The sequence below is a fragment of the Neoarius graeffei genome, chromosome 3 (assembly GCF_027579695.1).
Source record: "Neoarius graeffei isolate fNeoGra1 chromosome 3, fNeoGra1.pri, whole genome shotgun sequence".
NCBI lineage: Eukaryota > Metazoa > Chordata > Actinopteri > Siluriformes > Ariidae > Neoarius > Neoarius graeffei.
The window spans coordinates 45469400-45541488 of record NC_083571.1 but is presented as its reverse complement, the minus strand read 5'-3'; the positions used below and the strand labels follow the sequence as shown (position 1 = coordinate 45541488).

The window sequence follows — 72089 nt, the reverse complement described above, 5'->3', positions numbered from 1 at the left end:
TGGCAACACTGGAAGACACGCAGTTCTGTTGTTGTTGATATTCGCCATTTTGGAAGCGCAAAATACCAGGATGCAAATTATGCAATGCCCGTATGTAATCAACTCTCCTCACGCGTAGCGAGTCGACCCCTGTAGCGTTCAGACGTCCCATTTTATATCGGTGCTGCCCCGCAAACTAGCATTTAGTCCGGAGTAAATTTCTTAGACCACCTCCCGAGCAGGGTTAGATTTGCACCGGTTTAAGCAGCTTTCAGGGGCTACACCGGTATAACTTTGTACCGTGTGAACGCTCTACCGGGGCAGTCCCGGTGCTACACCGGAGTAAAAGTTGCCGTGTGAACACCCCTTTAGTTGGCATAAATTTCCAGTGCCATGTATTGGAAGACCATTAATCTAAAAAGGTCCAAGCTGTCGATGCTTCCTCTAAGGTGTGTGGGATCTGCAGCCATGTTGATTATTATTATTATGTTGAGCGATCAGGACACATTCTGGGACGCAACTTAGCTTTAAAGTGGTGCTAATTCGGCGATTTTTAACGTCAAAGTCCATTCATGTTGAATGTGACAATGCTTGAGTGTTGTGGCTTTCCAGAACTGGAGTATGATGTCACTGTTAGAACTGTTAGAACATTTAAATGACTCAGATGATTGCTTTCTACTGCTTTTGGGAAAATCAGCCTGATTGAGCGGAGTGTCCTCACCAGAGCTCCTCACCCCAAACCCAAGGGACACAAGGAACATTCTGGGATTGTTTAATTCACTGTTGAGACCCCAATCACATGATTCTCCTCTCTCTTGCAAGTAATCTATTAAACGAAATGTCAGCCAGAAGTTGAAGAGATTTTCTGAAAAGCTGTGATTCTTTCTAAAGACCAGAAAACAACCTAATCTGCTAGAGCTTTCACTTGTTGCCAGGGTGGGAGAATAAAACAGCCTTGGTGGGATTGCAACACTCAGTAATGCCTTGGGAGGCTTAAAAGCCTTCTTGTTGTGCCTTATAACTGCACTTGTAAAGTGAAAACTGACCACAGAATTCATCTTTAACCCTCTCAGAAAACAATTAAACACTCCTGTTCGTTATTTCTTGAAATAAAACCGCAAAAAGCTTCAGAAGAACAAAATAAGCTTACAGTTACTGAGTAATTCGCATTTCAATACTCACAAGTGTATTAAGGACTTAAGACCTCGGAAGGCAAAAGGTGATATAGACTTGATTTGATTATTTTCAATAAACCTGTGAAAGAAGAAGCAGACAAAAAAATAACCTCACTGAACATTTGGATATCAGAATATAAAACTTGCATCCCAAGGAATACTTCCAAAGTCTTTCAAATCAAAATCAAGCAACACTTACAGGTATTCTAAATGTGGAAGACCAAGGAAGGCATCCCCATTTATGGACTCAAACACGTTAGCTGTGAAAAGTCTTACACAAACGAAATGACAAACACTATTAAATATTTGACATGGCTTTCTTTAGAAGCTTTAAACCTCCTGCCTGAAAGTCTCCCTTAATAGCTGAGCGTTTTAAGATTCTGTATTAAACTGGAGGTTTGTGAAATCAAATCCCAGGACTGTTGCTTCCATCGAGCCATAAGATCTTCCACGAACAACTGTTTAGTTTGATGCCTGTAAGTTGGTTCAGATACTTTATAGCCGTTTACTAAATGAATGTAATATAAAAGTTCCTCAGGGTTTGTCATGGCGAGCTAGAGCTGAAAATGGCTAGTTAAATAGCCATGCTTATGAATCCCCCCCGCTACATTGTATTTTGGTGCATTCGTAGTTGTCTTTCGATTAATCTACACTACCGTTCAAAAGTTTGGGGTCACTTTGAAATGTCCTTATTTTTGAAAGAAAAGCATTGTTCTTTTCAATGAAGATCACTTTAAACTAATCAGAAATCCACTCTATACATCGCTAATGTGGTAAATGACTATTCTAGCTGCAAATGTCTGGTTTTTGGTGCAATATCTCCAGAGGCCCATTTCCAGCAACTCTCACTCCAGTGTTCTAATGGTACAATGTATTTGCTCATTGCCTCAGAAGGCTAATGGATGATTAGAAAACCCTTGTACAATCATGTTAGCACAGCTGAAAACAGTTGAGCTCTTTAGAGAAGCTATAAAACTGACCTTCCTTTGAGCAGATTGAGGCTACATCCACACGACAACGGCAACGAGATGTTATTTTAAAAAATATCGCGTCCACATGGGCAACGGATCAGTAAAATATCAGGTCCATATGGCAACGCAACGCTTGCTGAAAACGATGCAATACACATGCCACACCTCTAGGAGTGCTGTAAGACGGTCCCTTCAGAGACACCAGAACAATAGAAGAAGTAAGGACGCATGCGCATAAACTATTATGCGCGAGACTTCATATTAGCCACAAAGTCAGAAAAATCTGTTCGTAAAATTACATTATAATGACCAAATACAATGAAAAGTATTTTTCCAGTCTCACCTGTGAAAGGTAATCCCATGTGATCTCGTTTGGACGGTAAACCTGTTGGTACAGTTAAACGCAGCACATGAATGAGGCATCTTTATTCTCCGCTTTGACCCATCCAATATGGCAGCGAGGATGACGTATGATTCTACACAGAAGGCGGCGTCTTTAATGGTCCGGAATAAATTGAATGCTACACGTTGATGGATTAATTTGTTCTTCTATGCCCTTTTTGAGGAATGTATTGTAGGACTTAAACCAACATCTGAAGAGGTGAGATTGCTCCTTTTTTTCCCTATTTTTGCTGGCGGGATTGACTCTGCCCTAAGGGCTATTCTCTCTCTCTCTCTCTCTCTCTCTCTCTCTCTCTCACTTTGCACCATTACACAATAAATATTCACAGTGAAAATATTTTGTAAGCGCGCTTCATGAACCAAGTTATAGGATTTGTTGACAACTCGCATCAAGTTCGTTACACTTCTACCTGGCGTGAAGCACTGACAGTCATGTGGTTGTGACATCATCGTAAACAAATCCGTTCTACTCATCCAGACGACTTCGCAACGGCAACGTTGCCAGATCTTTCCACTCTGGGACCCGTTCTCAAAAGATTGCATTTTGGGGCACCCAAAACGCTGGTGCCGTGTGGACGCCAGGCCTAAACGATAAACAATTGTATCAGATTCACCTGAATCCGTTGCCGTGTGGACAGGGCCTGAGTTTCTTAAGCATCACATTTGTGGGGTCGATTAAATGCTCAAAATGGCCAGAAAAAGGTCTTGACTATATTTTCTATTCGTTTTACAACTTATGGTGGTAAATAAAAGTGTGACTTTTCATGGAAAACACTAAATTGTCTGGGTGACCCCAAACTTTTGAACGGTAGTGTAGTTACACTTGGCGACATACCAACGTTGGCAGTACCAATATAGAGTATGTCGTTTACCAAAAGGCAGTGTAAAGAGCTTAGTTTTAATAAATATGTATAGGAAACAGATATGATTGCTTAAAATGTTCCAAAACAGTCTTGATTTCAGTTTGGATAACCAAGCATAGTCTATATTGTAGCCAGGTAAACTGTATTTTATACAAATATACACACTTGGAGGAGGGGAAAAAAGGTCCATCTGGCTTTGTCTTTTTTTTTGGGGGGGGGCCTTAGAGGTCCTATCATCAGAAATGGTTCCAAGTAGGAAATTAGAACTATAAACCTCCAGAGAACACCTGAGGAACATATTCAAGCTCTAGTGCATAACCAGTATATTAATCTACTCATCAAACTTTTTGTAGGCAGGGACTACTTTAATTGTAAAATATATTCACCCTCAGTACCCTGAAGGCACCCTCAAATTTGACATTATTTATATGCGTAATTGTTTTTCAGTCATTGAGATGTGGATTAAAGCCATTCAATTCAAGTGGCCAGTCAAACGGATTAATAACTATAAGATCTTAATAATAAATATCACTTGATAATGGTGGGCTGTGATTTCCACAAATGTAACCATCCATCCATTATCTGTACCCGCTTATCCTGTACAGGGTCGCAGGCAAGCTGGAGCCTATCCCAGCTGACTATGGGTGAGAGGCGGGGTACACCCTGGACAAGTCACCAGGTCATCGCAGGGCTGACACATAGACACACACAACCATTCACACTCACATTCACACCTACGGTCAATTTAGAGTCACCAATTAGCCTAACCTGCATGTCTTTGGTGGAAACCGGAGCACCCGGAGGAAACCCACGCAGACACGGGGAGAACATGCAAACTCCGCACAGAAAGGCCCTCATCGGCCGCTGGGCTCGAACCCAGGACCTTCTTGCTGTGAGGCGACAGCGCTAACCACTACACCACCGTGCCGCCCAAGTGTAACCCAATACATTTTTTAAAAATCCCAGTGGTAAGTGAGAATCTGTTATGCTGAATAAAGCATGCCGTGAGTTGTGGGTGGTAAAAAAGAGCAACTGGACTTGCTTGATCTTCAAGCAAGTCCAGTTGCTCTTTTTTACCACCCACAGTTTACTATGACCTGGATGACTGAGAATCTTCACAGACATGCCATGAGTTTAATTTGTGCCAGGTTGGTTTTCAATTCAATTCAACACAAGCAGCTAGGTAGTGAGTAGCCTAGCTTGTTCTTTCGAAATAGTTATTAACGCTAGAGCTGTCAAAATTGTCACGTTAATGTGTTCATAACGCATATTTTTAGGCTCGTCCAAGTTGACGCATTGTTAACGCATATATTACGGCTGTCAAATGAACGTTCCTGATTGCTTTTGGGGATGGGGTGCCTTGACAATATGGTGTTATTGTCAGAGTCCCTAGAAGCACCCCTGTCTTCGGTGTGTATCTTTTACCTGGAAAGGTGAATGAACTGTACTCTGAAAGCTAATCGTGAAGACTACATTCATCTTGCCATGTAAAAGATGCATACGATACCACAGGCAGAAAAGCTGTACTCTACACAGCACCACCCCAGCGACAAAGAAAGATGTAGTTTAGTATATGAGAGAGGGAGTCAGGTTATATAAGACTCGGTGATTTTAAGCCACAAATGTAATCATGTTGAAATTATAGTACAGGAAGGGAAAGTTTGTAGGGGTTTTTTTTTTTTTACTTTCACATGTACAGGTCCCTACTGCAACATGGCGACTGACGGACTCATCTATAGGACTGTACTGTTTAGTACCATTTACACAAGACTGAATCCACTTTAACATACTGAAATTAACACAAAGGTTCACTTTAATGATTATTATTATTATTATTATTACTGATCTTACAAGAGGTGGAGTGCTGGGGTGTGAATGAAGCTCTCCTTGGGGATTTCACTGAAGCTGGACTTCACGAAGGATCTTTAAAAATAATAAATGAAATAAACACATCATTAGATGAAGAAGGAAAGATGAAGGATTTCATGGGGGGAGAACAGCCAAAAAGCCTAGAAATGAGCAGGGATTAGTGTTATTTGATATTTAACAGATAAAGTGAGGTGTTTTATTTATTTACTTGTTCATTTGTGTTTAAGTGAAAGCCAAAACGGTTCAACAAACACATTATTACTTGCTTAGACATCATTAATTTCCATTTCCTCAGTGAAGAAGAAGGAGAGGAAGAAGGAGGAGGAGGAGAAGATGAAGAAGACAGAAGGAGCAGAAGGAGAAAAAGGAGCAGGAGGAGGAGAGGGACAAGAAGGAGGAGAAGGACAAGAAGGAGAAAAAGGAGCAGAAGGAGAAAAGGAGCAGGAGGAGGAGAAGACGGAGAAGGACAAGAAGAAGGAGAAAAAGGAGCAGGAGAAGGACAAGAAGAAGGAGAAAAAGGAGGAGGAGAAGGAGGACAAGAAGGAGGAGAAGAAGGAGGAGAAGAAGGAGGAGAAGGACAAGGAGAAAAAGGAGAAGGACAAGAAGAAGGAGGAGAAGAAGAAGGAGGAGGAGAAGGAAGAGAAGAAGACGGAGAAGGACAAGAAGAAGGAGAAAAAGAAGGAGGAGAAGGAAGAGAAGAAGGAGGAGAAGAAGGAGGAGAAGGACAAGAAGAAGGAGAAAAAGGAGGAGAAGGACAAGAAGAAGGAGGAGAAGAAGGATAAAGAGGAGGAGGATAAGAAGGAGAAAAAGAAGGAGGAGGAGAAGAAGGAGGAGAAGGACAAGAAGAAGGAGGGGAAGGAAGAGAAGGAGGAGAAAAAGGAGGAGGAGGAGGAGAAGGAGGACAAAAAGAAGAAAAAGAAGGGGGAGAAGGAAGAGAAGGAGGAGAAAAAGAAGGACAAGAAGGAGGAGGAGAAGAAGGAAGAGAAGGACAAGAAGGAGAAGGAGGACAAGGAGGAGAAAAAGGAGGAGAAGGATAAGAAGGAGAAAAAGGAGAAGAAGGAAGAGAAGGAGGAGGAGGAGAAAAGGAGGAGAAAAAGGAGCAGGAGAAGGACAAGAAGAAGGAGAAAAAGGAAGAGAAGAAGGAGGAGAAAAAGAAGGAGAAGAAGGAAGAGAAGGAGGAGAAGCTAAAGATAGCCATGTTCTGCTGAGGGACTTACAGTGAGATGACGTCAGGAGGGAAGCCGCGCGGAATGGAGGCGCTGCTCGAGCACAGCGCGGTGTCTTTGGCGCACGTGCAGCTCGCGGGGCAGCGCATCGTCCGCCTCCTGCCTTCAGCCAGCAGCGCGAGCGCCACAACGCAGCACAGCAGGCGAAAGCGGCGCGCGCTAACCAGCGCCATGGGAACGAGTCAGCCGGATTCCGACCCGCGCGCGCGATGTCCCCGCTCATGAACCGGAGCTGGGCTGGGGAGAAAGCCGTGCGCGCGCGTGAACCCCCCGTGTTTTTCGGTGAGACTGTGGCGCGCGCGCTCGCTCCCTCGGTCTCCTCTCTCTCTCTCTGATGGAGAATCAGCGGGAAAATCCCGCGTGTAAAGACAGGTGGACTCAACCCGGGATCACCACCGCAGAGATGAGCTCTCTCTCTCTCTCTCTCTCTCTCTCAGCCACGCCCTGCACGGGTCCCTCCGGTATGGCGGGGCTTTACTGCGCAACGCACAGACGCTCCACAGGATGCTCACACACACACACACAGCACAGCGCAACACACTAACGACCGTCCCTACCCATTATTATTATTATTATTATTATTATGATGCACAGCCGCACTGCTACCCTGTCTCTGCTCCACACTGGTGGGCGTTTCTTTCAGGTCTCCATGGAGACGGTAGTGGGCGTTGCTATGGTTATGTCGAACATGTCTTTGTGGAAGCAACTGTCAGTCAGTTAACTTGTACAGCGCTTTAAACAACAGACACTGTCGTGAAGAAAAAGGAAGACTTTAAACACATCAGCTACAGTGGTGCTTGAAAGTTTGTGCACCCTTTAGAATTTTCTATATTTCTGCATAAATATGACCTAAAACATCAGATTTTCACACAAGTCCTAAAAGTAGATAAAGAGAACCCAGTTAAACAAATGAGACAAAAATATTATACTTGGTCATTTATTTATTGGCGGCACGGTGGTGTAGTGGTTAGCGCTGTCGCCTCACAGCAAGAAGGTCCGGGTTCGAGCCCCGGGGCCGGCGAGGGCCTTTCTGTGTGGAGTTTGCATGTTCTCCCCATGTCCACGTGGGTTTCCTCCGGGTGCTCCGGTTTCCCCCACAGTCCAAATATATTAGGGGGATTGGTGATCCTCTTCCCATCTTTACTTCTGAGAGCCGCTGCCACTCCAAGATGCTCTTTTTATACCCAGTCATGTTAATGACCTATTGCCAATTGACCTAATGAGTTGCAATTTGGTCCTCCAGCTGTTCCTTTTTGGTACCTTTAACTTTTCCAGCCTCTTATTGCCCCGTCCCAACTTTTTTGAGATGTGTTGCTGTCATGAAATTTCAAATGAGCCAATATGTTGATATACTAATATCAATGCCATCCACATTAAATAACATTACTATTTCCCAGTGCATTTTGAACCAGATATGACCAAGTGGTGTATACCAGGCGTCGTATTAATCATTCAAGGCTCACCCATGTTTTTTATTTAAGGGTGAAGAACTACCATCATGCCATTTCAGTAGGATATCTCTGACTATCAAGCATTTTTACTTTGATATCCTGGTCTAAATGCCACAAGAGAATGATTTTATTCTCAAATTACATTGGATGTTTTTAACAAAATGCCACCACAAAAAGTTTTAGAATTTTTATCACATGCATATCTGAAGCAATCTATCTATCTATCTATCTATCTATCTATCTATCTATCTATCTATCTATCTATCTATCTATCTATCTATCTATCTATATTTGTTTTAATTATTTATTTATGAAGAAATTATAATACCTTCTAGAAATGCTCTTGCAATGAAATAGCTGAGGTGCTGACATGGCATACAAAAAATATCACTCACTCACTATTTCCCAGTGTCTCAGACTGAGAAGGAAATAAAAGTAGATCAAAAATACTGAAGATCACATACAGAGACAGAATCAGAAATGATGAAATACTAGCAAGAACTGGACAACAACCGCTAAGTGTAACAGTAGAACAATGCAGAATGAGGTTTGCCGGGCATATACGGGTACTTAGACTGGACAACAAAAGGTTGGCGAAGCAAGCAATACACTGGTCACCGACAGATGGAAGACACAGGAGGGGCAGACCTAAGACAACATGGAGGTCAATGTTTAGAGAGGACTTGGCAGCAAGGGGACTCACATGGGAAGAAGGAAACAATGCTGCCCAAGATAGAAGACGATGGAGAGGACCTGCCACCCTTTGTCCCCCCCAGGGATCGGAGGAACTAATAAAAATAATAAATGCAGTAGTGTCATCATTACCCACTGTCTTATCCTGTAGCCCTAGGTCAGTGATGACTGATAAGTAGGCTCCCTTACCTTTTCTCATAATTACGAGATCCTGATCTCATAATTCCAATATGTTTTCTTCACTCATAATTACTAGATAAGGTGTCTAAATTTGCTTATTAGTGATCTAAATATAAATCTACATCCAGATTTCTGTAACGCTACTTTGTGACAGTGTCTGTTGTTAAAAGTGTAGTACAAATAAAATCGAATCGAATATTTCTGTCCTATGTTAATTTTTATACCACTGTGGTGTTGAATTCTCAGATACTGTTGATTAATCTTCTACAACAGCAGCTCTGACAATATTTACAGCTTTAATTTAAATCGTAGGTTTATATTAATGCGCTCATTCTAGTACATAATCGTTTCATTAGAAACAACATACACAGAGGCAAGTGTGGCAAACAAGCCACATAATACAAGACTAAGAGCAAAGAGTTAAAAATGCTATTAAGCAAAGAAAATGTATAATTTGTTCTATATTATGTAAGGATATTTTTTTATCATTAATGGAAAGAGTCTTAGTGTTTTTAAGAAAATGTCCTAGACGTTTTGATGTGTATTGGCTGATGGAGTTGATTATATAAGATATGGTTGCAGTCTGAGCTGAGTTGGTCAGAGCGGGTTCACCCGGAGTGGATTAGCCAAGTTTTATTTCTGTCAGATTGAATTTGGTCACATGAAGTCGGCAAAACCCAGAAGTTCATCTATTCGGTTTTGTTCAGTTGAAATGGATAAGGAATTTCCGCTGTCAGCACTTTGCAACAGTCAGAAGTTAAAACTGTTCATTTACATTTTCCACCACAGGGATGATCATTATAGAACTTTGTGCTTTCTGCTTTCTTCAGAACATGACAAAGTGCATTTTTTTTTTTTTTACAAAATTGACTTTAAGTAAGAGAAGGCTGGTGAGGAAAAGACTGTTTGTAGCTGCTATAACATGAATTACTTTTTGCTGGACATTACATGACCTTAAATGTAACTATGCATTCATTTAAAAAAAAATGTGACATTTTTTAATTCATAAAAAATATTGTTGGCAAATTTCTGTGGTATGAGGAATAAAACACTTCTAGATGTGCAACTACAGAAAAAATAATCAACTTCATGGTGGTATCGGCATCCCAGCAACCCGTTAGTAATGTTTTTATCCCAGAATGCACTGTCATGTTTTATTCCGGACTTATTATCATGATGACTTTTAATTGCATGGTAAATAATTAACCAAAAAGTAAGAATTTTGTTAAACAGGGTTTTACCAATAACGTCAAGCAACATATGTAAGGATCTTTCAGTTGTGCCTATGGGGGAACCCTTAAAGACTTTATGCAGAACACTTTATCAGTGGTTTCAGAAAGGGTTCAAAGGGAAAACCATGTTTTTAAAACATTCTTTGAAAGCTAAAATCCTCAGTTATTCAATGAACCATTAAAGAGGCAAGGCAAGTTTATTTATATAGCACATTTCATACACAGTGGCAGTTCAATGTGCTTTACAGAAGTAAAAGCAAAACAGTAAACAATAGAAAATAAAATTACATAAAATAAATGGGGAAGAAAAATAATAAGAATTAAACAATAGTAGAAATAAAATAATAAAATGAAGTAAAAGTTCAGTAAAAGAAAAAAAAACAGCAGAATAAAATAGAATAAAAGTTAAGTAAAATTTAAAACAGAGAGCCTGTCCAGAACCCTTTTATAAAGAAATACTGACAGAATGGCTGATTTTTTTTAGCCCACTTATCCTCAAGAGACACAAACATCCAGGAGCACATAGATTCATTCATTCATCTTCAGTAACTGCATTTTCATACTGTGCCCTAAATTGGCTCATGAGACATCCATTCTGTGTATTTACACTCTTTTCTGTCTTCCCTATTTCGCAAAGAACTTTAGCACAGGCAAAATAAAAATTAATTAATTAATAATAATAATAATAATAATAATAATAATAATAATAGGCAACACAGTGGTGTAGTGGTTTGCACTGTCACCTCACGGCAAGAAGGTCCGGGTTCAAGCCCAGTGGCTGACGAGGGCCTTTCTGTGCAGAGTTTGCATGTTCTCCCCGTGTCTGTGTGGGTTTCCTCCAGGTGCTCCGGTTTCCCCCACAGTCCAAAGACATGCAGGTTAGGTTAACTGGTGACTCTAAATTGAGCGTAGGTGTGAATGTGAGTGTGAATGGTTGTCTGTGTCTATGTGTCAGCCCTGTGATGACCTGGCGACTTGTCCAGGGTGTACCCCAACTTTTGCCCATAGTCAGCTGGGATAGGCTCCAGCTTGCCTGCGACCCTGTAGAGCAGGATAAGCGGCTACAGATAATGGATGGATAATAATTAAAATTGTCTATTAAAATTGAGCTATATCACAGACTATAATAAGTGTCATAAGATTTTGGGAGGTGAATTTTATTTTATGTTCATTACTGCACACGTTACATCTTCTTCAAAATGTCCTTTTTCTCAGATGAAATGCCCATAAACTAGCTGTCGAATTAGAGAAACTTGGCATTTGCACCGCATGTTCCAGGTTTTCGAGATGACTTGAAAACCGCTAGATGCTCTTGGATTTTGTTTTGGTTTTTTTAGGTTCCAGGGCGTGGAAGCGAGGTTTAGGTTTTAGATCAGTTTGCTTTATATGTTCTGGCCCAGTAAACAGTTCAGGCAAGACATGATTCTGACTGCAAGCAAAAAAGTAAGCAAAGATAGAAAGGGTTTGAGGTTGTTTACAAGAATCATGGGCTGTAATTTAAAACTGTGCCTGAAATTATCCTAATCTGGTGGGAAAGTAAATCAAGTTGCATTCCTGGGTGTCTGAATTCTGCAAGTAAAGGAATCAGAGAAATGTTTATTTTTGTAACATACCACACAGATTATATTGATTTTATATATTATTACATTTAATTATTTCTTTGGTACACAGTAAACATTTTGATGTGCACTGAGTGATGGAGTTGGCTATATAATAACAGTTTGCTGTTTTGCTGGTTGAGTTGGTCAGACCGAGTTCACCTGGAGTGGATTAACCAAGTTTTAGTTCTGTCCGACTGAATTTACAGTAGTTTTTGTACTAGTCACACAGTCATCAAAACCCAGACTGCAGAGGTCATCAATTCAGTTCACTTAAAAAAAAATGATTAGCTAGATAAGAGAGTGGTTGAAATGATAGTCTGCAGAAACATGGATAAGTGCAGATTAGTAACTGCTCAGACTGCACAGGAACAATGAGAGGTAAAACTTTGTGATATTACAGATTTGGCATGCTGTTTTGCAGACAGTGTTGACGCAGTTACTGTCAAATCCAGCTCATTGATTGTTGATTATGATATTTGTCATTACAGACAGGAACTCTAAATAAACGTGTATATTTTTCTTCCGAGCCTCACATCCAATAATCAGAACCTGTCTTATCTTTGTTTGATTTTTATACAACCCCGATTCCAAAAAAGTTGGGACAAAGTACAAATTGTCAATAAAAACGGAATGCAATGATGTGGAAGTTTCAAAATTCCATATTTTATTCAGAATAGAACATAGATGACATATCAAATGTTTAAACTGAGAAAATGTATTATTTAAAGAGAAAAATTAGGGGATTTTAAATTTCATGACAACACCACATCTCAAAAAAGTTGGGACAAGGCCATGTTTCCCACTGTGAGACATCCCCTTTTCTCTTTACAACAGTCTGTAAATGTCTGGGGACTGAGGAGACAAGTTGCTCAAGTTTAGGGATAAGAATGTTAACCCATTCTTGTCTAATGTAGGATTCTAGTTGCTCAACTCTCTTAGGTCTTTTTTGTCATATCTTCCGTTTTATGATGCGCCAAATGTTTTCTATGGGTGAAAGATTTGGACTGCAGGCTGGCCAGTTCAGTACCCGGACCCTTCTTCTACGCAGCCATGATGCTGTAATTGATGCAGTATGTGGTTTGGCATTGTCATGATGGAAAATGCAAGGTCTTCCCTGAAAGAGACGTCATCTGGATGGGAGCATATGTTGCTCTAGAACCTGGATATACCTTTCAGCACTGATGGTGTCTTTCCAGATGTGTAAGCTGCCCATGCCACATGCACTAATGCAACCCCATGCCATCAGAGATGCAGGCTTCTGAACTGAGCACTGATAACAACTTGGGTCGTCCTTCTCCTCTTTAGTCCGAATGACACGGCGTCCCTGATTTCCATAAAGAACTTCAAATTTTGATTCGTCTGACCACAGAACAGTTTTCCACATTGCCACAGTCCATTTAAAATGAGCCTTGGTCCAGAGAAGACGTCTGCGCTTCTGGATCATGTTTCGATACGGCTTCTTCTTTGAACTATAGAGTTTTAGCTGGCAACGGCGGATGGCACGGTGAATTGTGTTCATGGATAATGTTCTCTGGAAATATTCCTGAGCCCATTTTGTGATTTCCAATACAGAAGCATGCCTGTATGTGATGCAGTGCTGTCTAAGGGCCCGAAGATCACGGGCACCCAGTATGGTTTTCCAGCCTTGACCCTTACGCACAGAGATTCTTCCAGATTCTCTGAATCTTTTGATGATATTATGCACTGTAGATGATGATATGTTCAAACTCTTTGCAATTTTACACTGTCGAACTCCTTTCTGATATTGCTCCACTATTTGTCGGCACAGAATTAGGGGGATTGGTGATCCTCTTCCCATCTTTATTTCTGAGAGCCGCTGCCACTCCAAGATGCTCTTTTTATACCCAGTCATGTTAATGACCTATTGCCAGTTGACCTAATGAGTTGCAATTTGGTCCTCCAGCTGTTCCTTTTTTGTACCTTTAACTTTTCCAGCCTCTTATTGCCCCTGTCCCAACTTTGAGATGTGTTGTTGTCATGAAATTTCAAATGAGCCAATATTTGGCATGAAATTTCAAAATGTCTCACTTTCGACATTTAATATGTTGTCTATGTTCTATTGTGAATACAATATCAGTTTTTGAGATTTGTAAATTATTGCATTCCGTTTTTATTTACAATTTGCAGTTTGTCCCAACTTTTTTGGAATCGGGGTTGTATATTGTGATGGACAGAGCAGTAGCATGCCCATTGGTCCAGCCAGAAATTATAGTATTTATTTTATTGTGTCATGAGTTAATTAAATAAAAAAGCAAACATTTTTGGTTGCATACATATTCAGCCTTCTAGATTATTACTTTTTAAAATCTCTTTTGGATGCAATTCCAGCTACAGTTCTTCTGGGATATGTCTATCAGCTTTGTACATTGGGATCCTGATATATTTGTCCATTCTTCTTGGCCAGATTACTCAAGCTCTGTCGCACTGGATGGAGACTGTAGGTGAACAGCAATTTTGCCACAGTTTTTCAGTTGGATTGAGATATGGGCACTAATTCGGCCATTCAAACACATTCAAGTTCTTGATTTTTGAACCACTCCAGTTGTGTGTGCATGAAAAAAAAAGGCTAAGGCAAATATTTAGTGAACATTCCTGTGTTTTCTCTCTCTCTCTCTCTCTCTCTCTCTCTCTCTCTCTCTCTCAGGATTATCTGATATGTTGATTCGTATACAATGCAATCTTATGCGCTGCTACTTACCCTACGAGCAAGCAGGCTTTTGTATAACTACTGGTGTATCTCAAGCAATTAGAATAACATGAAAAAGTTTAATATTTTCCATCAGTTATTTAAGAAAGTGAAAATTTAATATATTCTACAGTGGTGCTTGAAAGTTTGTGAACCCTTCAGAATTTTCTATATTTCTGCATAAATATGACCTAAAACATCATCAGATTTTCACACAAGTCCTAAAAGTAGATAAAGAGAACCCAGTTAAACAAATGAGGCAAAAATATTATACCTGGTCATTTATTTATTGAGGAAAATGATCCAACATTACATATCTGCGAGTGGCAAAAGTATGTGAACCTTTGCTTTCAGTATCTGGTGTGACCCCCTTGTGCAGCAATAACTGCAACTAAACGTTTCCGGTAGCTGTTGATCAGTCCTGCACACCGGCTTGGAGGAATTTTAGCCCATTCCTCCGTACAGAACAGCTTCAACTCTGGGATGTTGGTGGGTTTCCTCACATGAACTGCTCGCTTCAGGTCCTTCCACAACATTTCGATTGGATTAAGGTCAGGACTTTGACTTGGCCATTCCAAAACATTAACTTTATTCTTCTTTAACCATTCTTTGGTAGAACGACTAGTGTGCTTAAGGTCGTTGTCTTGCTGCATGACCCACCTTCTCTTGAGATTCAATTCATGGACAGATGTCCTGACATTTTCCTTTAGAATTCACTGGTATAATTCACAATTCATTGTTTCATCAATGATGGCAAGCCGTCCTGGCCCAGATGCAGCAAAATAGGCCCAAATCATGATACTACCCCCACCATGTTTCACAGATGGGATAAGGTTCTTATGCTGGAATGCAGTGCTTTCCTTTCTCCAAACATAATGCTTCTCATTTAAACCAAAAAGTTCTATTTTGGTCTCATCCATCCACAAAACATTTTTCCAATAGCCTTCTGGCTTGTTGACATGATCTTTAGCAAACTGCAGACGAGCAGCAATGTTCTTTTTGGAGAGCAGTGGCTTTCTCCTTGCAACCCTGCCATGCACACCATTGTTGTTCAGTGTTCTCCTGATGGTGGACTCATGAACATTAACATTAGCCAATGTGAGAGTGGCCTTCAGTTGCCTAGAAGTTACCCTGGGATCCTTTGTGACCACGCCGACTATTACACGCCTTGCTCTTGGAGTGATCTTTGTTGGATGACCACTCCTGGGGAGGGTAACGATGGTCTTGAATTTCCTCCATTTGTACACAATCTGTCTGACTGTGGATTAGTGGAGTCCAAACTCTTTAGAGATGGTTTTATAACCTTTTCCAACCTGATGAGCATCAACAACACTTTTTCTGAGGTCCTCAGAAATCTCCTTTGTTCGTGCCATGATGCACTTCCACAAACATGTGTTGTGAAGATCAGACTTTGATAGATCCCTGTTCTTTAAATAAAACAGGGTGCCCACTCACACCTGATTGTTATCCCACTGATTGAAAACACCAGACTCTAATTTCACCTTCAAATTAACTGCTAATCCTAGAGGTTCACATACTTTTTCCACTCACAGATATGTAATATTGGATGATTTCCCTCAATAAATAAATGACCAAGTATAATATTTTTGTCTCATTTGTTTAACTGGGTTCTCTTTATCTACAACCCCGATTCCAAAAAAGTTGGGACAAAGTACAAATTGTAAATAAAAACGGAATGCAATAATTTACAAATCTCAAAAACTGATATTGTATTCAGAATAGAACATAGACAACATATCAAATGTCGAAAGTGAGACATTTTGAAATTTCATGCCAAATATTGGCTCATTTGAAATTTCATGACAGTAACATCTCAAAAAAGTTGGGACAGGGGCAATATGAGGCTGGAAAAGTTAAAGGTACAAAAAAGGAACAGCTGGAGGACCAAATTGCAACTCATTAGGTCAATTGGCAATAGGTCATTAACATGACTGGGTATAAAAAGAGCATCTTGGAGTGGCAGCGGCTCTCAGAAGTAAAGATGGGAAGAGGATCACCAATCCCCCTAATTCTGCGCCGACAAATAGTGGAGCAATATCAGAAAGGAGCTCGGCAGTGTAAAATTGCAAAGAGTTTGAACATATCATCATCTTCAGTGCATAATATCATCAAAAGATTCAGAGAATCTGGAAGAATCTCTGTGCGTAAGGGTCAAGGCCGGAAAACCATACTGGGTGCCCGTGATCTTCGGGCCCTTAGACAGCACTGCATCACATACAGGCATGCTTCTGTATTGGAAATCATAAAATGGGCTCAGGAATATTTCCAGAGAACATTATCTGTGAACACAATTCACCGTGCCATCCGCCATTGCCAGCTAAAACTCTATAGTTCAAAGAAGAAGCCGTATCGAAACATGATCCAGAAGCGCAGACGTCTTCTCTGGGCCAAGGCTCATTTAAAATGGACTGTGGCAAAGTGGAAAACTGTTCTGTGGTCAGACGAATCAAAATTTGAAGTTCTTTATGGAAATCAGGGATGCCGTGTCATTCGGACTAAAGAGGAGAAGGACGGCCCAAGTTGTTATCAGCGCTCAGTTCAGAAGCCTGCATCTCTGATGGTATGGGGTTGCATTAATGCGTGTGGCATGGGCAGCTTACACATCTGGAAAGACACCATCAATGCTGAAAGGTATATCCAGGTTCTAGAGCAACATATGCTCCCATCCAGACGACGTCTCTTTCACGGAAGACCTTGCATTTTCCAAAATGACAATGCCAAACTGCATACTGCATCAATTACAGCATCATGGCTGCGTAGAAGAAGGGTCCGGGTACTGAACTGGCCAGCCTGCAGTCCAGATCTTTCACCCATAGAAAACATTTGGCGCATCGTAAAATGGAAGATACGACAAAAAAGACCTAAGACAGTTGAGCAACTAGAATCCTACATTAGACAAGAATGGGTTAACATTCCTATCCCTAAACTTGAGCAACTTGTCTCCTCAGTCCCCAGACGTTTACAGACTGTTGTAAAGAGAAAAGGGGATGTCTCACAGTGGTAAACATGGCCTTGTCCCAACTTTTTTGAGATGTGGTGTTGTCATGAAATTTAAAATCACCTAATTTTTCTCTTTAAATGATACATTTTCTCAGTTTAAACATTTGATATGTCATCTATGTTCTTTTCTGAATAAAATATGGAATTTTGAAATTTCCTCATCATTGCATTCTGTTTTTATTTACAATTTGTACTTTGTCCCAACTTTTTTGGATTCGGGGTTGTACTTTTAGGACTTGTGTGAAAATCTGATGATGTTTAGGTCATATTTATGCAGAAATATAGAAAATTCTAAAGGGTTCACAAACTTTCAAGCACCACTATATACTCATTACACACAAACTAAAATGCTTCAAGCATTTTTCTATTTTATTTTGATAATTATGGCCTATAGCACAAAAAAAATCTCAAAATATGATATTTCATTTAGAGTTTGAGTAAAACAGTATAAATACCATGTATCTCTCGGTCTAGTTCAGTACACACAACCACAATCACAGGGAAGACTGCTGACTTAACAGCTGGCCAAAAGACAATCATTGACACCCTCCACAAGGAGGGTAAGCCACAGAAGGTCATTGCTGAAAAGGCTGGCTGGAAAAGGTGAGCAAACAGGGATGACCACAGCCTTGAGAAGATTGTCAAGAAAAGTCAATTCAACAACTTGGGAGAGCTTCACAAGGAGTGGACTGAGGCTGATGTCGGTGCATTAAAAGCCACAACGCACAGACGTCTTCAGGAAAGGGACTACAACTGTCACATTCCTAATATCAAGCGACTCCTGAACCAGAGACGTCAGAAGCGTCTTACCTGGGCTAAGGAGAGAAAAAAATGGACTATTGCTCAATGGTCCAAAGTCCTCTTTTCACATGAAAGTAAATTTTGCATTTAATTTGGAAATCAAGGTCCTAGAGTCTGGAGGATGAGTGGAGAGGCACAGGATCCAAAGTGTTTGAAGTTCAGTCAAGTCCAAAGTCAATGCAGCTGTCTACCAGGAGATTTTAGAGCACTTCATGCTTCCATCTGCTGACAAGCTTTATGGAGATGCCAATTTCTTTTCCAGCAGGACTTAGCACCTGCCCACAGTGCCAAAACTACTACTAAATTGTTTGCTGACCATGATACTACTATGCTTGGTTGGCCAGCCAACTTGCTTGACCGGAACCCCTTAGAGAATCTACGGGGTATTGTCAAGAGGAAGATGAGAAAGACCCAACCCAAAAATACAGATGAGCTGAAGGCTGCTATCAGAGCAATCCGGGCTTCAATAACATTTCAGCAGTGCCACAGACTGATTGCCTCCATGCCACACCACATTGATGATTGGTGATAAAGCAGCCCCAACAAGTATAGAGTGTATCAATGAAGATACTATTCAGAAGTTGGACATTTCTGTATGGTAAATCCTTTTTTAATTGAGCTTAGAAAATGTTGTAATAATTTGAGAAACTAGATTTCTGATTTTCATGAGCTAAAAGGCAAAATCATTAAAATTAAAACAAAAAAAGCTTGAAATATTTCACTTTGTGTCATGAGAATAGAATATATGACAGTTTACCTTTTTAAGTTAAATTGCAGAAAAAAAAACTTTTCCATGATATGCTAATCATTTCAGATGCACTAGTATAGTGTAAAAAACCTGCAGTGGCTTCAAACTTGGAACTCTGACAAAGTCAAACTTAATGTCATGGGGAAGCTATGGCCTAATGGTGAAAGAAGCAGCTTTGGGACAAAAGGATTGTCAAGAAAAGTTGATTCAAGAACTTGGGAAAGCTGGTTTGACTCCCTGGACCAGCAGGAATGGCTGAAGTGCCCTTGAACAAGGCACCTAATCCCCAACTGCTCCCCAGGCTGCTCTTGGTATGTTGTACGTCACTCTGGATAAGACAGTCTGCTAAATGCCATTAATATTATTTAATGCCAACTCATTTTTTAGCAGTCTGAGGGTAGCTAAACTTCTCTATGCTTGTGAATCATAGAATTAATCAGTAATCAACACTACAGTATATTGTGAAACGTATGGGGACAACTCATGACCATCACACCTATGTGTTTGTTGAACATCCCATTCCAGGTTTAGTCCCCCATTGCTGTTATATTAAACACCACTCTTCTGGGAAGGCTTTCCATAGATAATGGAGTGTAGCTGTGGGGATTTGTGCTCATTAAGTCACAAGAGCATGAGTGAGGTCAGGCATTGATTTTGAGTGAAGAGGCCTGTTGATCCCAAAAGTGATCAATAGGATTGAGGTCTGGTGTTGTACAGGGCACTCATGTTCTTCTATACTAGTCTTGGCAAACCATGCCTTCATGGACCCCACTTTGTGCACAGGAGCATTCTCATGCTAAAACATGTTTGAGCCCCTTTGTTCCAGTGAAGGGAAATTGTAATGCTACAACATACTATACAATTGTGTATTTCCAATGTTGTGGCAACAGATTGGGTAGGCCCACATATGGGTATGATGGTTAAGTGTCCACAACCCTTTGGCCATATAGTGTACATGATGTTTTCCTAGACTCTCAATGACTTTGCAGAACATATCACTCAGTCAGATATGTGGATGACACCTGGGTTAAAATCAAAACCCATGAGGTGGAAGCCTTCTCTAAGCACATCAGTGCAGTGGATATTAACATCAACTTCACTCAGGAGGACGTCAGTGTGAATAATCTAGCCTTCTTGGATTGTGATGTACACATTAGACAAGACAGAAGCCTGAGCATCGACGTCTACCGGAAACCCACACACACAGACCAGTACCTACTCTTTGACTCTCACCACCCACTGGAACACAAATTGGGGGTCATTAGGACCTTGCAACACAGGGCTCAGAATATCCCTACAACGATAGAGGGAAAAGAGAAGGAGCAGAATCACATCAAGAAAGCACTTCAGAACTGCGGGTATCCCAACTGGTCTTTCCTCAAGAGCAGAAAAAGGAACAGAATGGACAAGGAGGATAACAGGAACAAACGCAAGAACATTGTCATTCCCTACATTTCTGGACTATCTGAGAAACTCAGGAGGATCTTCTACAAACACAACATTCTGGTACATTTCAGACCCAGTAACACTCTGAAGCAGAAACTGGTCCATCCTAAGGACAGAATACCCAGACACAAACAGGACAACGTAGTGTATGCCATTCAGTGCCGTGAGGAATGCACAGACTCGTATATTGGGGAGACTAAACAACCGCTTCACAGGTGCATGGCTCAACACAGGAGAGCCAGTTCCTCAGGCCAGGACTCTGCTGTCTACCTTCATCTGAACAACAAAGGACACTTATTTCAGGATTGCAACGTACGCATTTTAGCCAGAGAGGATCGTTGGTATGAGCGAGGAGTTAAAGAAGCCATTTTTGTCAATCTGGAATGGCCATCACTGAACAGAGGTGGTGGTCTAAGACATCACTTATCAGCCACCTACAATGCAGTCCTTGGCACACTTCCCAGACAACTGAATGCACACCAACACCCAGCTGTTTTCAATCACTATGTTTACATGCACATAGAGAGAATCGAATTTCTGCCGTTGCTCGACTGAAATCGAAGTTCAAAATGCCATGTATACACCTTAATTCGGCTGAAATTGAACCGAACTTGATTTCTCGGAATCGAGCTACACAACCTAGTTTATGCGATTTCTGCCGAGCTACTTTGTGCATGTATACCCTATCGAGCTAGTTGTCGAGCTACTTCCGGAAGTGACGAGTGACGAGACCACAAGCGGGAAACACAACAGCCTCGGTCGGCATGACAACAGTAGTAGCGAGCAGCAGAAGAGGTCAGGAGGAACAAACGAAGAAGAGAAAATGGCGATGTAGAGCTCTCTGAAGTGTGGGTGGAGCACAGAGGACGGCAGGACAAAGCTTCTGGTACTAATAGGCTTTTTATTGTCAGACTTTTCAGTTTAACAGCCTACTTTTATTCTTGAGAGAAAAACACACACGCGCGCGCGCGCTGTGTTCTAGTCCCGGGATGAGCTGTCCCCTCTGCTCTCCCTCTGCCTCCTTAAATAGGGCGCGGTTACTGGGAAGACACACAAACACAGGTTAATTACCGTCAGGTGAAGTGATTCTGCCACTCACCTTCCCTGGCTCCGCCCTCCTGTCACAGACCGGCGCTTGACCACGCCCCCACTGCCACAGGCAAGCATAAACGTGCACTTCTGGAGCAATGAGGAGACAGAGTTCATGCTCATTCAGCTTAAGGAGTTGAATATATTAAAATTCATGGATGGGAGAAAAACGCGCAATTGAGAACACGGAACTGATAACTTTGTTTACACTCTTGAATAGCTCTTCTTCATGACGACAACCGAAAGTGTACCAACACGATGGGGCGTGTTGCGCCACCTGTGGCTCAGGTGCACAATGCACCTCACACAATAGCCCGATTTCATTGTGTGCATGTAGGATTGGATTTCTCTGGCACCCTGCTGGGACCTTCAGCTCAATTACCGACAGCAGCTCGATTTGGATGTGCATGTAAACGTAGTCAGTGACTCACAGGAAGACAGAGAGAATCAGCATTCCATTGATCACCCTAACGGGCAATCCATTGATCATCCTAACGACTCTCGAGGCCGTTCACAACCAGCCCCCAGTGACCCACACCAACAGGATGACTCAATGACACCTTAGATGAGCTTTTCATCCATGAGAGGATAAATACCTGATGCTCCTTACCAGTCAGACAGAACTGAAGAAGCCTTTCGGATGAGAGGTGAAACGTCTTCAAGAATCTTCAAGCAAGTCCAGTTGCTCTCTTTTACCACCCACAGTTTACCATGACCTGGATGACTGAGAACCTTCACAGACATATCACTCAGTCTCAAAAGTAAACTGAAATGGAACTGCTATTTTCTACACTTTCAGAAAATAAACTACATTCCTGTACCTTTAGGGGTACAATGGCTTGTCAATGGGGCAGTACTCTCTAAAGTACTTATTTGTGCTATTTATATATTGCTTGGGAACATGTGTGTACCTTTTTAGCCCTAAAAAGGTGCATACAGTTACCTTGAGGTCCAATAATGAGCCCTAGGAGGTACATTGGTGTAGACTGTACCTTGGGGGACAGAAATGGACTCCTACTGTACCCCTATTTCTGACAGTGTATTACAGGAAAAGCTCATGAGATAACTACGGAATAAGGAAATTACATGAAAGTAGATTAGCGGATGCAATAATCAGGACCAAAAACATCTCTGAGATATCCTAAACCTGAAAATCCATACTTGTCAGTTTAATCTTGGCAAATCATTCAGAGTTAATGAGGTCCATCACGAGGTGAAAATCTCATCTCATCTCATTATCTCTAGCCGCTTTATCCTGTTCTACAGGGTCGCAGGCAAGCTGGAGCCTATCCCAGCTGACTATGGGCGAAAGGCGGGGTACACCCTGGACAAGTCGCCAGGTCATCACAGGGCTGACACATAGACACAGACAACCATTCACACTCACATTCACACCTACAGTCAATTTAGAGTCACCAGTTAACCTAACCTGCATGTCTTTGGACTGTGGGGGAAACCGGAGCACCCGGAGGAAACCCACGTGGACACGGGGAGAACATACAAACTCCACACAGAAAGGCCCTCACCGGCCACGGGGCTCAAACCCGGGCCTTCTTGCCGTGAGGCGACAGTGCTAACCACTACACCACCGTGCCGCCCGAGGTGAAAATGTAAACTTGAAATCAAACCAGAAATTTAGTAGTGTATTTAAGTTGCCTTCAAGACCAGCCCTTAAATTTAGTAGTAAATTTAAGTACCTTTACTGAACTTTTTACATTACAGACATTTAGCAGACACTTTTATCCAGAGCAACATACAACATACCCAGAGCAGCCTGGGGAGCAGTTGCCTTGCTCAAAGCACTTCAGCCATTCCTGCTGGTCCAGGGAATCAAACCAGCAACCTTTTGGTCCCAAAGCTGCTTTTCTAACCATCAGGCCATGGCTTTTTAAATTCATTAAATATACTAGTAACTTTAAGACCCTTTATTGGTATTCTTAAAAGTAGTAGTGACTTTAAGTACATTTAAATGTTAAATTTAGTAACTTTAAGTGACATCTTAAACATTCTTTTTAACAGCATTTCATTATCTTTAAGAAGTCATGGAAAGCCACTTAAAGTTATACTATGAGAATTCTTAAAGTTATAAGTAAATATACTGAAATTTAGCATTTCGTAAACTTCTTGGATACTTTAAGAATATGTTAAAGCTGTTAACTTGTCTAGTGATTATATCCATTTGTATTAATCACAGAGAAGAAACAGTGCTGCGCACAGTGTATAAGATTCCTTTTCTTCCCGAACAAGCCAGCCTAATAAGTTATTGGCTCCTCATAAAAGGTTAACTTGTCAACACTTGTATTTGAAAGTGAAAACATGTACCTGGGTTACCTGGCTCCTTAAAGTGAAACGTATTTCGAATAGCAGTTGGCTTCTGAAACACGTTTCTAGAGACACATACGCAGAGATTTCTTCTGAGATGCTCACTGAATACCATCTACTACATATCATGTGATGGATAAGGCAAACTTTGTAATCACTGTTTATGGTGCACTACATCTCAGAACAATCTTTACAATGTTTTTGATAAGAATATCAGGTAGCATTCACTAAATTCACAATTACAGCATGCTACCAACATTTACCCAAGCTTATTATTTTCTTGTATTGCTAACAACTTGAGAGCATACGGTATACTGAATATAATGAGAAGGAAAGAGCATTATATTAGCAATAAACACATAATAATGTGAACTGTTTACAAACTAGCTATAGTATGTAAACTTTATGCTTTGGTCAGGTGCTTGGTTCTTGCAGTATACTTCTTGTTGATTTAGGTATGGTTATGGTATATGGATAATTAGAAAAAGAATTATGTCACTGAGATTTATTTAATCAAAAATATCCTAAGAATGACTGGAATAACAAAAACGGACATTACAATCAGTACTCAGCAAAAGAGTAGATTAAAAAAAACCAGGAAGTACTATTAATTCTTAGCTCTTTGACCTGGTGTGATGGCCCTGGCGTAGCAAAACATTTGACATTTATGCCTCAGCTGACATAGGCTGTAGAGAACAGGGTTAAAGGGCAAATTCTGGACCAATTTCGTGGTTTTTTTTATGAGAAAGTATGTCCCTTTACACACTCATCCAGAAGGGTAATTTTGCACAAGGCCATCTGTCTACAGCAGAAAAAAATAAAATAATAAAACGCGTCTGGAAAAATCCCAAGGCAGTCTGGAGCCAGATTCGTGACGTTATCTGCAGAAGCGCCAGCAGGCTGCATGAGCTTTGCACGGTTTCAGTGCACAGCCTGTGTAGACCAAGCACTCCCATTTCTCTCTCATTGTCCGGTCTTTTGGGAAATGATGAGTACTAATCCCATCAAGATTGGTGTTGCTACACCCTCCTACGATACATCTGTTAACCATTTTAATAATTACGCGATAACGTTGAAGAAACTTGCAGAAAACCACCAGGTCGTTTTCTCATAAACAAACCAGCGCTGGCGTAGGATTCAGAGGGAGGCGTCCCGCACGTGACGTCACGAAAATCAATGTTTGCCGGGAAATCCAAATACAAAGTTTTTTCAGAGGCGGACCAATTCGCCTCAAATGGCTTGATTTCAACTGAATTTTTCTGGCATTGCGCAAGGTAAAAAAATTGCAGAGAATGCAGAATGTTACAGATATTTGACCAAAGTTTAATATAAAATAAGAGAATTACATTGAGCTTGCTCCTGAATTTACCTGTGATATGCACTTTAAGGGCTGAGTTAGCCATGGTGAAGGTCAGTACCCAAACATACACGAAGGAGGTTATGGGAAGATGGATTTGGAAGTTGTGTATAAGAATGAGAAGGTGAAGATAAAGATGGGACTCCACATGATGAAGAAGGATATAAGGAGTGTACAGAATAGTCTATAGTCCTGTTTAGACACTGCGCTTGACTTTGTGATATGGTTGCGTGAAGTCTCCTTTTGGAACATTGCTTGATCTGTTTTCATCAGTGAGAATAATTATTGTGTCATTTATTATTATTATTATTATTATTATTATTATTATTATATAAAGCATTGTTTCTCAATTTGAGGATTTGCAACCCAGTGTTCTGTGCAACTTTTAGTATTCACTGTTCTATCACACCTTCTCATGGCACCATCTGTTCCCACTTTAGATGAGATAAATGATCCATTGTTACGAGAATAGACGAGAATGTCTTTTTTGTTGCTGCTCTTTACAATGATTATATAAAATCACTAATGAAAAGTAATGATAATAGTCAACAATTGACTGCAATTTTCTTGTCTTTTCTTTCTGTTGATATTTGACATGTTTAAGTTAGATATAAGAAATGTTTACCATATCTAGAAACCATAAATATCTATCTTTTACCTGTAAGATTTTGCTGTAACTGATTACAATGCTCGAGCCTGGCATCAGGAAACCTAATGCAAGGAAGACAGTTTACCACAAAATTTTGCCCATTAAATGTGGTCATGTAAGGGCACATATATGCACTTCTCCCTGTGAACAAAGACAAAGAGCTATAATGCATTCTCAAGCTTTGGTAGAGCAATATAAAAAACAAACAAAGGGAACTGTCTTCACCTGTTGAGGGGAGATGACTGGTATCAATCTGAAGAACGGAGACAGAGGAAACATTGCAGCAGGAGAGACAAACCAGATAAGAAGCAGCACTCCATGTGTCCATTTAGTATTTAGGCTGGGTGGAGTCACCATCTTCAAAATTGCATGCAGTCTCTTAATACTGATAGCGGCCAGTGTGGTGATGATTACAATGCCACTCACGCTGATGAAATACATGATCAAGTGGCATGCAGCAGAGCCCAGGTTCCATGTCTTGGTCCATCTCACAACAATGACAAAAGGAACAGTGCTGACAAACAAAAGGTCTGCCAGGAAAAGGTTGATGGTTAAGCTGGTGTTGTTTGCTAGCCATTTTAATAATAGGCCCAGGTTTACATGAATTTTTTTAAGAACTCCGCCATTATGTATATACCGTAAAATACCAAATAATAGCCCGGGCGATTATTTGTCTCAATCACGTAAGAGACCCGGCGCGTATTAGAGACTAGGCGGCTATTTGGAACAGGCGATTAATTCCTTCTTCACAAACACCTTCCCCAAAATCTACCTCAAAACGGGGAAAAATCATTCTCAGATAGGCCTACTTTTAACCAGTATAACTTACAGTTTGTTTAGAGTTAGATTACAGATAGCACGGTGCCGACTTCGGGGAATTTTGAAGACGCAGAATGCATCTTCGCATGGCACAGTCGGGGTGGATAAAGGATAAATCACACACCTTTTCCTGTTAATGACTAGTTAAGCGCATGCTTTACAAAATAATCAAGAAACCACACCATTGTCTGTGCGCAGCACTGTGATTTAATTACTCTGCAAAGTTATGGTCACTTGCTATCACCCTCACCCATGCAGCCTCCACCCTTTGCGCTTCGCGATGTCTGTCAATCTGAAATTGCATGGAGGGCGCGACGTTGAAGCAACATAATTAGGGTGCGAAGTGTCAAACCAAAGGGTTTTTTCTTATGCTGAAAAATAAGTGACCTGCAGTGGCTACATACTGTCATCTTGCATTCTCACATTTCTCTCCAAGACGTCTCCCTATTTGGCCGATATGAGCCTATTCCCCGAGTGAGTTGGTACGGTGGCTCGACCCCGTAGAAAACTTAAAGTTCGGATGAAAGTTAGTTGAATAGGTTACTGACTTGTAGGCCTACATGTTGCCTGCCTGACGCGTGCTTCTGCCCAACTTGCACGACAGATTACTTGTTGAAAAGGCCCCTTGGATTAGATTGGCCGCGAGCAGACTGAAATGCATGTTAGAACGCTCTCACCTTTTTTGTAAAGCGTCTTCCAGATCCGAATGGGTAAGGGCAAGTGAAATGGTATAAGGTCTTTAATAAAACTCAGTGTGTGCTTTGACGCATGCATTCGGCAATTTAGGTGGTTTAACAGAAGCAGCAGTCCAACCTTGGAAACCCGCAGTCCTCAATGTCACCACACACGCTGGCTTTCGTTGGGTATACCCAAAGGGGTGGCTAAGACATCTGTCAAAAGTTACGGAGTTGCATTCCTCAAGAAATATTACGGTAGACCAAGATTATAACATTGAAATGGCATGTTTATTATCACGTAACAAAATGTTGTAAACAGTATTATAGAAATAATTTCATTCATTCATTCATTCATATTGTTTTGGTAGAAAACTATGCAATGCAAAATCGTTTAAACACCAGAAAACCAGAAAAGTGCTGGGCCTCAAGATTCTAGATAGAACGTTCGGACGCTTTTTTTTTTTTTTAGACCCCGGCGAGTATTCGGAACCGGCCTTTATTTGTCACAACACACGCGTACACCCGGCCGTTAAAGGGAACTCGGCGGTTAATTGGAACTCGGCTATTATTTGGTATTTTACGGTATACAGTATCTGATTGAGTTTAATAATTCACTGCACAACAATAATAATGACTGTGGATGATTTTACTTTTTTTTCTACAACCACAAAGCAGAAAAAGTTGGGATGGTATAGAAAATGCAAATAAAAAAAGAAAGCAGTGATTTCTAAATTTACTTCGAGTTGTACACCATTGCCAACAGTAAGAACCCAAGATATTTCATGTTTTATTTTTTTTTGTTTTTTTCTGGTCAACTTCATTTCATTTCCTAATATACATCCATCCATCCATTATCTGTAGCCGCTTATCCTGTCCTACAGGGTCGCAGGCAAGCTGGAGCCTATCCCAGCTGACTATGGGCGAGAGGTGGGGTACACCCTGGACAAGTTGCCAGGTTATCGCAGGGCTGACACATAGACACAGACAACCATTCACACTCACATTCACACCTACGGTCAATTTAGAGTCACCAGTTAACCTAACCTGCATGTCTTTGGACTGTGGGGGAAACCGGAGCACCCGGAGGAAACCCACGCAGACACGTGTCACCTCACAGCAAGAAGATCCTGGGTTTGAGCCCAGTGGTCAACGAGGGCCTTTCTGTGTGGAGTTTGCATGTTCTCCCCGTGTCCGTGTGGGTTTCCTCCGGGTGCTCCAGTTTCCCCCAAAGTCCAAAGGCATGCAGGTTAGGCTAATTGGTGGCTCTAAACTGACCGTGAGTGTGAGTGTGAATGGTTGTTAGTCTTAGGCCCTGTCCACACGGCAACGGATTCAGGTGACTCCGATACAATTGCTTATCGTTTAGGCCTGGCGTCCACACGGCACCAGCGTTTTGGGTGCCCAAAACGCAATCTTTTTGAGAACGGGTTCCAGAGTGGAAAGATCTGGCAACATTGCCATTGTGAAGTCGTCTGGATGAGTAGAACGGATTTGTTTACGATGATGTCACAACCACATGACTGTCAGTGCTTCACGCCGGGTAGAAGTGTAACAAACTCGATGCGAGTTGTCAACAAATCCTATAACTTGGTTCATGAAACGTGCTTACAAAATATTTTCACTGTGAATATTTATTGTGTAATGGTGCAAAGTGAGAGAGAGAGAGACTCTGCCCTTAGGGCAGAGTCAATCCCGCCAGCAAAAATAGGGAAAAAAAGGAGCGATCTCACCTCTTCAGATGTTGGTTTAAATCCTACAATACATTCCTCAAAAAGGGCGTAGAAGAACAAATTAATCCATCAACGTGTAGCATTCAATTTATTCCGGACCATTAAAGACGCCGCCTTCCGCATAGAATCATACGTCATCCTCGCCGCCATATTGGACAGGTCAAAGCGGAGAATAAAGATTCATGTGCTGCGTTTAACTGTACCAACAAGTTTACCGTCCAAACGAGATCACATGGGATTACCTTTCACAGGTGAGAAACAACAAATTAATCCATCAACGTGTAGCATTCAATTTATTCCGGACCATTAAAGACGCCGCCTTCCGCGTAGAATCATACGTCATCCTCGCCGCCATATTGGATAGGTCAAAGCGGAGAATAAAGATTCATGTGCTGCATTTAACTGTACCAACAGGTTTGCCATCCAAACGAGATCACATGGGATTACCTTTCGCAGGTGAGACTGGAAAAATACTTTTCATTGTATTTGGTCATTATAATGTAATTTTACGAACAGCTTTTCCTGACTTTGTGGCTAATATGAAGTCTCGCGCATAATAGTTTATGCGCATGCGTCCTTACTTCTTCTATTGTTCTGGTGTCTCCAAAGGGACCGTCTTACAGCGCCCCTAGAGGTGTGGCATGTGTATTGCATCATTTTCAGCAAGCGTTGCGTTGCCATATGGACCTGATATTTTACTGATCGTTGCCCATTTAGATGCGATATATTTTTAAATAACATCTCGTTGCCGTTGTCGTGTGGATGTAGCCTCAGTGTGTCAGCCTTGCAATGGCCTGGCAACTTGTCCAGATCCCGAGATACTTAAACTCCTCCACTTGAGGCAGAACTTCTCCACCAACCTGGAGAGGGCAAGCCACCCTTTTCCGGTCGAGAACCATGGCCTCGGACTTGGAGGTGCTGATTCTCATCCCAGCCGCTTCACACTCGACTGCAAACCGCCCCAGTGCATGCTGAAGGTCCTGGTTTGAAGAAGCCAACAGGACAACATCATCCGCAAAAAGCAGAGATGAAATCCTGTGGTTCCCAAACAGGATTCCTTCTGGCCCCTGGCTGCGCCTAAAAATTCTGTCCATAAAAATTATGAACAGAACCGGTGACAAAGGGCAGCCCTGCCGGAGTCCAACATGCACTGGGAACAGGTCTGACTTACTGCCGGCAATGCGAACCAGACTCCTGCTCCGTTCGTACAGGGACCGGACAGCCCTTAGCAAAGAGCCCCGAACCCCATACTCCCGAAGCACCCCCCACAGAATACTACGGGGGACACGGTCGAATGCCTTCTCCAGATCCACAAAGCACATGTGGACTGGTTGGGCAAACTCCCATGAACCCTCGAGCACCCTATGAAGGGTATAGAGCTGGTCCAGTGTTCCGCGACCAGGACGAAAACCGCATTGTTCCTCCTGGATCCGAGGTTCGACTATTGGTCGAATTCTCCTCTCCAGTACCCTGGAGTAAACCTTCCCTGGGAGGCTGAGAAGTGTGATTCCCCTATAATTGGGGCACACTCTCCGGTCCCCTTTCTTAAAAAGAGGGACCACCACCCCAGTCTGCCACTCCAGAGGCACTGTCCCTGACCGCCACGCGATGTTGCAGAGGCGTGTCAACCAAGACAGCCCCACAACATCCAGAGACTTGAGATACTCAGGGCGGATCTCATCCACCCCCGGTGCCTTGCCACCGAGGAGCTTGCAAACCACCTCAGTGACTTCGGCTTGGGTAATGGACGAGTCCACCTCTGAGTCATCAGCCTCAGTCTCCTCAGTGGAAGACATGACGGTGGGATTGAGGAGATCCTCAAAGTATTCCTTCCACCGCCCGACAATGTCCCCAGTCGAGGTCAACAGCTCCCCACCCGCACTGTAAACAGTGTTGGCAGAGTACTGCTTCCCCCTCCTGAGGCGCCGGACGGTTTGCCAGAATTTCTTCGAGGCCGACCGATAGTCCTTCTCCATGGCCTCCCCGAACTCCTCCCAGTTCCGAGTTTTTGCCTCCGCAACTGCCCGAGCTGCAGCACGCCTGGCCTGCCGATACCCGTCAGCTGCCTCGGGAGTCCTGGAGGTTAACATGGCCCGATAGGACTCCTTCTTCAGCTTGACGGCATCCCTTACTTCTGGTGTCCACCACCGGGTTCGGGGATTGCCGCCACGACAGGCACCGGAGACCTTGCGGCCACAGCTCTGAACAGCTGCGTCCCCAATGGAGGTAGAGAACATGGTCCACTCAGACTCAATGTCCCCCGCCTCCCTCGGAAGCTGGGAAAAGCTCTCCCGGAGGTGGGAGTTAAAGACCTCCCCGACAGAGTGCTCGGCCAGACGTTCCCAGCAGACCCTCACCATACGTTTGGGCCTGCCAGGTCTGTCCAGCTTCCTCCTCCGCCAGCGGATCCAACTCACCACCAGGTGGTGATCAGTTGACAGCTCAGCCCCTCTCTTCACCCGAGTGTCCAAGACATAGGGCCGGAGATCAGATGAAACGACTACAAGGTCTATCATTGACCTCCGACCTAAGGTGTCCTGGTGCCACGTGCACTTATGGACACCCCTATGCTCGAACATGGTGTTCGTTATGGACAAACCATGACTAGCACAGAAGTCCAATAACAAAACACCACTCGGGTTCAGATCGGGGAGGCCGTTCCTCCCAACCACGCCCCTCCAGGTGTCACTGTCATCTCCCACGTGAGCATTGAAGTCCCCCAGTAACACAATGGAGTCCCCAGTCTGAGCACTCCTCAGTACCTCTCCCAGGGACTCCAAGAAGGCCGGATACTCTATACTGCTATTTGGGCCATAGGCACAAACAACAGCAAGAGCCCTCTCCCCAATCCGAAGGCGCAGCGAGGCGACCCTCTCGTTCACTGGGGTAAACTCCAACACATGGCGGCTGAGCTGGGGAGCTATAAGCAAGCCCACACCAGCCCGCCGCCGCTCACCACGGGCGACTCCAGAGAAGTGGAGAGTCCAGCCCCTCTCGAGGAGCTGGGTTCCAGAGCCCAAGCTGTGCGTGGAGGTGAGCCCGACTATCTCTAGCCGGTACCTCTCAACCTCCCGCACAAGCTCAGGCTCTTTCCCCCCCAGCGAAGTGACATTCCATGTCCCAACAGCCAGCCGCTGTGTCCGGGGATCAGGTCGTCGAGGCCCCTGCCTTCGACTGCCACCCAATCCACATTGCACCAGTCCCCTACTGCTACCTCTGTGGGTGGTGAACCCACAGGAGGTCGGGCCCACGTCAGCTCTTCGGGCTGAGCCCGGCCGGGCCCCATGGGCAAAGGCCCGGCCACCAAGTGCTCGCATACGAGCCCCAACCCCGGGCCTGGCTCCAGGGTGGGGCCCCGGCTGCGTCATCCCGGGCGACGTCACGGTCCTCGGATTTTTCTCCATAGGGGTTTTGGTGAACTGCTCTTAGTCTGGCCTGTCACCTAGGACCTGTCTGCCTTGGGAAACCCTGACAGGGGCATAATGCCCCCGACAACATAGCTCCTAGGATCATTCAAGCACACAAACCCCTCCACCACAATAAGGTGGCAGTTCAAGGAGGGGCTCGTTGCCGTTGTCGTGTGGATGTAGCCTCAGTGTGTCAGCCTTGCAATGGCCTGGCAACTTGTCCAGGGTGTACCCCGCCTCCCACCCATAGTCAGCTGGGATAGGCTCCAGCTTGCCTGTGACCCTGTACAGTATAAGCGGCTACAGATAATGGATGGATGGATGAGTTATATGTAGGTCATAGCTGACTATCTCAGGCAGTGTGACAAAACAAGTCCAGTGAAGTGTGTTTACAGCATGGACTAAACCTCACAGTACTGTATATGGAAATATACTCCACAATTACTGGCAACCATTGTAAAGACTAGTAAAATTATTGGGGTGCCAATAATTATGGAGGGCACTTTATGTATGACATTAGCATCAAAATCACATCTCATGGACAATTTTGGATATCTAAAAGCCACATCTGATACTTAAAGCAGCAATAGTTGATTTATTTACATTTCAAAAATGCACAAATTAAATTATTTCGAAAGTAATGGTTTAACCCTCTGGGTTCTTGGGGTATTTTCTGGCACTCTAATGATTTTGGCATGCTCTGATTTTGTTGTCAATTTCAACAAATCTAAGCAGTGTTTTCAATGTCATATAACTTTTTTTGTATTCAGCACAAGTTCAGCTACAATAATATCTATGTAGTATGTATGTCATGATTGTACTTAAAAAAAACAAAACAAAAACAAATGAAGTTGTTGTAAAAAGCAGTTTTAGAACTGTGTTGGAATGTGTGAAAAAACATGACCTTACCCATTGTGATGAACCGTTTGGATCACTTGAGGTGATTCTGTTCAGTCTTAGGAATGTATCAAGCACAAAAACTTCAATCTGCTTCATTGATTTGGACAATTAACTGGCCATCAAAAAATTTTATGTCCCATTGTTTTGGGATAATGGGAGGGTATTCAATTAGAAGTGTAAAAACTTTCCATTCATTCAATGAGAAGAGTGAAAACCCCTCCCACTGCCATCTCTTAATCCCATCAGATTAACTCTTAATCCGATCAAGTCAAGTCATACGGAAGCCGCGAGAGCCCCTTCTCTTTTTTTATTCACCTTGTTATCCCGAGATAATGACAATTAATTCAGGATCTCGAGAAAACAACACAACTAATTCGAGATCTCGAGAAAACAAAACTGTTATCCCGAGATAACGACATAATTAATTCAGGATCTCGAGAAAACAACACAACTAATTCGAGATCTCGAGAAAACAAAACAGTTATTCCGTGATCTCGAGAAAACAAGACAATTATTCCGTGATCTCAAAAAAACAAAACAATTATTTCATGATCTCGAGAAAACAGCTGAGATTTCTAGCAGAGCTGAGACGAAGCCGGGCCAGTCTTCTGCGGAGGTGCCGCGGACTAATTTTGAAATGATCCCTTATTAAAAGACTTAATGCAGTCTCTCCCTGTGTCAATCCCTGATCAAAATATTGCCTTATTAGGTGATCAATTATTCCAGACGTTCTAATGACAAAGTTGCGTTTATACAGAATGAGAAATAGCCCCAAAGTCAGCATATCACAAGTCTCTTGGCGCACCTGAATGAACCATTTCTCAGCTATTTACTCAAGATCATGAAATAATTGTTTTGTTTTCTCGAGATCACGGAATAATTGTTTTGTTTTCTCGAGATCTCGAAATAACGGTTTTGTTTTCTCGAGATCTCAAATTAGTTGTGTTGTTTTCTCGAGATCCTGAATTAATTATGTCGTTATCTCGGGATAATGGTTTTGTTTTCTCGAGATCTCGAATTAGTTGTGTTGTTTTCTCGACATCCTGAATTAATTATGTCGTTATCTCGGGATAATGGTTTTGTTTTCTCGAGATCTCGAATTAGTTGTGTTGTTTTCTCAAGATCCTGAATTAATTATGTCGTTATCTCGGGATAACAAGGTGAAGAAAAAAAAAAGGATTATATGAAGGGCCTCTCTCGGCTTCCTTAAAGTCACAATGGGTAAGGTAATGTTTTTCCACACATTCCAACACAGTTCTAAAACTGCTTTTTACAACAGCTTCATTTATCTGGTATTTGACTTTATTTTGGTATTTGACTCTATTCAGTGTGTCTTGAAATTAACTCTTGTACTATTTTACTCAGTTCAGAGCCACAACCAACTCTGTAACACAATTACTCTGTCATTTTGCTCCCATCCCGACTCCAAATTTTACTCTCTAAACTCAAAATAGAGCAAAATTAACTATTTTGAGGAAAATACTTTTAATCCTGGAAAAATTGCTCAGTCATTTTTCCTGTGTATGCAGTACAGTGCATGTACCGTATATCAACCGATCTGCTCATCAGAAATAGAAGAAACATTTACAATTACTTGAGCTGATCTTTGGCTGGATCGAGTCAAAGTAAAACATAAAAAGTAAAAATAAATAAGGCACCGCTCATAATCAGTGTCGCAGTTCTCAAGATTGAACCGAATTGCTGTCCTGATTCATGAACTGAATCATGAATTGATTTGCTGTCCTGAAATTGAATCACTGTCCTGAATCATCCAAAACACATAAAATCTGTGTGCCATCTCGCAACAACTTTTACCTCCAAACAGCCTAAACTATGGCTGACAGATTTTACGCTGTTTACAGTGGGCGTTCCCACCGTGAAAGAGAAACCAATCAAAACCGAAAGAGTGAAAATGATTATCATGCCGTTACCATGTGAATAGTTGTTTATGAATGCGTAAGTGGGAGCTCAGCACTCCGACTCTGGTGTGACTGAGTAAGGTGACAAGTTTTATGTTTCATCTAATTGAGGTAATTTAAAAACTATAATATTATTTCATACATTTCAACCCCTTTGGGCATCCACCTGTAGTATCAGAGGAAGAAATCCATAAAATCAACATAAAATCCTTATAGCCTTCGAATTGCACCAAACTTAATAAATAAATAAGTAAATATAACTTGCCTGAGAACTTCGTCCAGCATGTCGAAAATCGCCTCGCCCGTGCCGATATTGCACACGGACATGTCTATGATTCTTGACTTCGCCCCTCTGTTTATGTCGAAGATTTGCACCAAAACGGCCAGTTGCTTGTCCGTCTTTTTGTCATTGGATTCGTTGATCATCAAGGAAAATGGCGACGTCCGGCAGTGCTGGATGATTGGTAGTGTAGCTTCGGGGGCCAAGCTCTTTTTGATTATTTGCGTTGTTTTGGTGCGCCTACAGCTGATAGATTTCGCAATCGTACTGTCCGTGCAAATTCGCGGCAACAGTTCTGTCAGGTAGTCCGCAACGGCTAGCAGCAAATTGTGCTGAGCAATAAAATTACAGATCATAACTTCTGCTCTTATTACACTTGTTGGTTGATCATCGGTCTTAGGCTTTGCAAACATCGTCATTTGCGGCAGATTCTGTTTCTGGTGCAAATTTCGCTGATGTAGTTTGAACCTCACGTCATAAACTCCAGACGCCGCAACTTTTATATCTCGCACACAAACTGTGCAGTGTGCGTACTCCTCATTTTTTGCCTGAACAATGACACCATTAAATGTCTCCTTCCGTTCAGGAAGATACCGCCCGCCGTATCTCATTTTCTTTCTCGGTGTTCCCATTCTTTCACTCAGCAGACGCTATTCAAAATCTCCCAGGTGTAAACAATGTCGCTCTGCACAATGAGAAAATCGTTCGAACAATGACCGTTTGGCGCGTTTAAATGCAGATCGTGCGCATGACCGGAACGAGCGAAGTCTCGCAGTCACGATACTGCACGAGGCTTGAGGAATAAACATCCGGTTTCACATAGTCTGGGTTATCTGACCCTGCATACACGCTGTTCTTTGTCTATAAATCGAGCTTTTGTATGTTTTTGCGACGATCAGCTGACGATGTTCAAGTAAGATACACAAAATAAATTTAGGTCAGAAAATACTGAAAATCCGTAAGACTTTGTTTATACGCCCGTACGCCCTTGAAATGAGCTAAAATCTGTATAATTTCCGGACAATCCGTATAGGTTGACATGTATGTTATTTGGCGGTGGACACATAGGAAAGTATAAAGTTTCTGTCAATATGTTTATTGTGCTTGTATGATGAAAAACCCGAAGATTTTTATCTAAATACATGACCTACTCATTCTAAACCTGTCGAGCTTCACTGGCGAAGCTCTCGACCCCAAAGGTTTAAGCCATGGCCTTACCACAAATGTATTATGTGGGTAGAAATAAAAAAAAAAAAACAACTGCAAATGCATTTCAATCCAGAGTGGAAATGTTTGTATGGGCTTCATGTTAGGTCATTTTATACTTCACTAGCCTAGTCTAGTGTCTGAAAAGCTGAGTGGGCAAGGGCTAAATGCTAGCATAAGCTATCTAGCACACTGGAGGTATGGAGCTCTGATTCTAGCTGCTGTAACGAGCAGAATAAATGTGTTACACATTACTCAGGATATGAAAATCTAATCGTCATAAATCATAATGAGCCAAATAGTGTGTTTTAGTGCTGTAACTTGTCTTTCAAGCACTTGAATGGTTGCATGGGCCAAAGCTAGCCTTTATACAGAGCTCTGTTGCAACAAGCAGAGTACTTCAGTAACATGACAAATTTAGCATGTTTTAGTGCTACTAGTGATGGCCAAATGAGGCTTCATGAAGCAATGAAGCTTTTCAACCCACTGATTCACCAAAAGGTTAATTACTCAAAACTTCATTCCACAGAAAGCTCACTGGCGACACCTACTACTAAAAGTTATGAATAGCAGCAAAATCATTTGAGCCCTTGTTTATGGTGCAAAAATTAATTACCAGAGCTAATATAGCCATTCTTCTGTTTACCACTGTAGTTAAAAGTAACATTAATAAGTCATGTAATAATTTTTTTATGCAGACATAAAAATCACAAATGTTTCATTTATGTTCATGTGTATATAATTTCTGTTTATGATTATTTGTGTAAGTGGTGACAATGTAAATAGAATTACCAACAAATAAAAGATGCACAAACACAGAAACCAAAGGGGGCAAATTTTTTTTTTGCTGGGATTCAGTGCTTGTGTGACAGACAAGACTGTGAGTGCTCCAAAAACTGAGCAGTGCATGTGATGAGAGGAGGGAGGGAATTTTTTTTAATCAATTTCTATTTAGGAAACAATTTTTTTTCATTGTGGTTGGGATGAAGTGGTTCCTCTTCTTAGAAACAACCTCCCCAGCCTTGGAGAACATCCTCTCAAAAGGGACTGAGGATGTCAGTGAACATAGAAACTGAAGTGCTCATTGGTGGAGGTAGACAAGTTTTTGCTTATTCCATTATTCAAGCAGATCCTCAGTTCTTGGAAAGTATGTCACCTAAATCAGTGTTTCTCAACCTCAACTCAACTCAAACAGAGGCGTCAAGTCAAGTTTATTTGTATAGCGCTTTTAACAATAAACATTGTCACAAAGCAGCTTTACAGAATTTGAACAACTTAAAACATGAGCTAAATTTATCCCTAATCTATCCCCAATGAGCGAGCCTGTGGTGATGGTGGCAAGGAAAAACTCCCTCAGACGACATGAGGAAGAAACCTCGAGAGGAACCAGACTCAAAAGGGAACCCATCCTCATTTGGGCAACAACAGACAGCATGACTATAATATTAACAGTTTTAACATGAAGTCAGTTTCACTGATGTTATAAACTCTTCATTGATGGAAACTTGAGTGCAAAACTGTTCATGACAACTGCAGTCCTAAAGTTAGCAAGTCAACTGTAGTCCTCAGCCATAAAAGCATTACTGTAAGAGTCCAGAGCGTCCTCCAGGTGTGACTTTCAACTGTCCTCATGGGGCCGTCCTCCACAGAAGCAATGTGATGTGATGAGACTCCGACCAGACACAGGGCACCAGGATGGATCAAGCAGGTCTGAGGAGCAGAAGAGGTCAGCATCTCGATCTCAGGACCAACATGTAACTCAGAGGGACAGATTTGGGGGGGAGGGGGAGAGAGAGAGAGAGGGAGAGAAAACACAAGTTGTTAGGTATGCCCAATGTCACCTGAATAAGGTCTCAAGGTGGGTCACCTGAAAAGACAGCAGCACCATCAACTGTGAAACATAAGGCAACAGCAGTTCCAACAGAGCCCTAAACTTTCAACAAGATTCGGAAATATCAGCCAGACTTCCTGCAATACGGCTTTACATGCATAGCAAAAAACAATGTGGATAACATGTTATTTGTTCAGAATTGCTTGCACATAAAAGCTTAAAATCAGCCAAATTTAAGACACCTTTAGAAACGAGAAACAGCATTCACATCGATAAACTCTTAGTTTGTTCGACGCAAGGAGGGAAAACTATGGGTCCAAAAGACAGTGAGTATGCTACAGTCACTGCTAAGAACCTGGCAACTTCATATGAAGTGGCATATCTGGTGGTTCAATCTAAAAAGCCCCACACTACACTGCAAAAAATACAAATCTTAGGAAGTTTATTTGTCTATTTTCAAGTCAAAACATCTAGCCACCCTTATTATAAGACATAATTGCCCAACAAGCAAAACCTCATTTAGCTAGAAAGGCTAGTTTTTAGATAGTCCATCTTGAAAATCTTGTATAGACAAAATGTCTTGAAAAAGTCTTATTTGGAACACCTTTGAAAATAAAACAAGTTTTTTTAAAACAAGTAAGTACATTTTGGACATTTGTCAAATGCGGTTCATCTTCTCATCTCATTATCTCTAGCCGCTTTATCCTGTTCTACAGGGTCGCAGGCAAGCTGGAGCCTATCCCAGCTGACTACGGGCGAAAGGCGGGGTACACCCTGGACAAGTCGCCAGGTCATCACAGGGCTGACACATAGACACAGACAACCATTCACACTCACATTCACACCTACAGTCAATTTAGAGTCACCAGTTAACCTAACCTGCATGTCTTTGGACTGTGGGGGAAACCGGAGCACCCGGAGGAAACCCACGTGGACACGGGGAGAACATGCAAACTCCGCACAGAAAGGCCCTCGCCGGCCACAGGGCTCGAACCCAGGACCTTCTTGCTGTGAGGCGACAGCGCTAGCGGTTCATCTTGTTTCAAGAAAAAAACAAAACAAAGTATGCTTGTTTTGGGAATAAATTAACTTTACTGAAATCTTTGAATCTTTCATTACAATTCATACATTTCAAAATAGTCAGTGCCCCCAAAACGCACTGTTGCTTTGGTGTTGTGTAAGCACTGTAAGTCAAAATGCGTAGATGTTTTGTCAGCTCACATATCCTAAGTTTACTGCGGCTGTTTTCTCAGTCATTCAGAGTGAGGTCCTTCTAGATGCTGTACATACTCTAGACCAGACAAGTGCCTTCAAAAAGGCTATGAGTGAGTGGACAAGTTCAGTGGTTTGTTTTTTTCCCACCCACTCGTGAGGTTTTTGTTTATGTGTATGAAGGGTTTACAAGATCAGGCACCAAACAAACAAAACAAACAAACAGTCAGTGCCCCCAAAATGCATTGTTGCTTTGGCGTTGTGTAAGCACTGTAAGTCAAAATGCGTAGACTTTTTTTTTTTGATGCCTGAGGTCCTGGGGAAGTGGAATCTTAAGAGATGTTTTAATGTTTGAATGTTGAAATGGGGGAAAAAAAAATAAACTTGTTGCAATGCTACACGTGTCGTCAACTTGATTCAAGATAGTCTCTGGTCTCATATCTAGAGTATTTTACTAATTACAGGTCACAAAAGGAGAATCTTTTAAGCTAGCAATGCTTAGTTGTAGAATTTAACAATCCTAATATTAGTATATTTATCTTAAATTCAGTTTTTACTGCTAAGACTTTGTCATGAATTTAAGTGAAATACCCTTAAAATGAAATAAATAAAAATGACTTGAATGGCTAAATGTAAGAAGTACGATCTTGTTATAAGAGCTATTTTGATTATTTTGAGTTAATCAGATCTCGCATAATAAGTTCCCCAATCTTATTTTGGTATTATTTCCATCTAAAAACAGGTTAGATTTTTCATCTTACTTTAAGAAATCTTACCAAGTCAAATTTGACTAGTTCCATTGGCAGATTTTTTTCACCTGATTCAAGCAAATATGCTTTGTTTTAATCTTTTATTTCTTATTTTTGAAAGGCCATTTTTTGCAGTGTATTGCCAAGTGCCTCATCTGCCCAGCAGCCATAGCAATGACAAGTGCTATGGATGTTGGAAAAAAAAATAGTGAGCACACTTGAGACTACTACTACTGTCAAATGACACAATGTGGTGGTGAATTCATGGCATGGCAAACGACATTAAAAACCAGCTCATGGACAGAGTAAAGAAAAGTGGAAGATTTTGACTACAAATAGACTAATCTATAGATATGTCAGGTAATGCACACCTGCTTGTATTTGTAAGATACAGCTACAATAAAAAAAAATGCATGAGCATATGTTGTTTTGCACTCCACTGGAGGGAACATGTACAGGTCAGGACATTTTTAAAAAGGTAGATGGTGAAATGCACGAGGAAGAAATAAGTTGGGAAAACTGTGTCTCTGTGTGTACAGATGGAGTTGGAGCTATGCAGGGAACAAGAAAGGGACTAAAAGCCTGTGTTTTGGAAGTTGCTCCACATGCTAAATTTTCACATTGCGTTATTCACACAGAAGCTTTGGCTAGCAAGAACCTCAGACCCGAACTTTGCAGCATTCCCCAAACTGCGGTTAAAATGGTGAACTTCATAAAATCATAACCAGTGAAAACCAGATTGTTCGCCATACTCTGCCATGAAATGGCATCTGGCCATGAGTCACTTCTGTTTCACACAGAAGTCAAATGGCTTTCTTGGGGTAAAGTATTGACCAGACTGTTTGAACTGCATGAAGAGGTCCACATCTTCATATCCGCTGACGGTGGTTCTTCCCTTGCTAACCATCTGAGTAACCCGGAGCGGGTTGCTAGCCTTGCATATCTGGCAGACGTTTTTGAAAAACTAAACTGTCTAAATATTGCCCTCCAAGGTCCAAACACAAACTTCCTTACACTTTGACAAAGTAAAAACATTTAAAAAGAAGCTGGAGTGCTGGGCTGTACAAGTCAGAGAGGGCGGTGTTGAAATGTTCCCTGAGCATGAAGACTTTATGGACAGTTATAAGTACCCAAAGAATGAAAGGGGTTATTACCACTCATCTCCGAAGCCTGCTTGACAGTTTCAACAGATACTTCCCAGAAGATGAAATGCTGGTGAGATACGACTGGATTCATCAGCCTTTCACCACCTCCAGTGCACAACACCTGCTGTCGGAACTGGAGGATGTGCTTTTGAACCTCTCCTATGACAGCACATTACAGACTGCTTTCACATTGTGCACAGTGGAAGAATTCTGGCTGTCAGTGGCTGTGGAATACTTGACTGTCAAATGGGCACGGATGCCAGATTGATTATTCTGGGGGTTTGCGACTCCAAAAGATTAAGAAACTTAAGAACCACTGACCTAAATAATGTCAAGTCAAGTCAAGTTTGTTTGTGTAGCGCTTTTAACAGTAGACATTATCCCAAAACAGCTTTACAGAATCTGAATGACCCAAGACGTGAGCCAATTTTATCCCTAATCTATCTCCAATGAGCAAGCAATAATGATTCACTTCAACTGCAGTGGCACCTATTCTCATGGGGGAAGCCATAGCCTAAAGGTTAACAAAGCAGCTTTAAAACCAAAAGGTCACTGGTTTGATTCCCTGTGCCAGCAGGAATGGGTGAAGTGTCCTTGAGCAAGGTGCCCAACCCCCAACTACTCCCCAGGTACTGCAGCACTGCTCTGGGTATATGTGCTCATATTCCCAGATGGTTGAAATGCAGAGAATTTCACTGTGGTCTAATGTACACGTGATGAATAAAGGCTTAGAATTTTTTTACAACAGTGCAGTCCAGCAGGTGCCACACACACACACACACACACACACAGGTGCTTGAAAGTTTGTGAACCCTTTAGAATGTTCTATATTTCTGCATAAATATGACCTAAAACAACATCAGATGTTCACACAAGTCCTAAAAGTAGATAAAGAGAACCCAGTTAAACAAACGAGACAAAAATATTATACTTGGTCATTTATTTACTGAGGAAAATGATCCAATATTACATATCTGTGAGTGGCAAAAGTATGTGAACCTTTGCTTTCAGTATCTGGTGTGACCCCCTTGTGCAGCAATAATTGCAACTAAACATTTCCAGTAACTGTTGATCAGTCCTGCACACCGGCTTGGAGGAATTTTAGCCCATTCCTCCTTAAAGAACAGCTTCAACTCTGGGATGTTGGTGGGTTTCCTCACATGAACTGCTCGCTTCTGGTCCTTCCACAACGTTTCGATTGGATTAAGGTCAGGACTTTGACTTGGCCATTCCAAAGCATTAACTTTATTCTTCTCTAACCATTCTTTGGTAGAACGACTTGTGTGCTTAGGGTCGTTGTCTTGCTGCATGACCCACCTTCTCTTGAGACTCAGGCTACATCCACACGACAACGGCAACGAGATGTTATTTAAAAATATATCGCGTCCAAATGGGCAACGATCAGTAAAATATCAGGTCCATATGGCAACGCAACGCTTGCTGAAAACGATGCAATACACATGCCACACCGCTAGGGGCGCTGTAAGACGGTCCCTTCGGAGACACCAGAACAATAGAAGAAGTAAGGACGCATGCGCATAAACTATTATGCGCGAGACATCATATTAGCCACAAAGTCAGAAAAATCTGTTCGTAAAATTACATTATAATGACCAAATACAATGAAAAGTATTTTTCCAGTCTCACCTGTGAAAGGTAATCCCATGTGATCTCGTTTGGACGGCAAACCTGTTGGTACAGTTAAATGCAGCACATGAATCTTTATTCTCCGCTTTGACCTATCCAATATGGCGGCGAGGATGACGTATGATTCTACGCGGAAGGCGGCGTCTTTAATGGTCCGGAATAAATTGAATGCTACACATTGATGGATTAATTTGTTCTTCTACGCCCTTTTTGAGGAATGTATTGTAGGACTTAAACCAACATCTGAAGAGGTGAGATCGCTCCTTTTTTTCCCTATTTTTGCTGGCGGGATTGACTCTGCCCTAAGGGCAGAGTCTCTCTCTCTCACTTTGCACCATTACACAATAAATATTGACAGTGAAAATATTTTGTAAGCGCGTTTCATGAACCAAGTTATAGGATTTGTTGACAACTCGCATCGAGTTCGTTACACTTCTACCCGGCGTGAAGCACTCACAGTCATGTGGTTGTGACATCATCGTAAACAAATCCGTTCTACTCATCCAGACAACTTCACAACGACAACATTGCCAGATCTTTCCACTCTGGAACCCGTTCTCAAAAAGATTGCGTTTTGGGCACCCAAAACGCCGGTGCCGTGTGGACGCCAGGCCTAAACAATAAGCAATTGTATCAGAGTCACCTGAATCTGTTGCCGTGTGGACAGGGCCTCAGTTCATGGACAGATGTCCTGACATTTTCCTTTAGAATTCGCTGGTATAATTCAGAATTCATTGTTCCATTAATGATGGCAAGCTGTCCTGGCCCAGATGCAGCAAAACAGGCCCAAACCATGATACTACCACCACCACTTCTGCTTCCGGTTAAGAGTACACCATGCGCATTTTAGCTGCCACTTCTCACCGGAGCTTTTTTTTATTTTATTTTCTCTCTCTTTTTTATTTTATTATATGAATTTTTTTTGTATTTGTGTAGTTTGATGTTTGTTTTTGTTTGAGTGTTTTTGTCTGCCGGTTGTGGTGTAGCTCCGGACCCAGTTTTGGGTGTCAGTTCCCTCCAGGCCTTGGTTCACCGTGGGTGATGCCTGTGCTCCTAGCTATGGACTGCAGTGAGCTCGTTGCTCATTTTAACATCGGGGTTGTCCAGCGCTCTGTGCTTTAGTGCTTGGCGTGGTGTTCCGAGCAATGTTGCTCGGTGGCGTCGCGGCAGCTGTGCAGGCGGTTTGGGACGTACCGGCGCTCTGCGTGGTGGTGCTTCTGTGCTCGCTTTGTGGATCCATGCCGTGGCGTTCCAAGTGATGTTGCCGCCGCCGGCGTGGTGACTGTTTTGGCGGTGTGTGACTTGTTTTCATGTGCCTTTTGGTGGGACTGTGGCTGATACACTATTGGAATGACATCCTGGCCTCTATTTGGTGGACTGACTTACTTTATTTATTTATAACTGTAAAGCGACCTTGGGTTTTGTGAAAGTCGCTATATAAATTGAACAACTTCTTCTTCACCATGTTTAACAGATGGGATAAGGTTCTTATGCTGGAATGCAGTGTTTTCCTTTCTCCAAACATAACGCTTCTCATTTAAACTAAAAAGTTCTACTTTGGTCTCATCCGTCCACAAAACATTTTTCCAATAGCCTTCTGGCTTATCCATGTGATCTTTAGCAAACTGCAAACGAGCAGCAATGTTCTTTTTGGAGAGCAGTGGCTTTCTACTTGCAACCCTGCCATGCACACCATTGTTGTTCAGTGTTCTCCTGATGGTGGACTCATCTCATCTCATTATCTCTAGCCGCTTTATCCTTCTACAGGGTCGCAGGCAAGCTGGAGCCTATCCCAGCTGACTATGGGCGAAAGGCGGGGTACACCCTGGACAAGTCGCCAGGTCATCACAGGGCTGATACATAGACACAGACAACCATTCACACTCACATTCACACCTACGGTCAATTTAGAGTCACCGGTTAACCTAACCTGCATGTCTTTGGACTGTGGGGGAAACCGGAGCACCCGGAGGAAACCCACGCGGACACGGGGAGAATATGCAAACTCCACACAGAAAGGCCCTCGCCGGCCCCGGGGCTCGAACCCAGGACCTTCTTGCTGTGAGGCGACAGTGCTAACCACTACACCAGATGGTGGACTCATAAACATGAAAATTAGCCAATGTGAGAGAGGCCTTCAGTTGCTTAGAAGTTACCCTTGGGTCCTTTGTGACCTCGCCGACTATTACACGCCTTGCTCTTGGAGTGATCTTTGTTGGTTGACCACTCCTGGGGAGGGTAACAATGGTCTTGAATTTCCTCCATTTGTACACAATCTGTCTGACTGTGGATTGGTGGAGTCCAAACTCTTTAGAGATGGTTTTGTAACCTTTTCCAGCCTGATGAGCATCAACAACGCTTTTTCTGAGGTCCTCAGAAACCTCCTTTGTTTGCGCCATGATACACTTCCACAAACATGTGTTGTGAAGATCAGACTTTGATAGATCCCTGTTCTTTAAATTAAGAGGGTGCCCACTCACACCTGATTGTCATCCCATTGATTGAAAACACCTGACTCTATTGGCCCTTTTCCACTACCCTTTTTCAGCTCACTTCAGCTCGCTTCAGCTCACTTCAGCCCGACATGGCTCGCGTTTCGACTATCTCAGAGCAGCATGACTCAGCTCGCTTCAGCCCTGCTTAGCACCCAAAACTCGCACGGTTTTGGAGTAGGGCTGAAGCGAGCCCAACCGAGCCGAGTGGGGCTAGGGGCATGAGGAGACACTCCCTTGTGCACAGATTGGTGAGGAGGAGTGTCCTCACATGCCCACACACGCCCCGCGAGCACGCTGGGATCTGTAAACACCGTAAACCCGGAAGAAGAATTACGAGAATTTCTGAAGCCTTTTGCGCCTCGCCTCATCTATATGCTCTTGCCAGTATCTGTTGGCATTGTCGGTGACAACAAGCCACAGCACCAAGACCAGCAACACTAATGACTCCATGTCCTCCATGTTTATTGTTTACTATTCAGGTTGTGAGACTACCGCTTAAAAGCTCACTGATGTCACTATTTGCGCCGCCTAACGACATCACGTGACGTCCACCCACTTTCGCTAACTCCACCCAATGTGTCCACCCACTTCCAGCCAGCACGGTTCAGCGCGGTTGTAGTCGAAATGCAACTCCAACAACCCCAGTCAGCTCGACTCAGCCCAACTCAGCACGGCACGGCTCAGCCCAACTCAGCCGCATTGGTAGTGGAAAAGTGGCATAATTTCACCTTTAAATTAACTAGAGGTTCACATACTTTTGCCACTCACATATGTAATATTGGATGATTTCCCTCAATAAATAAATGACCAAGTATAATATTTTTGTCTCATTTGTTTAATTGGGTTCTCTTTATCTACTTTTAGGACTTGTGTGAAAATCTGATGATGTTTTAGGTCATATTTATGCAGAAATATAGAAAATTCTAAACGGTTCACAAACTTTCAAGCACCACTGTACACTACTTTTTGTGCTGCATTGTGGGATACTCTGAGCGAACTATGTCGGGTGTAAATCAGCCTCACTAAGGTTTCGGACAGCACTACAAAATGGTGTCCCAACTATATAGTGCTCTATATAGTGAGTAGGGAGCGATTTCGGACACAGGGATAGAGCTCAGTGGGTTGGTCTGGGAATTAGACAGTGCCCCCTTCTGGCGAGAAGCTTCATCGACTGTTTTTTGTAAATAAGTGGTTTCCTTACTGAGTTTATTAATTTCTTCCTCAGAGTGATTACTGGACCTTGTAGGAAATTTAGACGCCATTTTTCTGAACCTGTAAAACAGCATAACTTTAGATAACATCTTCATCGTTTTTCCTCACTGCAGTGCTGTGTATGAGGACTAGCTAGCTGTTTAACGTTAGCCACAATTAGCGTAAATTATAACGAATGTAACTATTCACGAATAAAAAGTCATATTTTTTATTTAATCCTCAGTTATTACCTTTAGCTGTATCTGAGCAAAATATATTTACATACATGTTAACCTGACCTTAATTATACAATCTCTGTATTTAAGGAACTTCATGTTAGGTTTATATAAGTATTATTCTTGACCAAGAAGGCAGTAATTTATTTGTGACAAAATTAAAGATTGACCTTATGTCTTGGCTGGACATTGTTTGGGAACATTTTGTTTATTTTGATATGAAATGTGTATTGTTGATCAGAGATGTGTTTAGATGGCGACAGGGTCTGCGATGATATCACACCCACCCACAATGGCCTTTGATATCACACACAACCACAGCTGCACAAAGAGTTAAGACTTTATATTTTTAAGATCCTTTATTATTTTGGACTATTGCATATACTATGACAGTGATTTAGATTTAATTGTTAGATCTAAGATGCATTCAATGATTTAAGTTAGTTTTATAATTACAGAATATAATTTAGGATTGTTAAAGACATTCTTATTTGTTATTTTGCTTATGATTGTCTTACTACATATTGATGAAATCAAGATGTAATTTGCTGACTTAGCACAAGACACACATTCATGTGTTAAGAATTTATGAGCTTTTCATCCTTTAGCTTTTAGATCTTTTAAACTATTTCTGTTGGCATTTAATTTCTGACTTCGTAGACTAGACATATTATCTGTGTTTAAAAATTCCATCACCATCTTAAGTACCTATTGCCCTATGTTATATCTGACCTGAAGGGGTGTACGTAAGCAATGACCTTTAAAATCTGTTTGTACCTTGCTATCATGTCATATCATCAGAAATATGTCATTATGTTATGATTTACACACACACTGATGGAGATTTGACCTGCCCCAAGATCAAACTGCTCACTTGCACGCAAGTCAAACACACACACATACATCTGAACATTCCATTAGAACAGTGATGTAATTAAGATGTGAGACACACACACACATAGACACAGATATCAAAATGATGTCACTCACTCACACCCCCCCATAGACACACACATACACACATTCACGCACACATACATATAGATATCAAACAGTGATGTCATTTACACACAGATAACACTCATATATAATAACCCTCTGTATTCTTGTCCAATTGGGGGAACTTGCGAATAAAGATGTGAACTACATTGGGGTTCCTGTCTTTCTTTGCGACTAACCCCCCCAGACGTCTGGGCGGCACGAGGGCGGGGGTCCCGAGAAGTAAGTTGACCGTTTCCGACTGGGTGAACCCCAACACTTCACAACTCATGCACTTCATTTCACTAAAAAATTATTTATTTTATTTCATTTATTTATTTAAAAGGACATTGCACATTAATCAACAAAACTGTAAATGTGCCAGTGTTAGCCAGCAGACTAATTTTCAACTGCAGTCCTTAGGCATGACCCATGTGACCAACTTTGGTAAAAGTCAGGTTGTTAAAAACAATAAAAACAAACAAAGACATAAACAAACATAACAGAAACAGAACAAACAAACAAACAAACAAACAAAAACAGTAACAGAACAGAAAAGTGTTTACACATCAGACAAACCATCAAGACACTCACATCACTACAAACTGAATCAGTCTTACAAATACAGCCACTTAGGCAGTACACAACAATGTAGACAGAGCGGGAGACAACATCATACATCTTAAGCCAGTATCTCACTGGGCTGCGACAGCCTGCGACTAGTTGGAGACACAACAATTGCGATAAAATATGTGAATTCAGTTCTCGCACTTCAGCCAGTATCTCACTTCACGGAAACCGACTTGAGAAGGGTTCGTGACGGCTTTGCGACGCCAGCGACGCATTTGTGGCTATTTTGAGAGAAATTTTGTCGCACGAATTTTTTGAACATGTTCAAAATTTCAGCAACAAAGGAGCGACACTTTGCGACTCATGCGAGGAAATTGAGAAGCACCACGAATGTTTTAAGACACTTTTGAAACTCTCACGCGAATGACGTTCGCAATTTGTCGCAAGCTGTCGCAGCCCAGTGAGATACTGGCTATACCACAAACAATGCCAGAGACAACAACACCTTATAAACAGGACAAAAGATGTCACTCACTATCATACACTCTGGCAACAGACAACATTTGATTGGAAATAAGGGAACGCCAGTGTCTATGGTGGAAGTGTCATGTGGTTAATGATGTTCACATATTTGATTGTTCAGAAGCCATTCCTTCAGGTGGTGACTAAATGTACTATAAGAGGTGGAGTTTCTTATGTCAGTTGGTAATGTATTCCATAAGTTAGATGTTCTCACAGAAAAGCACAGTCAACCAAAGGCACTGTACCTATGAGGGATTACACAGCCGCCTCTTAGGGCAGACCTTGTAGCTTTACTGTTGGAATCTTTCTGCTTTATAAAGGCACAAAGTGGTGGTGGTGCCTTACCATTTATGATTTTAAAAATTAAGCAGGCATCAGTGTGTTTAATTAAGTTGTCCCAGCTAAGGATGTTTATCCAGGGGTGTAGCTAGGATTTTTCTAAGGGGGGGGGTCACACACTGACTGGCAGCCTGAGTTCATACCTGCAGGTTTGTAAATGAAAAAATACAGTGAATACATTTGAGAAAATAACATGGTCTTTGCATCATTCTTTCATCTCATGTTGCGAACTGTTGAGATGTCGGACAATGATTAGGCCAAATCAGCTTTATCTGGCATCATAATTCGCAACTAAAAAGACTGCAGCTACAGCTGGCAGCTTGACCACTTTGTGTAAGATTGAATTGACTAAAGTGAAAGGTGAAATGTTGTTCAAAATTGCCATTAAAATAAAGATGGTGAAAATGAGTACAATGCCTCTCAAAAATGCTCTTAAAACTATGGATGGTGTAGAAAGGAGGACGTCCTGTATCTTGTAATGTGAAACGTTTCCATAACACAGCTGTGTGAGATAGCTGCAGCAACCTTTTGCAGGTACTCGACAAGCTATGGAACACTGCCAAGAGCGTTAGGTGCTTCATAATCTTCAAGATTATTTCATCTGGCAAATCAAGAAAGCCTACATCGACCAAAAAGAATGGTTGAGCTTACTGACTATACTAATGTTTTGGGCTAATTCTATCAAACCAAACAACAGCGACCATATCAAACCAAGCTCACTCACCGGTAACTGCCGCTTGGGCCGGTGTTTCTTGGTCTGCCGAAGGCGATGATGCATCTTGTTTTGAGTCTGTTTTATCATAAAAAATTGACTTAGTACTAGAATAGAACTATGAAAAAATATGTAACAAAAAATAATTACCATTGCTAGTTTTAGGTAGCTTAGAAACCGGCTCTTCCATTATTGCTGTTTCTTCCACATTTTCTTGATGATGTGTTCTAGAAACGGCACTAAAACTTAGCTTCAAAGCCACAAAATGCAACTTTGATGGAAAAAAATATATAATAAATTGCTTAGCTCTCTTCACGTCGAAAGAAGGAGGAAAGTTTTGCTTGTTTTGATACGGCAAATTATTAACACGAGGAAATACTCATAATTCGCAACTAAAAAGACTGCAGCTACACTGGCAGCTTGACCATGCTTTCTAGTGCGATCGTGTTGCGCTTGTGCAGAACTGGGTTTTCGCGCCCAAACCACAGGAAGTCCATACAAGGTTATAGAGACCCTAATGAGGCTGAGGTGACAATCTAGTTTAAAAAAATGTTAGAAAAATTACAGTGGGCACAGTATTCTTATGCGGATATTGAAAAAATGTATGGTCCGACAAGGGGGGGGGGTGTCACGGGCACCCCAGGACCCCCCCCAGCTATGCCCCTGTTATCAAGTATATTACAGTGATGATAGAGCTCGGGCTTTCTATCTAGCACCTTGAGAGCTTGCTTATACAGTGATAGGATAGGCTTCAGTGTTGTGCTTGTGGCCTGGATCCAACTTGTCATACAGTAGGTTAAATGAGGCATGATCATTGCATTTATAAAAAGCTTTGCATTCATAAAAACTGTCTGACAACTGTCTGTTGTCAGACAGTTTCTAATATATGTAAAATTTGACAAATTATACAGAGTTGTCTGCATTACCTTTTTTACTTATCTTTTAAAAACTAAGTTTGAATCTAGGATAATACCTAGATATTTAAAATGAAAGACTGGATGATCTCTCTGGACTTTAGGATCACAGTCTGATGCAGTGTTTGTCTTGCTAAAAAAACAAAACAAGATAAGATAGCCTTTTATTATCCCACAAGGGGAAATTTACATTGTTACAGCAGCAAAATATCTTATCTCATCTCCTCTAGCCGCTTTATCCTTCTACAGGGTCACAGGCAAGCTGGAGCCTATCCCAGCTGGAGCCTATCCCAGCTGACTACGGGCAAAAGGCGGGGTACACCCTGGACAAGTTGCCAGGTCATCACAGGGCTGACGCATAGACACAGACAACCATTCACACTCACATTCACATCTATGGTCAATTTAGAGTCACCAGTTAACCTAACCTGCATGTCTTTGGACTGTGGGGGAAACCGGAGCACCCGGAGGAAACCCATGCAGACACGGGGAGAACATGCAAACTCCACACAGAAAGGCCCTTGCTGGCCACGGGGCTCAAACCCGGACCTTCTTGCTGTGAGGCGACAGCGCTAACCACTACACCACCGTGCCGCCCCGCAGCAAAATATATAAAGAGAAAAAGATAAGGCAGTGAAGGAGTAGTGCAAAAGTACTAAGTATACAAAAAAGGATATAAAAGAAATAAACTACAAATTTAGAGATAAAAATTAACAAATTTGCATAAATTAACAGGTTTGCAGATATATAGTTAACATAATTGTATTACAAAGGTGGTATTGCACGTCTAAGTATTGCACAGGTATTATTACCAGTATTACCCAGATAGTATTGCACAAGTAAGTCCGTATATTGCACAAGGGCCATTTTAACCATGTGTAGCTAGCAGTTCGCTGTAAAGTACTGTAAGTTTATTTTTGATCTCAGTTTAACCATGACTGACGTGCAAATATTTTGTGTTTAATATTTTGTGGAACATTCCATTGCCCTGTGCTATCTTAAGGACAGGCTGTACATCAGAAAGGCTGTCTGAACATTTTGCTTATTATTGCATACCATTGCGATAATGTATCCTGCTTTGCTGTAGATAGGGCCAAGGTCTCTTCACTCGCACGCAGTCTGCACACACATACACACACACACATACACACACCCACATATAAAAGTCTCCTGTTGTCTTTTTGTCTTTGGGGAATTGTGAATAAAGACTGTGAAACTATGGGGTTCCTGTTTTGTTTCGCGATTCGCCCCAGAGCTTTGGGTGACACGAAGGGACCGATCTGCGAGAGGGTGATCACTCTGGTTGGAGCAAAAGGAAGAGACGGTGAATCTCTGACCTAACAGTTTTGGGGGCTCGTCCGGGATACTCCTGATCAGGTAAGACATCTCTTTTATTTTAAGGGACTTCCGCCTGGTTGGTAGTATCCGAAAACCCATTTATCCCCGTGAGAGTTGCCATGGGTCCGTGTGAGTTACCACGGAATAATTAATGTATCCCCGTGAGAGTTGCCACGGGTCCGTGTGAGTTACCACGGAATAATTAGTGCGCGCGCGTCCGTGTGAGTTACCATGGAATAATTATCTCGAGACGGTCCTTTCGTGTCACCATGGGGGGGGAAGTTGTGTTAAGGCACCCAGACCGGACCCCAGGGAAACCCCACGGGATTGGATGAATCGCTGTGGTTTAGCATTCTACACCAGTCCGTGGTTAGACAATTTGGCCGGCTGGACTGAATCCCAGCCTCAGTTTTTGACTTATCCTCGCGCAGGAACTTTTAAACCAGAGTATCTCGCCTCGGCACATAGACAAATATATGAGGGATTGGGTGACCCAGAATGGGATTATGATTATATGACTAGAGGCTATTTAGAATGGGTCAGAATGAAACCAACATGGGACGATTTTCACGGAATTAAAGAAACTAAGGAACAAAGAAAATCAGTACCACGCCCTAAGCCTGAAGACAAGGCAAAACCCGTTTCCTCTACACCTCCTGTTACTACACCACCTACAGCCTCCGCCCTACCTCCGCTGTATGAGGGACCGAATAACATTCCCGCTCCTGCATCCACACCGGTCCTAAAATTATATCCAGATTTAAGTAACCTTTCATGCCCTGCTGATAGCGCTCCCAGCGCGCCTGAATCTCTTGAGACAGGTGCTAAACCTGAGAAACCCAAGGCAGGTAAAAAACCCTCTGTAAGCTCAAATATGCCGGTACTAAAAAACGAGACTGACAACTCTGATTAGGATGACGATGATGATGTGGGACCAGATAGAGGTTCCCTTCCACTGCCGCCTCCCCCCGTGAATACTGCTTGTGTATGGGTTCAGAAGGGTAGAGGGCTGAAAATCACTCCGCCTTCTGCATCAGACCTGAAAGATATGTGGCAGATCACAGAATCCAGGGACACATGTCGGCCGAAACGAATCTGAGATAATCGCAAAAGAAGCATTTTTTTTCGAAATTTGTGATTTTTGTTTTTTTCCATCATGTGCAAGTTGAGATCTTGAAGAATGCAATCAGTATTTCAGATAATAGATTGTTTTGTTGGAAAAGCATACATTTTTTGTTGCAAATTGTCTCGTTTTTGTCAGGACTGTAACCTGCTGGGGGGTGTGGGTAAATTACCATATGGGCCATTCACATGAAGATTTAAGTCATTTGTTTTTTTTTCCACGAATCAGCTGTATGATCCGAGTTGAGCACATGGCTACTTAACCTGCATACAGGCGTGTGATTTCACTATGGAATGAGTTACTAAACAGAGCGCAGAGGAGCAAACACCGCGAAGCAAACAGACACTTGGTATTTACATCGGAGATGACCATTTCTAGCAAAAAAAACCGCAACCTCGTTTTCCAGATTGAATGGAATACTTGAATGATTGGATGATACATGGACTGTTCTAGGACTACATTATTCCATCGGAGGCATTGATGTGTGCAAGGCGATGTTTCTCTTTCTGATGGGGTAAGTTTATTAATCTAAGGCTGTGTGGTTATTTTTGCATGTAACGGAGAGTGTTGTGGTTTGGTTAAGCCTAGGTCACAACCGGACGTACGATTTTTTGGCCGTGTGATTTTTGGCGTTTCCCAAATCGCTGCGGTTTTTTTTTGTTCACGGAGAAAGACGCGCGTTGGCCGTAAGTTTGTCTTGCAACCTGAAAAAAACGTAAGCACCCGTAGAGTTTGTTTGACATGACAACAAACCTCTGTGGCCGGTCTGCGGCTCGAAAATCAGCACGTCACATGCGTGCTCTCGTGCTTTTCACACGCGCGCTCTCGTGCGTTTCATGCGCGCTCTCCGTGTGTTTCTTGTGTTTTTTGCATGTAGACCGGCCGTAGGAGCACGTACGGTACGGCCGGTTGTGACCGAGGCTTTACATGAAACTAGTGTTGTGTTAGTTGTGTCATCATCGTGCTATCTTTCTTTCTTACGGTGTGAGTAATTTTTCAACCACAAAGCGTTAAAGTATACTTTAGGACTTATTTTTGTACTTCATAATTGTGTTGGGCATACTTTGCATGGAAGGAAAATTGACGTGGTGATCTTTGTTTACATGAAAGTAGCATCGTGCTAGCTAGTAGGGGGTAGAGCTTTCCTTAATGTCATGCAAATGAGCACCATTATGTGCCCGCCCTACACCCAGAGTAGCTGAGATGGAAAACTTTGAGGGCGATTTTCTCCCTTTTCTGTTTTAAGAAGTATACACTTTCAAAAGGCCACACATTCTTCAAATATTGTCAGATCTCCACATGGAAGGCATCATTGGAAAGCTTAGAAACTGTACTTTCTGAATATGTCAATAACTCAAAATGCCCCCAGGCCGACATGCGTCCCTGGATTCTGTGATCTGCCACATATTATTAAAATGTTGCCTCCGTTAGACAAACCACTCAACTTCGTAGACATGCTCGTAAAAATGTCACGACACTGCCAGCTGGTAGGAGCAGATTACCATTTTATTTTTCATGCCGTCCTAGGTGACAGTTATGATGAAGCTGCATTGATAGTTGCAGTGCCATGTCTCTGCAGTGCCATGCAGTAAGTAGTTTATGCTACTTACTCTTACTTATACTTACAGTAGAAGAGTAAGTATAGTTTAGGCAATGTTTTAATTCAGCAAGAAACAGAGTTAACAAACGTTTACTTGAAGAATGTTGAAAAAAATTTGTCTTTCCAGTGGTGTTTATAAATCGGAGACTTGGGTTTATCTTTATTTAACCATTAAGAAAAACATAAGTTATCATGAAATCACAATTTATTATGATACATTGGCTTGTATAAGTATTCATTGTCCTTGACCCTTTCCGCATTTTGTTGCACTGCAACCTGGAACTGAAATGGAATTGACATGAAACTACACAAAATATGATTCAATATTCATGTGCTGTTAGGGTTTTGCTGGGATTCAAACCCGGGTCATTGGTGTGATAATCCAGCAAACCCCCACTAGGCCACCAGGGGGATGACTCAAGTGCAGAGGCGTGAGGCGAAAGTAGAGTATCAAAAAAAAAGTTTATTTACACTATTTACAATCCAATGGAAAAAACAAAAAGAAAATCCAAAAGCTCAGAAGATAAACCAAAATAAAAATATCCAAAGGTAAAATGTCCAAAAACAAAAGGAAAGGCAAAATGCTGAACGCTCAGAAGATCAAAAAGGTACAAAGTCCAAAGAAAGCAAAAATATCAAAAACACAAGGGCACAGGCAAGATACGTGGGACAGTGGAAACTAGCACTAGACAGCATAGCATAAAGACTCCGAGACAAGGGAACAAACAGAGGGGTATTTATACACAAACTAATTAAGGAACAGGGCGGGGCAGGAAACAGGCAATCAAGACAAACACAAAACACAGTGGTGGTCTCTAGAGGCCAAAACAAACATGACAAGATAAACATAACAGCGGCCTCTAGAGGCCAAAACAGTCCCAGTCCTAACATGTGCATCCTGTTTATGTTAAACAGTACCCTCTCTCTGAAGCTAAGGCTCAGGGAATTGATGGCATCCTACAGTCTCTCCTCGAGCAAGGCGTGGTGAGACCGTGTACCAGCTCGTACAATACACCTGTCAATCCAGTACCTAAACCTGATGGTACCTGGCGTTTTACGCAGGATTTACGTAAGATTAATGAACTGATTGTCCCTGTTCCACCCATTGTACCTGACGTTTCCTCTGTAATGTCACAGGTTCCTGCTCATCGTTGCTGTTTTTCCGTTATTGATCTCTGTTCTGCCTTTTTCAGTGTTCCTGTTGAAGAGCAGACACAGCCTTTGTTTGCCTTCACGCACGGGGGAGACAGTATACTTGGACACGTTTGCCTCAAGGTTTCATTGACTCTCCTGCTGTTTTCTCAGCCGTAGCTCAGGACGCACTCCATGACCTCTCCCTCCCCCAGGGCTCTGTGGTCCTGCAGTACGCAGATGATCTTCTGGTATCTGCTGAATCACCAGAAATCTGCCAAGAAGCCTCCTTACGCCTGCTCATCTGGCGCACAAGGGCTTTAAGGTTTCCAGGACCAAGCTGCAATATTGCATGGACACTGTTAAGTATTTGGGGTTTGAACTTTCACAAGGATGTCGTAAACTGTCATCTGACCGGGTGTGGGTGATTCTAGACACAAAGTGCCCCGCAACTAAACATGGCTTTCCTGGGTCTTATCAATTACTGTAGACAATGGATCCCTGACTGCTCTTTATATGACAAGATTCTCCGTTCTGCAATCTCTCATCATGATCCACTGCAGCACCCTTTGACCTGGACTGCCGCTATGATGGACGCTTACCACTCCCTCAAAAGCACCCTTTGTTCAGCCCCAGCCCTGGGTTTACCTGACTACTCCAAGCCCTTCCACCTCTATGCCTGTGAATATTATGGCACAGCCTCTGCAGTGTTGGCCCAGGAGCATGGGGGGGGGGGGGATGCGTCCTTGTGCGTTTTTATCTAGAACGTTACACACTGTTGCTTAAGGCCTACCTGCGTGTCTAAGGGCTGTCACCGCATGTGCTCTGATGGTTTTAGATGTGGAAAAATTGGTTTTGTCTCACCCATTGATCTTGCACTCGTCACATCAAGTTAAACAGGTGTTGCAGAATTTACAGACCCAACATACAGTGGTGCTTAAAAGTTTGTGAACCCTTTAGAATTTTAAATATTTCTGCAAAAAATATAACCCAAAACATCATCAGATTTTCACACAAGTCCTAAAAGTAGATAAACAGAACCCAGTTAAACAAATGAGACAAAAATATTATACTTGGTCATTTATTTATTGAGGAAAATGATCCAATATTACATATCTGTGAGTGGCAAAAGTATGTGAACCTTTGCTTTCAGTATCTGATGTGACCCCCTTGTGCAGCAATAACTGCAAGTAAATGTTTCCGTTATCTGTTGATCAGTCCTGCACACTGGCTTGGAGGAATTTTAGCCCGTTCCTCCATACAGAACAGCTTCAACTCTGGGATGTTGGTGGGTTTCCTCACATGAACTGCTCGCTTTAGGTCCTTCCACAACATTTTGATTGGATTAAGGTCAGGACTTTGACTTGGCCATTCCAAAACATGAACTTTATTCTTCTTTAACCATTCTTTGGTAGAATGACTTGTGTGCTTAGGGTCTTTGTCTTGCTGCATGACCCACCTTCTCTTGAAATTCAGTTCGTGGACAGATGTCCTGACATTTTCCTTTAGAATCCCCTGGTATAATTCAGAATTCATTGCTCCATCAATGATGGCAAGCCGTCCTGGCCCAGATGCAGCAAAACAGGCCCAAAACATGATACTACCACCACCATGTTTCACAGATGGGATAAGGTTGTTATGCTGGAATGCAGTGTTTTCCTTTCTCCAAACATAACGCTTCTCATTTAAAACAAATTGTTCTATTTTGGCCTCAGCCGTCCACAAAACATTTTTCCAATAGCCTTCTGGCTTGTCCATGTGATCTTTAGCAAACTGCAGACAAGCAGCAAGTTTTTTGGAGAGCAGTGGCTTTCTCCTTGCAACCCTGTCATGCACACCATTGTTGTTCAGTGTTCTCCTGATGGTGGACTCATGAACATTAACATTAGCCAATGTGAGAGAGGCCTTCAGTTGCTTAGAAGTTACCCTGGGGTCCTTTGTGACCTCGCCAACTATTACACGCCTTGCTCTTGGAATGATCTTTGTTGGTTGACCACTCCTGGGGAGAGTAACAATGGTCTTGAATTTCCTCCATTTGTACACAATCTGTCTGACTGTGGATTGGTGGAGTTCAAACTCTTTAGAGATGGTTTTGTAACCTTTTCCAGCCTGATGAGCATCAACAACACTTTTTCTGAGGTCCTCAGAAATCTCCTTTGTTCATGCCATGATACACTTGCACAAACATGTGTTGTGAAGATCAGACTTTGATAGATCCCTGTTCTTTAGATAAAACAGGGTGCCCACTCACACCTGATTTGTCATCCAATTGATTGAAAACACCGCACTCTAATTTCACCTTCAAATTAACTGCTAATCCTAGAGGTTCACATACTTTTGCCACTCACAGATATGTAATATTGGATCATTTTCCTCAATAAATAAATGACCAAGTATAATATTTTTGTCTCATTTGTTTAACTGGGTTCTCTTTATCTACTTTTAGGACTTGTGTGAAAATCTGATGATGTTTTGGGTCATATTTATGCAGAAATATAGAAAATTCTAAAGGGTTCACAAACTTTCAAGCACCACTGTATGACTGCGCAGCGCCGCTCTGGATACGAAACCATCCTCTGTTCTACTAACAATCTCGAAATTCGTGCCACATCCTCTTTCGATACTGTAGGTCACGCTCTCGCACGCCTCCTTAATTCTCAGGATGACACTCTGGATGACATTGATCATGATTGCCTGTCTGAAATCATACATACTACAAATTCTCCAAATGGGTAGAAGCCTTTCCCTGTTCTCGAGAGAACACGAAGGTAGTTACTTGTACTCTGGCAAAAGAAATAATACCTCGTTATGGGGTTCCAGACGCCATAGACTCAGACAAAGGTACCCCTTTTACCTCAAAAGTCACACAAAACCTTTGTAAGTACCTCTCACTAAACTGGCGTTTTCACATTCCATACCATCCTCAATCCTCTGGTATCGTAGAATGTACTAATCAGACATTGAAAGACAAACTAACTAAGGCCATGCAGGCCACAGGTTCGAATAATTGGGTAGACTTATTGCCAGCCACTCTGGCTGAAATTCGTATGACACCAAGACCTAGCCTAGGGGGATACTCCCCCTACGAAATTATTTTTGGAAGACCTTTCCCTCTCCCCTGGAAGAAGGGTACACCGGCTCTGGGTACCTCTGATTTGAAAACACATATGGACGAGTATTCTGCAACCCTTATAGATAAGTTGCATAAAATTTGTACCAAGGTCAATAGTACAATATCATCTCCACCAGCAGCACCCACACACCTCTTTCATGTGGGAGACAAGGTGCTGGTGCAACTTTTTAAATGATTTGGGCAATTGGGAGAACCTAGATATAGTGGGCCTGCAGAAATAGTCGCCATTACTCGAACTGCTGTTCTAACTGACCTTTTTCCACAGTGGATCCATGCCACACGATTGAAGAAAGCTCCATAACAAAGTCGTGTCAGAATGATATGTTTGCCACTGACGTTTTCTCTGTGTCCCTCTCTAGGCAAGGCAAGGCAAGGCAAGGCAAGGCAAGTTTATTTATATAGCACATTTCATACACAATGGCAGTTCAATGTGCTTTACAGAAGTAAAAACAAAAACAGTAAACAATAGAGAAATAAAATAACATAAAATAATTATCTTTATTCTAAAATAATTAATTAAAAGAATTAAAAGAATTAAAAGAAAATAATAAGAATTAAACAATAGTAGAAATAAAATATTAAAATGCCAAAAAGAAAAAGGAGAAAAAGAAAGAGAAAGGGAAAAAAAACTAGCAGAATAAAATAGAATAAAGTTAAAGTAAATTTAAAACATGCAGAGAAAGTAAAGATTATAAAAAAATGTAAAAATATTAATTATTTAACAGAAAGCATCTGAAAACAGCTTGGTCTTTAACCTAGATTTGAAGCTGCCAACAGCAGGAGCATTTTTAATGTCCTCTGGCAGTTGGTTCCATAGCTGTACTGCATAGTAGCTAAAAGCTGCTTCACCACACTTTGTTTTAACAACTGGTTTTAATAGTAAATTTTTCTGTTGCGATCTGGTAGATCTGATTGGGTTAGGCCGCTGCAACATATCAGAGAGGTAATTGGGCCCTGTACCATTTAGAGATTTGTACACCAGCAGCAATGCTTTAAAGTCAATTCTGTAGCTTACTGGAAGCCAGTGAAGGGACCTTAGAATTGGAGTAATGTGCTCTGTTCTTTTTGTTCGTGTGAGAACCCTAGCCGCTGCATTTTGAACCAGCTGAAGTCGTTTGATGGTCTTTTTTGGCAGGCCTGTGAAAAGGCCATTGCAGTAATCAACCCTACTAGAGATGAAGGCATGTATTAGTTTTTCCAGATCATGTTTTGACATAAGTCCTCTTAGTTTGGAAATGTTTTTTAGGTGATAAAATGCCGTTTTAGTGATTGCTTTCATGTGACTGTCAAAGTTTAGCTCGCTGTCAATGAAAACACCAAGATTTTTAACCATTTCTTTAGTTTTAATCCCTTTTGTGTCAAGAATAGTGGTAATCCTGAGTCTTTCATCTTTTTTTCCAAATAGAATTACTTCTGTTTTATCTGTGTTCAGCTGAAGAAAATTTTGTGACATCCAGCTATTGATTTGATCGATACACTGGTAGAGACATTCAAGGGGGGCATAATCATTTGGTGATAGAGCAAAATAAATTTGGGTATCATCTGCATAGCAGTGATACAAAATTGAATTTTTATTGATAATTTGCCCAAGTGGGAGCATATAAAGGTTGAAAAGTAATGGTCCAAGAATCGACCCCTGGGGGACACCACAGGTCAAGGGCATTGATGTTGAGGAACAATTTCCCAGGGTAACAAAGAAGCTTCTATCTTTTAAGTATGATTTTAACCAAATGATAACTCTCTAGTCTCTCTCCTCTCTAAACTCTGTACAGGGACTAAGTAGGAGCTGAGGATTTTCAGATCACTTCCTGCAAGAAGCCATGAACAAAGAGGGGAAGAGATCTCACGCCCCATCTGGGACCAATCACCCTCACTACAACCATGAAAGTCCTCATCACGAGCTTCGTAGCCACTCTACTGCTGCTCGGAGCAGGGTTACCCGCTCAAGCTGGACCTCGAGACAACATCTTTTGGCAATTCGCTAACTAGACTGCACGAGCGCACACGAATGAAAGTTATGTCTGTCATCTGATGCCGCCTTCTACTATTATTACACGTCCACCTTTGCCTCTATGTTCTAATGTTACATACTGTGCTTACCAGTCCAGTCCTAGTGGTAAGGGGGTAAACACCTGGGCTCCTTTCTGTAATACGACCCTAAGTCCCTGTTCTACTTCCTCAACCTCGATGAATACTACTTCACAAACTGGCTCTATAATTGTCTTACAGGACTCTGTTCTCACTACTCTGCAGGTCGATATGCCCTCCAATTTCATTTTCCCTCACTGTTTTAGAACAAATTACTCTGAAGGAAGTAGCTTGTATTTAGGACAAATTCCTAATTCTCGATGTAATCACATATATGATCAGAATACTGGGGTGTGATACTAGTTGTAATCTAGTATCAAAGAGGGGGATTGTAAGGATTTATTCTTGATCTCAGTTTAACCAAGACTGACATGTGCAAATATTTTGTGTTTAATATTTTGTGGAACATTCCATTGCCCTGTGCTATCTTAAGGACAGGCTGTACATGAGAAAGGCTGTCTGAACATTTTGCTTATTATTGCATACCATTGCGATAATGTATCCTGCTTTGCTGTAGATAGGGCCACGGTCTCTTCACTCCCACGCAGTCTGCACACACATGCACACACACACACATACACACACCCACATATAAAAGTATCCTGTTGTCTTTTTGTCTTTGGGGAATTGTGAATAAAGACTGTGAAACTATGGGGTTCCTGTCTTGTTTCGCGATTCGTCCCAGAGCTCTGGGTGACACGAAGGGACCGATCTGCGAGAGGGTGATCGCTCCGGTTGGAGCAAGAGGAAAAGACGGTGAATCTCTGACCTAACAAGTACTGATGCTGATAGTCAGTGAACACAGTATACGTCCAGAGGCAGGGTCGGACTGGGGACAAATTTCGGCCCTGGCATTTTTCCTCTGGACCACGACAAAACCACCCCCAAACACGCACTCACACACCCGTCCACACCGAACCCCCAATGAACAAATACCAGACACCTAAACACCATGAAAACACACTTTCACTGTCATTTCAATTTCACCTTGAACATATTACAAAACAGAAGCACAAGCACACAAGCTTTTGTGTCTCCAAAATGTGTGTGTGTGGGATTAAAATTAACGTCGTCCTGTCGACGTGATAAATTCTCATTGAGAGAATTTATGTGTGTGTTTACTTTACCTTACAGGAGACAGTCTCGGGGATGGCCATGCACATGTTAGGTGATGAGAAGGCGTCTCATTAGGCTACTCTTTTCTGCCACCATGTCAACAATTGTGTCTGTGTTCAAGGACATCAAAATGTCTTTTTCACTTGACATGAGCATGAATGCCTCCAGGTGCTCCTGGGCTGTAGTGCTCCGTAACCGTTTTTTAATGAATTTCAGTGTGGAGAAGCTGCATTCACACGCCACTTGGGTAACAGACAGGGTGAGAAAGAATTTATATCCCAGTCCAATAAGGTGGTAGGCATCAGTTAACAAATTATAACAAGAAAGGATGTGGCCACAGCAAACAAATTATCTATTTTAAAACACTTGGAAGCGTCAGCTTGAAGAGCTTTCTGCTTTTTGTCGCGAATCTTCTCTGCTCCCCCTTTTCTCTTTTTGCTACCTCTTTCCATTATTTATTCAGTGAATATATGCACAACACACATCAGTGTTCCCATGAACCTCCGCAACTCATAACATCAAACGGTAGATGACAGCCGTTAGACTCCTACCCCATCATGCACCGCTACACATTTTTGCAAAATCTTTGAACAGAAATCCACCAAATACAAAAGGAACATTGTAGTTTGGCTTCAACAAAGTTTTTAGTTTAGTTTTTAGTTTAGTTTGTTTTAGTTTGTTGTAAGGATTTTACAGTTAAAAGAAGAAAAATAAAATTACGCCACATGCCCACCATGACAAAGATGTGTATCAAAAGTAAGGGGTATATAAACTGCACGCTCCCCCATAAATCATGATGTGCTTAGTCAAAAACGTAATAGCGGATTTTCTATTGCTTAGTAGTCACTTGTAATTGCTATGTAGAGAACAGGGCCGGTATTAACTTGTGAGGGCCGGCCCAAAGCACGTCTGAGGTACAGTGGCCCACCGGGATAATGCCCAAAATCACAGATTACCAGTCCGAGCCTGTCCAGAGGGGTTTCTATGGATGTAGAAGTGATTTGGACAGCAGTGTTCATTATTGCAAGGAGTGACTGGTTCTGTGCTTGGTGAGGTGCTGGTTGTACAGTCTCACAGCAATAGGGAGGAAGGAGCTACTGTATCTCTCCTTAACATACCGCAGATGGAGGAGCCGGTCACTGAAGGAGCTGCCTAGTGCTGCTACTGTCTCCTGTAGTGGATGGGAGGTGTTCGCCATTAAGGATGACAACTTGGCCAACATCCTCCTCTCCCCCCACACTACGTCCACTGAGTCCAGTGCACAGCCCAGGACAGATCCTGCCTTCCTAATCAGTTTAAGTTTTTTTCCTCTCTGCTGTTGCGATACTGCTTCCCCAACAGACAGCGCCATAGAATATGGCTGATGCCACCACAGAGTCATAAAAAGAGTTCAGAAGTGGACCCTGAACTCCAAAGGCCCTGAGCCTCCTCAGCAGGTGGAGTCTGCTCTGGCCTTTCTTGTACAGGGCGTGTGTGTGATCAGTCCAGTCCAGTTTATTGTTCAGATGAATACCCAGGTACTTGTAACTCCTAATGATCTTAATGTCCTTTCCCTGAATGTTCACTGGGGTAGGTGAAGAGAACCTCGTCCTGCGGAAATCCACCACCAGTTCCTTGGTTTTACTTGTATTGATCTGGAGGGAGTTCCGTTGGCACCAGTCCACAAAGTTCCTTGTCAGTTCTCTGTACTCGCCATCATCGCCATCTAGGATATAGTCCACAATAGCAGAGTCATCAGAGAACTTCTGTAGATGACCGGTAGTTGTATCGTATCTAAAGTCGGCAGTATAAAGTGTGAACAGAAATGGGGCCAGGACTGTTTTCTTACATTAAAGTACAATTGAGAGTGAGTAAGCCATTTTTACACATGCACCATTGTTTCACTAAGTTTAGTTTTTGGATAGATATAGATGACTGTATCATCAGCATACATCTGTACTTCACACCCTTTGCATGCTGATGTATAATAGGGCTGTTGGAAGCCTGTTAATGGCTGCATCCCAAACTGCCTACTACCCAGTAAAGAGAAGAGTCATCTTCTTCTTTTGGCTGCTCCCGATTAGGGGTTGCCACAGTGGATCTTTCATCTCCATTGCTCCCTGTCTTCCGCATCCTTCTCTACCACACCTGTCACTTTCATGTCCTCTCTCACCACATCCATGTATCTCCTCTTTGGCCTTCCTCATTTTTGTGTGCCTGGCAGCTCCATCCTCAACATTCTCCTTCCAACATGCTCTGCATCTCTTCTCAGGATGTGCCCATACCATCTCAGTCTCATCTCTCTTAGCTTAATTCCCAAGCTCTCCACATGTGCTGTCCCTCTGATGTGCTCGTTCCTTATCCTGTCCAACCTTGTCACTCCCATCGCAAACCTTAACATCCTCAACTCCGCCACCTCCAACTTTGCCTCCTGTCTCTTCATTAAGGGTACGGTCTCCAATCCATACATCACAGCTGGTCTCACTACTGTCTTATACATCTTACCTTTCACTTTTGCTGGAACTTTCCTATCACAAATGACTTCCGAAATCCTTCTCCAACTGCTCCACCCTGCCTGCACCCTCTCTCTCACCTCACTATCGCAGCCCCCATTTTCCTGCACAGTTGACCCCAGGTACTTGAATTCACCAACTTTCTTTACGTCTACTCCTTGCATCTTCACTACACTCTCATCCCCGTTCTCACTGATGCACATGTATTCTGTTTTGCTCCTTCTCACCTTCATTCCTCTTCATTCCAATGCATACCTCCATCTCTCCAAACCCAACTCAACCTCCTACTTTCACCACATATCACAATATCATCCGCAAACATCAAGTTCCATGGTGACTCTTGCCTCACTTCGTCCATCAAGCTATCCATCACTATGGCAAACAAGAAAGGACTCAAAGCAGATCCTTGATGAAGTCCCACCTTCACCTTGAACCGTTCAGTCGTTCCAACTGCATACCTCACTGCTGTTTCACTGTTCTTGTACATGTCTTGCACCACTCTGGTATCCTCCTGGGAACCAAGAAAAAATGTGTCTCTCAATTTCTCTTTTGTTGTGATTTCCTTACTAGGAATTTCCCAGCAACCCTCCTAGTCACATGATATATCATTGGAAAGCCCAGCAGAGGCATAGCTGGGGGGGGGGGGGGGGGGTCCTGGGGTGCCCGTGACCCCCCCCCCTTTGTCGGACCATACATTTTTTTCAGTAGCCACATAAGAATATTAGAAAAGTGTCCACGGTAATTTTTCTAACATTTTTTTTTTAAACTAGATTGTCACCTCAGCCTCATTAGGGTTTCTATAACCTTGTATGGACTTCCTGTGGTTTGGGCGCAAAAACCCAGTTTGTCAGAGTGTGTGTGGGAGAGACGGATGTAAGTGCAGATATGTTAAATAATACACAGTGTGATAGAGCATAAAGTGCTTGAAACACACACAACAGGCAAACAGTCCAAAACAGCAGGCAAAGTCGTAATTGAGGAAACAGGCAGGAGGTCAATTGAGGTATGGACAGAATATCAGAGGCAAAACTATACAAGATCAAGGGACGAGAAACAGGAGTCGAAAAACCAGGAGGTCAACAAGAACAGGGAACAAGGCTCAGTAAGGCACACTAGATGCGGCGTAATACTTCGCATCGTCTTTGCATGGGCTGTTAGGACTAGGACTGTTTTGGCCTCTAGAGGCCGCTGTTATTTCCTTTTCATGTCGTGTTTATTTTGGCCTCTAGAGGCCGCCACTGTTCCTGTGTTTTGTGTTTGTGTTAATTGCCTAATTATCTTCACCTGTGTCCTTAATTAGTTTGTCTATTTATACCCCTGAGTTCAGTCCTCTTGTCACGGAGTCTTTGTGCTGTTATGTTTATCTCCAGTTTCCTTTGTACTGTGTTTTTTGATCTTCTTAGCTTTTGTATTTTTGCACTTTGCTTTTCTTTTGGATTATACTCTTTGGTTTTTTTTTTTTTTTTGTCTTTTGTTTTGCCCTGTATATAGTGTATATAGTTTAAATAAACCTTTTGATTCTTTTTCTACTTCCGCCTCACGCCTCTGCATTTGAGTCATCCCCCTGGTGGCCTAGTGGGGGTTTGCTGGATTATCACACCAACGAACCAGGTTCGAATCCCAGCAAAACCCTAACAGAAAGACTCCGTCATGACCGACTCAGCAGAGGCTGCTTCAACTGTCTACCCGGCCAACCTTCAGGGAATTATGGCAGCTTTGACACGCTTCGGAGCGACCATGGACGCTCATGGACGTACGCTCACCAGCCAACGTGAGGCCCTCGCTCGCCACGAGGAACTGCTTCAGCAAATTGGGAAAACCCTGGCACAGCTGACATCTCTGCCTGCATCTCCTGCTCCTGATCCAGTTCCTGCTCCTGATCCAGCTCCCACTCCTGCTCCAGTGCCTCCTGCAATGCTGCCTTCTTCACCTCGCGAACCCAGCCTTCCTGCACCACAGAGGTATGACGGCAAGCACAGTGAGTGCCGAGAGTTCCTTACCCAGTGTCAACTCACCTTTGAGCTTCAGCCTACCACCTACACTACGGATCGCCGCAAGATTGCCTTTGTGATCACCTTATTAGCTGGTAAGGCGCGAGCCTGGGCTACTGCTATCTGGCAAAGACAGGGACCTGAGTGCTTTGATTTCCAGCTGTTTTCTGAAGAGATGCTTCGGGTCTTCGATCAGGCAGACATCAGTACCGACGCAGCCCGAAAGCTCATGTCCATCCGGCAAGGAGGAAGCGTCGCAGATTACGCCATCTCGTTCCGAACACTCGCAGCAGTAAGTGGATGGAACGAGACTGCCCTGGTGTCAGCCTTCCACCATGGTCTGTCTGACCCCATCAAGGACGGTCTGGCCTCTATTGGATGCCCAAGTGACCTCGAAACCCTCATCTCACATGCTATTCGTCTGGACAACAGGATGAGAGAACGCCACCAAGCCTTGAGCCCCCCCAGCCTCCCTACCTCTACCTGGAGACCGTCTACCTCCTTCAGTGACTGTCCAGAACCCATGCAAGTGGGTCGTACTCGCCTCTCCGCATCTGAGAGGGAGCGCAGAAGGAGGGACAAGTGCTGCATCTACTGTGGCAAGCCTGGTCACTTCCGAGCATCATGTCCCGAACTCTTGGGAAAAGGACCGCCCCGTCCAGCCGAGGGAGGGTTGTGACGGGGCCTACCCTCTCTCCCGGACTCCCTGGCCAAGGAATCTACATCCCGGTCTCCATCTCCTGGGGTGAGTCTGTCCACTCTTGTCAAGCTTTGATAGACTCAGGGGCGGCTGGGAACTTTATGGATATTCACTTCGCCCAAAGCATCAATATTCCGACTGCACCTCTTGAAGTCCCACTGTCTGTGTCTGCCCTCGATGGCCAAGCGTTAGGTGATGGAAGAGTCACCCAAGTTACTTCTCCAGTTTTCCTCCAGTCTCAAGGTCACAAGGAAGAAATATCCCTGCACCTGATTCCTTCACCTGAGTTCCCAGTTATTCTAGGCCTTCCTTGGCTTACTCGCCACAACCCTCGCATAGACTGGGTAACAAGCCAGGTTTTGGAATGGGGCCCTGCATGCCATGCCTCTTGTCTGCTCTCTAGCTCTCCTGTGTCTCCTGCCGAGCCCCCTGATCTCACCGAGTTATCTCAAGTTCCCACAGAGTACTGGGATCTCAAGGAGGTATTCAGCAAGAGCAGGGCCGCCGTTCTTCCTCCGCACCGGGCCTACGACTGTGCCATCGACTTGCTCCCTGGGACTACCCCTCCTCGTGGCAGACTGTTTTCACTCTCTCAGCCAGAACGCAAGGCCATGGAGGAATACCTCAAAGATGCCCTGGTCTCTGGGTTTATTCGATCCTCCACTTCACCTGCTGGAGCCGGCTTCTTCTTTGTCGGCAAGAAGGATGGGGGGCTCCGACCATGTATTGATTACAGGGGCCTGAATAAGATCACTGTGCGCAACCGATATCCCCTTCCGCTGATGTCCACAGCTTTCGACCTGCTCCAAGGCGCCACCGTCTTCACCAAGTTGGACCTACGGAACGCATACCACCTCATCCGTATCCGACAGGGAGACGAGTGGAAGACTGCCTTTAACACCCCGTCTGGGCACTACGAATACCAGGTGATGCCCTTCGGACTCACCAACGCACCAGCTGTTTTTCAGGCCCTAATCAACGACGTCTTAAGGGACATGATTAACCTATACGTTTTTGTCTACCTCGACGACATCCTTATCTTTTCCAAGACCGTGCAGGAGCACCGCCACCATGTCCGCCAGGTTCTCCAGAGGCTGCTACAGAACAATCTGTTCGCCAAGGCCCAGAAATGCGAATTTCATGTTCCCGAGGTCTCCTTTCTGGGATTTATTGTACGGACAGGCCAACTCCAAATGGACCCTGCCAAGACCCTGGCCGTCCGGGATTGGCCTACTCCCAAGTCCGTTAAGGAGGTTCAGCGGTTCTTAGGATTCGCTAACTTCTACCGCAAGTTCATCAGGAACTTCAGTTCTGTGGCAGCACCCATGTCAGACCTCACCAAAGGGACAGGTGGATCTTATGGCTGGTCTCCTCAGGCAGAAAAGGCGTTCAAAGACCTCAAGGACCGCTTCTGCACGGCACCCATTCTGGTTCTCCCGGACACCTCCCAACCATTCATCGTGGAGGTGGACGCCTCGGACAGTGGTGTCGGCGCGGTGCTCTCTCAACGTTCGGAAGGAAAGCTGCACCCCTGCGCTTACTTCTCCCACCGCCTGAGTCCTGCTGAGTCCCGGTACGATGTGGGGGATCGAGAACTGCTAGCGGTCAAACTGGCCCTTGAGGAGTGGAGGCACTGGCTGGAGGGAGCACAACATCCATTCCTGGTTTGGACTGACCACAAGAACCTGGAGTACCTCCAGCAAGCCAAGAGACTGAACCCTCGACAGGCTAGGTGGGCCCTGTTTTTCAGTCGGTTTGACTTCACCCTCTCATACCGCCCCGGCTCCAAGAACACCAAACCTGACGCACTGTCCAGACTGTTCTCTGCCACTAACAGGGAGAATGAAGTCGGGCCTATTATCCCTGTGTCCCGGATTGTGGCCCCTGTCCGCTGGGGTATTGAGGAGGCTGTCCGACGAGCCCAACGCCAGGACCCCGGTCCTGGGACGGGGCCACCAGGCCTCTTGTACGTCCCACATCAAGCCCGGGCCAAGGTTCTCCAGTGGGGTCACTCTTCCCCTCTCACCGCCCACCCGGGAGCTCGGAGGACCCTGGACTTCCTGAAAAGACGCTTCTGGTGGCCTAACATGGAGAAGGAAGTAAGGTCATTTGTCCTGTCCTGTGAGGTTTGCACCAGAACCAAGAACCCACGACAGCGTCCCCAGGGTCTCCTGCATCCTCTGACCATTCCCCGGCGTCCCTGGTCCCACGTGGCAGTCGACTTTATCACGGGTCTCCCTGAGTCACAAGGTAACACGGTCATTTTGGTCTTAGTTGACAGATTCTCCAAGGCCTGCCGCTTCATACCACTGTGCAAACTCCCCTCTGCTCTTGAAACTGCGAAACTTTTGTTTAATCATGTCTTCCGAGTCTTTGGTCTTCCACAGGACATCGTCTCAGACCGAGGGCCCCAGTTCTCCTCCCGAGTGTGGCACGGGTTCTGCAAGGTCATCGGAGCCACTGCCAGCCTCTCCTCTGGGTTTCACCCACAGTCCAATGGTCAGACGGAGAGGCTCAACCAGGACCTGGAAACCACCCTGCGAGGCCTGGCTATGGATAACCCGACATCGTGGAGCACCTGGCTGCCATGGGCGGAGTACGCCCACAACACCCTGCAGTCATCGGCCACCAAGCTGTCACCATTCCAGTGCCAATTCGGGTTCCAGCCACCTCTGTTCCCGGACCAGGAGGAGGACGCGGGGGTGCCCTCGGTCAACCAATATGTGAGACGGTGTCGCAAGACCTGGAGCAAGGTCAGGAAGACCCTCATACAGACCTCCAGAACCAACCAGACTCAGGCCAACCGCCATAGAAGACCTGCACACGCTTTCCGCCCTGGGCAGCGTGTTTGGCTGTCCACTAAGGACCTTCCACTGCGGGTGGAGAACCGCAAGCTTGCTCCTCGCTACATTGGCCCCTTCAAGGTGGTGCGCAGGGTGAACCCTGTCTCCTACCGGCTCCAGTTGCCCCGGACTCTGAGGATCAACCCCACTTTCCATGTTTCCCTGTTACGGCCCGTACTAACGTCTACGTATGCCCCTGCCCCTAGGAACCCCCCACCCCCCCGCATCTTCCAGGGGCAGACTGTGTTCACTGTGAATCGCCTGCTTGACTCCCGCCGGGTCCGCGGCGGGTTGCAATATCTGGTGGACTGGGAGGGCTATGGTCCTGAGGAGCGCTGCTGGGTTCCTGCTCGGGATGTCCTTGATAAAGAACTATGTCGGGACTTCCATTCGGCCCATCCGGATCGCCCTGGGAACGTCAGGAGACGCTCCTAGAGGGGGGGGTCCTGTTAGGACTAGGACTGTTTTGGCCTCTAGAGGCCGCTGTTATTTCCTTTTCATGTCGTGTTTATTTTGGCCTCTAGAGGCCGCCACTGTTCCTGTGTTTTGTGTTTGTGTTAATTGCCTAATTATCTTCACCTGTGTCCTTAATTAGTTTGTCTATTTATACCCCTGAGTTCAGTCCTCTTGTCACGGAGTCTTTGTGCTGTTATGTTTATCTCCAGTTTCCTTTGTACTGTGTTTTTTGATCTTCTTAGCTTTTGTATTTTTGCACTTTGCTTTTCTTTTGGATTATACTCTTTGGTTTTTTTTTTTTTTTTTTTTTTGTCTTTTGTTTTGCCCTGTATATAGTGTATATAGTTTAAATAAACCTTTTGATTCTTTTTCTACTTCCGCCTCACGCCTCTGCATTTGAGTCATCCCCCTGGTGGCCTAGTGGGGGTTTGCTGGATTATCACACCAACGAACCAGGTTCGAATCCCAGCAAAACCCTAACATGGGCGCAGTCCTTAAATAGCCCAAACACAGTTCATTGATTAAAGACAGGTGTTCTTTGTTAATGGCGCACGTGGCGGAGCTTGTTAGGCGCTCGCGCCATCAAGGGCATGAGCTAAGACACAGAGGACTGAAACAGTTCTGCGCAAGTGCAACATGATTGCACTAGAAAGCATGGTCAAGCTGCCAGTGTAGCTTTTTTTTAGTTGCGAATTACGAGTATTTCCTCGTGTTAATAATTCGCCATGTCAAAACAAGCGAAACTTTCCTCCTTCTTTCGACGTGAAGAGAGGTAAGCAATTTATTATATTTTTTTCCATCAAAGTTGCATTTTGTG

General features: G+C 43.1%; 1 protein-coding gene and 1 pseudogene across 2 annotated transcripts in view; both read right to left on the bottom strand.

Moving 5' to 3' along the window:
- lgi1a (leucine-rich, glioma inactivated 1a) overlaps positions 1-7042 on the bottom strand; it is a 13415-nt gene extending 6373 nt beyond the window's left edge. Inside the window, exons 1-4 of one of the 2 annotated variants that reach the window (XM_060916899.1) lie at positions 6477-7042; positions 5242-5313; positions 1354-1425; positions 1162-1233 (exon numbers count right to left, since the gene is read on the bottom strand). In XM_060916899.1, the coding sequence (XP_060772882.1) occupies positions 1162-1233; positions 1354-1425; positions 5242-5313; positions 6477-6658 (398 nt within the window). In that variant the 5' untranslated portion in view covers positions 6659-7042. The remainder of the gene's footprint in view (positions 1-1161; positions 1234-1353; positions 1426-5241; positions 5314-6476) is intronic. The other variant, XM_060916900.1, reaches the window with a different exon arrangement.
- A 4953-nt stretch (positions 7043-11995) lies between these two features.
- LOC132882556 (free fatty acid receptor 4-like) lies at positions 11996-64495 on the bottom strand (annotated as a pseudogene).
- Between the last annotated feature and the right edge of the window lie 7594 nt (positions 64496-72089).